The following is a 72,089-nucleotide window of genomic DNA, read 5'->3' on the forward strand; positions in this document are numbered from 1 at the left end:
GAACGTAGCCAACATACTGAGATAGAGTCACCTAAAGCCAAATCTGTGAAGTTATCCATTTATGGTTCTTTTTTAAGATTTCTTATTAATTAATTAATTAATTAATTAATTTATTTATTTATTTAACAGGGACAGTGCACAATAAAAGCATGGCTACAATGTGCCAGAATTAGCCCAAAGGCTAAATAAATACATTAATAGGAAATATACATGTACGATGAACAATTAAAATACATAAAAAAAACAAAAACAAATGTAAAAGACAGAGAGGTGACAGATAGGACAAGGAGGAGCAGGCATGAATATAGTTCAATGTTAACATCTTTATTGTGATATGAACCAGTTTTTTAGGTGCTTTTTAAACAGAGTGTATGTGATCAGGTCCCTAATAATGTGAGGAACAGAGTTCCACTCTTGTGCTGCTGTTACGGTAGTAGGCGCTCTGGCTGAAGGCACTTTTCCGCAGAGGACCTTTACAGTCTTGACGAACTGACCCTCATGTCGCTTTGGGAGAATGATCTTATTTTAACAAACTGATTGAGTGGAGGGGATGACAGACCATTGATGATTTTGTAAAACCGGCAAAGTTTTGTATACTTAATGATGTTCTCCCAGCTTAACAGTTTGTGTTTTTGTAAAATGTCACAGTGATCGTGTCTTAATGGTTTTTTATCCAGTACTTTAACTGTTTGTTTGTAAAGGTTTTAATGCTGATTTGTTTGCCTGCGACCAGGTAGTGAGCCAGTGTGTCATGTGGGATAAGATCATAGCATTCATGAACATTGTAGCAGCTTGCAGTAACAAATTTGCCCTAATAAATCTAAAATTAGACATGTCAAACTTAACACGGTTACATACTTTTTGGATTTGCAATTTAAAATTGAACGTTGTATCAATTAAAATGCTGAGATATTCAAATTTTTCAACAACTTCTTTTTTCTTTCCTGCCACAAAAACATGAGACAGAATATTTTTACGGTTTGTTTTGGAACATTGCAACTGTTTTGTTTACACTGAGACCTAAACTCGACTGTTCCAACTATTCTGCAACATGTCCCATTCTTTTAGTGAGATTCTCTGCTACCTCAGACGTGTTTTGCCATGTGCATAAATGACAGTATCATCAGCATACATCTCAATGAAGACATTTGAACAAACAGAAGGGAGGTCATAAATGTAGACATAGAAAGTAGAGGCCCTAGAATGGAACCTTGCGGAACACCTGTAGAGACATGGAGAGGAGGGGAATGATTTATCCTGACCGACTGTGATCCATTTGATGAATACAGTTCTATCCATTTTATAGTTTTCAAGGAGAAATTGAATTTGGTTAGTTTAGTCAGTAGTTTTTTATGATTTATTGTGTCAAAAGCTTTTTTCAGGTCAAGAAACACAGCTTCAACTACACCACCCTTATCTTATAGAGATTTTGTTTTCTATGAAAAAGCAGTCAGCTGTCTGTTCAGTGCTGAGCTCTGAAACCAAACTGCATTTGATGAAGAGAAAAAGATGAATTGTTGAGGTGTGAAATAATTTGTTGGGCAATAAGTTTTTCTGCGATCTTGGACACTGTGGGTATGATACTGATTGCTCTGTAATTTGAAAGCAACATGGAGTCTCCATTTTTGTAGATTGGAATCACCGCTGATGATTTCTATGCACTTGAATATATTGATTCAGAGATGGATTGATTGAAAATGATGTCTAAGGGAGATGTTAAGGTTGAGCTGAGTTCTTTGAGCACAAGCGTATCCATACCAAATATGTCTTTTGTGTTGCTTGACTTAAGTGACCTGATTGTTTGTGCGACTTCAGTTTCGGTGACAGTAATTAAGCTAAATATAGGCTCTGTCGCATTTGAAGGAGAAACATGCAAATTATTAGATTTGAAATGACTGGCAATTAACCCTTGTGCTATCTTAGATGACCCCACCCTTGCATTGACGTGTTCTCCCTACCATGACAAAGGTGGATAAAGGTGGAAAGATTTCATGTCATCCATGGACACCAGTGAAGATCACAAATCATTGAAAAAAAAAGGTTCAGAGCACTGTCTAATGGGTCTAGATGACCCAACTCCCAATGTGCCAAGGATAGCACAAGGGTTACGGAAACCGATTCAATGAAAAATCTGTTGAAGGCATCTGCTACTGTGACTGGATCAATGTTCCTGTTTACATTGTGCGTCGCTATGGTGACTGTGGAGTAAAGTTAGTAAGTTTGATGTCGTTGTCGGTCTGGATCTTGTTTCTTGGTCCTATGCTGTATTCGTTATTGAGAATATCTTATTTAAGAATATATTCTGTCATCATGAGCGTTGATCAGTTTTAAAAAAAATGTGGTTACAAGTTTAACCAGCAATGATAACATGAAATTCCTTAAAATGCCACATTAGTCAAACCATGAAAGGTTAAGGCAATGGTATTTAGGGCGATTTCAAAATAGTTACTTCTCTGCATTGAAAGGAGCCAGTTCAACCTGTTTGGAAAACGGATGAAGAAACTTTCCGGATGCCATCCAGATGATACATGTCAAGCGAGAAAAACCCTTGGGCAAACCCTGATTATAATGGGCAGAATAAACTTCTTACCAATGAGAATTTGGGACAAAGGAAACTTAGCTGGAAACCCTGATGCCAGAGAGCAAGGGCGTGCAGATAAATTTGACTCTGCTCCAATCACTAATAGCAACAGTGAAACTCAGAGACGAGAATCCAAAACACAAACCCTCCAGGAAGTATCCCATTGGGTGCCCTTTTGACTGTGTTCCCATGTACCGGTAGATGAAAAATGTAAATATTTTTGGAAATATTTTCTCTTCTGTCTACCGTTGCATTTCAATAGCTGCATCAGTGCGATGCTATGTGATTCAAGCATTTGAACGTCAAACTCTGTCCATATCCCACCTTTTGTTGCAGCTGATGGAGAAGCTCCTGCAGGGCAGTGTGAGGTAGTTGCAGGAGCCATTGCTATTGCTAAACCTAGCACGAGCTAGGTTTAGGGTCTGATTCTGAATAGACCGAGGACTGAGATAGAGACACTGCACTCGCATGAACTCTGTGGGTAAATTTGAGTACTTTACTGTACATTTTGAAGAAAAACTGTGGCAAAAATATCATCCCACTAGTACTGACTTTGGTATCAATAGCATTGATACATCGATACGCCCACCCCTACTTATTGGTCTTATTCCAAGAATATTACCCAATAAGCTAGGTTATACAGACTTAATTTAAAAAGAAAAACCAAATTTTTCTTTCGTTTTTATTATAGTACATGTGTAGAGAACACATTATTCTTACATGTATATGTTTCTCCAGGACTAAATTTGAAGAAGGGAATTCATCAGATTTTTGCACGGATCCAGGTCACTTCTTCAAAGATAAAAAGCACAACCTTTGCACTTTATATGTGCTGTTATTTTGCTCCATGTGGCATGCACCTACAGCACACAAGGATTACTGACATAAAGCATTATTTAGTTTTCCTTTTCTGGAGTTTACTTGTAAGGACTGGCTCCTGACGTTTGTTTGCTGGAGTTCAGCCTCAGGGAAAATAATTAAAGACAAAATGTATATTTTGTGAAGTTTGCAGCCGTTGGGTTCCTGTCTGTCTGGTTGTCTGTAGGAGGTTTGATGATACCATTTGATTGAGTGGTTTAATGTCCTCTCAACTATTTCTTATCCATCTATCTAATTACTTTCAGAATTGAAACAGGTAATTTTTGGATTATTTCATAACGTGTCTTCTCTCGCTTTGACGTCCATAAACTGGTTAAATAATAAACGTGATGAATGTAGGTTATGTAAACTCCTATTTGGAGTTACAATGACAAATCCTTACAATTGTTTAAGATGTTTCATACCTTACTAGTTATCTTCCTTCTCTTCAGCTACAGATGTTATCTACATGTCACCCAAACCATCAAATTACATAAATTGTTGTAAAGTTCCAAATTTCTAAAATAACTCGGCAATTTTAGTTGTGAAAAATGCATGGCAGCCTGCTGGTATGGGATGCCAATGGACCAGACTTTCTGTTTCAGGTAATTCTTTGATCCCACTGCTGATGATAAATAAATAATAAAACTCTCAATAAACTCCAACTGGTCCAAAATTCAACTGCTCGCATTGTTTCCAGAACTCCCCCGTTTCTTCACATCATCACTATCCTTCAGCAACTCCACTGGCTCCCAATCAAATTCAGAATACAATTTGAACTTCTTCTTCTCACCTTTAAAGCACTCCATAACCTTGCCCCACCTTATCTATCTGATCTTCTCCATATCTACACTCCCTCACGCTCTCTCCGGTCTTCTTCTCTTCAGCCCTTTGGCCCCCTCAACTATGGGACTCTGGACCTCCGTATCATTGACTCGTAACCTATCTTTAAGTCCAGACTCAAAACCCACCTCTTTAAATCTGCCTTTCTTCTATGATTGCCCATCCATCTGTTGGGGGATTTTATTGTGCTAATTGTCTTTGTCTTCTGTAATGTACAATGTCCTTCATTGGCAAGAAAGGTGCTTCAAATAAAATGGATTATTAATATTAAATAAGGCATTTCCTCGAGTTGTGAGATTACATGTACAGGTAGAATCTTGCTTTTTGTTGCATGCAAATTATGTGAGATTTGTTCTCACATGTTTAGCTTTTTAGATGAACATTACACAAGCAGATCAAACATAAGAATGCTTGCATTATTTATTTTAAAACAGCACAAGCATTACTACAAAATATTAGCTGAACTATTTGTTGTTCTGTGCAACCTCCAGACAAAGAAAATGTTTGTAAATCTTATTGAAAACTGGTAGAAGGCACCGTATTAAAATGTTTACAGTGTAAAAACATCTGCTTCAGTTTGAGTTAGACTTTAAAATTAGAGACTTAAGGATGTCAGCTTCCTTTAAATATGTGCTTTATATGTATGCACAACTGCTAACAATTATTTACTAGGTTAATTAATGGCTAATCCGTGTGTCTGTGTGGAGACACCTCTGCTTCTTTCTTTGGTGCTGTGACTGTGTGGCCCCGTCAGATAGTGGTGGTACCCACACTGTTATTTATTTTAAGTCTAAACATTTCTTACTTGACAGTGTAAGACTGTTAGCTGTGATGATTCCCGGAAGAGCAACGGCCAATAGGAGGGGCTTATCATTTAAAAGGGAGCATCACAGGAAGAAAAAGAGAGCGAGACGGAGGTGACGTGCTGATGTGCCCTGCGTGGAGCTAGTGAAGTGCTCAAGGTTCTTGAATAAATAAAAGAACACTCTCACCTTGGCTCCTCTGCTTTATTTCCCTGAGGGACCAACGACAAAACTCAGTAGTACCTCCATATTGTCGAGATTGACAATGTGCGGCAATCCAAACCGGCAGTCCGCCACCGTGCTGGCACCACGCCGATCCCCACCAGGCAGCTCCGCAGACGTCCCTCGTCCAACGCCGAGACACTGCAGTGCCAGCCGGGCATCAGCGGGGCCACCCTCTGACTCGTGCTCCTCCACCAACGTCCCTACGTCGGATGGAAGCAGACGCAGCAGCTGCTCCATGATTAGGACCCCTCCGACCCGCTCCTTGGTGCGTAGCAACAGTCGGATCCAGCGACAGCAGAGCCCCTTCATTCAGCGTCACTCCTCCCCTCTAAATTCTCCCCGGACGGCACCATAACGGATCGGAACCGCTGACAACAAGTCTCTAGCGAGATATCAAGCCTCACCCGGAGTGCTCCACTCATGTCCTTGCAGACGTGGGCCCGCCCCTTGTCCATCCAACGCCTGGGTATGCAGCAGTGGGCTTGGGCGGTATGCCCATCCAGCCTCTGGCCATCTCCGCATTCTGGCAGTTTGTTCAAAGTGAAGCAGATAATTGTCATTGTCCTCACCTGTCTGATCTGGAGGTACCTTTCGCTCCATGCAAGGCCTCCAATCAGGTGATCACGGACTGGCGCCGCCCTGATGTTAGGCTTGGTCCAGCAGCATGGGGACTGGCTTTCCACCACTGACCAGAAAGGTGCTGTGATTTCACAATAGATGCTTCCAAACCTTGAACCGCAGAAACGATGCTGTCCTCTCACTCTTGCTGTCCGCGAAGTCTGCTGCTCATCATGGATGCCGAATCGGACTCTGAAAAGTCGCTTTCCGGGCCCCTGACCAGGCCTGATGCACTGACTGGGGCACCCGGATCCACACCCTCTTCCTCAGAGGATGAACTGCACAACGGAGGGGCTGAGCCTGATGTAGGATCCTTCTTATCCCCAGACCTCTGCGTCTCCACCTTTTTGTGGTTGGCCACCTGCAATCCCACTTCTGACACCATTTTGTCATAGGTGCCTCCGGGAAATAAAGCAGAGGAGCCAAGGTGAGAGTGTTCTTTCATTTATTCAAGAACCTTGAGCACTTCACTAGCTCCACGCAGGGCACATCAGCACGTCACCTCCGTCTCTCTCTCTTTTTCTTCCTGTGATGCTCCCTTTTAAATGATAAGCCCTTCCTATTGGGCGTTCCTCTTCATTATCTTCCGGGAGTCATCACATCTAACAGTCTTACACTGTCAAGTAAGAAATGTTTGAACTTAAAATAAATAACAGCGTCGGTACCACCACCATCTGACAGTGCCACACCGTCACAGGTGCCAAGCGTGATGTCTTGTGTTTAAATTTACCAATCCTGGAGGTCTTAAAGAAGCAGAAAAACTTGTGAAGTATCAGAATTGATGGTTTAGCAAGAAAGAGATTGAAGTACAACAGATCCAGGCAGACAGAAATGAGTCTGTTTAAAGATGGACCAAACCAGGTAGGTCTAATTGCTCCAGTTCCTTAAAGACAACTGGAGGCATTTTTTCTAAGGGAGCAATTCTCCATTGACTCCTACGTTATACATATCATGCAAAATCAACTTTTTTAAGTGTAGTTTAATGTTAATTCCTCACAAAACAACAACCCCTATGCAGAATCCACAGAAATGAGTGAATTCTCATATTCATATGTGTAAAAGTGAGGAACCGCCCCTTCCAGGAAGAGTCTGCATTGCCACCACCGCCGCGAATACGCAGGATTCGTAAATACTGAAAACCCCTTCAGAGACCAAAGAATGTCCGTCACCGATCCTTACTCATCAAAAACCCTTCTGAAACATTTCTGATGCTTTGTAAAACATCTATTGAAGAGCATTGGAATGTTGCTCATCATAAAGAGTTTTTTTTCTATCCAGAGCAGCATACTTTATAACGCAAATTAGGAATGTTTCTCCGTCACTCTGTGCCTTTAAACCAGGAGTCCGTTCTTCCTCCTTCATCAGCTGAGTGCGAGAGGGCGTCTTCTTCCAGAAGAGGCCGGTTTCATCCAGCATTCATTCATCCGGATGATAATTATTCTCCGCGATTTTCAACATCACTTGTGTCTTCTGTGCATTGTAAATTAGATATACGGTCAACGCTTCCATGTAGCGATGACACGAAAAACTCCTCCCACACATAATGGGAGCGACTAGTTTATCAACACATTTTTGGAGAAGCGTTGAGCAGCAAATCTGACGTGCGTCAAAAAAGAGCCAGCTATGAATTTGACGCGTGAATCATTAAGCCAGGCTTTGCAAATGTGTAGATGTTTTTTTCTTCTTTGCTGCTGTGACTTGTACCCCGAAGCAACTTATAGTCTAAAAAATATGTATGGGGTTCATAGCAACTATCTGCCAGCTAATTTCAGACTGATTATAGTCTTCCTCCCTGCTGGCACATTAACGACCAAACTGATCAAATGTCTTTATCGTATGCAGCAATTCTTATAGTTTTCTTTTTAAACTTTTTGTCTTCTTTTGTCGGCCCGGAGCTTCCCTGGTGTGCTTGGATGCATTGGCAATGATTGTGGCGACAGCTCAGAATTGAACCCATATTAAGAACTTTGACTCGAGTCTTCAAATGAAATCACAATATATTTAACCTCACAATGAATGTCCGCGATCACGTTGCATAACGTCAGGTCAGGTCGACCTCCTGGCTGAAAACAAAAATGCTTGAAAGGTGACATAGACATGCTCATTCATGTTGTAGAGAATCTAAGGCACCGACATGCTGTTGTTTCAGCTCAAACCTTCCGTCACTCTCAGACCTGCTCTCAATCAAAATAACAGCCACTGTTCAAATAAAGTCAGCACACAAGTTCAGGCCTGGAGTTCCTTACATTTCCAGTTGTTCTCAGTGAGATGGTTGTTGTCTTCGTTTCCCCCTTTAATCAATCTAATATTGAAGAATCAAGGATCGTCACAGATTAGCCGTGTTTGGGCTCCTAAAAGATTTGGTGTGAGAAGAAAACGAGACGGGATGGATTTTTGGAAAACTTTCGGTCCACTTCATCTGTGCAGAACAATAAGAGGATCAGTTCCACTTTCATTTTGCAGTCACTGAAGCGTACTTGTTAAAAACATCGTGGTTGTAGCAGGTTACCCAGCCTTGGGTTTTAGTTCTTTTCAAAACCACTTGCGTGCATGTCAGTGGAAACTCTGTACTTGTCTGTATAAACAAATTTATACAGGCCGTCGCAGCAGTCACCCATTCACACATCAATTATTTATAAATGAAAAAAAACAGCATTTTTACTCCAATCTGAGGCACTCGGGGAGAACAGAAGTTGCACCTGAGTGGTTAAGAATAGGACTCTGGAAAAAAAGCCCCTTTTTCCTTCTCATCTGTTGACTTTGAAAGTGTATCTCTTGCATTCTTACACATGAGTTGGTGACTTCATCGCTCCCCTAAGGGCACAGAATATATAAGTGAGTCAGGACACTCACCGGGATTTCTCTCTGCACGCAAGCAGCAACTGGGAAAGAAGCCTCCACACTCGACTACTCTGGCTTTGAAAATCCCTAACACAGAATTCTTCTCTCATAGAGTCAAACAAAACTACTATAACAACCGTGACAGACGGTCTTTTGTGGGGAGATTTGATGACTAAAAAAAACTAAACAAATAAAAGCTTTAAATGGTGTAGATTGATTTGATAAAATTTTTTTAAACATGTTTTATGTTTTTAATAATCTCCTATGACAATTGAATATGAATTCAGCTGTATAATTAGTTAGATATTGTTTGAAACACCATTACGGTATGTCGTGTTTCACAAGATATTCAGGTCATCAAAACCGATGGTTGTTTTAAACTGCAAAAATTCACTGAAAAGACGCCAAAAATCACAATTTAACTATTAGTTTTAAATTTGCATCAGTGATCACCTTGAGACTTTGTAGAATTTAGATCAACTAAAAGTATTTTTCTGTACAAGCAACTGAAGATTCAGCAACACGACTATAATATGGTAGATAGAAAGTTTTTAAGTAGAGTTTTTTTGAAAAGCATAAAATGCATAAACAGAAGTTGAACTTTCCATTGTTGGTCCTTTGCAAAATTACAGTTCAGCCCCAATCATTTTGGTATTTTAACTGTGATTTGGTCATTTAGTTAGTTATCTTGCATTTGTTGTTTGATAGACTTGAAAAACAACTTTTTCCTTAGCATTTAAATAAAATGTTCATACAAAGTTTAAAAGGACCCTTATTTACTTATGTTCTCATGGCGAAACATTGTTTTTGTGTGGACTTAAACTGCTGTCTTTAGAATTTCCGATTTTGTTGGAGTGTGAGGGTGTATTCAGAATGGAAAAGTTTGTTGTCCGGATCAAGTCCTGAACCTTGCGTTTGGTCCGTATTGAGACAGTCGTCTACTAAAACATTTCTGATTCAAGCCAGAGCTTGTAAACAAAACCACGTGACCAAAGATCTTTTCAGTCATGGTTCAGGAATTACGGGTGCGGCACAAAGCAATGAGAGAAAGAATAATGGAAGTCGTGTGCTTTGAAATCTTCCACTTATTCAAACTTTATATTTCCGTGACCAATTTTAAACGTCTGTATTAATGTCAGGCAACACCACTTTTTACTTTGGTCCTGGGGAGATATGCTGCTAGGCTGCTACTGAGCAGACGGCGGCTAAGAAAGTACGCTGTTAAGGGTTAATGACATATAGATTTCCGCGGAACAGTGTGAGAAGCCATGTATATCACAATAAAAATCAATTAATAAGCCTGCATTCATCTGAGCATATTTTATTGAGTTGCTGTGTAACATTGCTGCTCTATTATTTTGTGTACATCGCAAAACGTCCGGCTTTGGTGGTTGTGTCGGACATGGTGTTCCTCTCTGAGTATGGAGCCTATTCAGACTGAGAAACCTCAGAGCGTGCCGCAGCTCAGTCCGATTGGAAACAAACTGAGACCACCTCGAAAGATGGATCAGAGATCAGGGTCCTGGACCAGGGTCTGCTCGGGTGTATTCAGACAGAAATTTGCTCCGGATTATTGACGAACTCTGGTTCACTGTGACCCTTGTGCTATAGGCACTTTAACATTGGGAGCATTGGGGTCTAGACAGTGGGCTGAACTTTTTTCTTCAATGATTTGTGATCTCCACTGGTTTCCATGGAGTACATGAAACCCTCTCCACCTTTATCCACCTTTGTCATGGTAGGGAGAACACGTCAATGGTTATCTTGACCCCATAGGATAGCACAAGGGTTAAATGAACCAAATGTGTCCAGTCTGAACACACACTTAGAAACATCTGGCTGAGCCCAATGTCAGAAGATCTTCATCTCAGGGAAGGCTTTGAATAGGTACTGAAGAAGGCTGGAGACATTAAGATGACCATGTACTGTAAGATGACCATCTCTACAAATTTGTGGTGATGAGGTATTTGGTGCCAGCTGGGCCCAAAATCTACAAACCACATGGTGCTCCCTGAAAGTAAGGAATGTTGTCAAGCTAAAGAAGGGATTCTATTGAGCTTGGTTAGCTTTTGGACTAGCTTGGCTAGCTCAAAGCAGGTCACAGGTATTGGAAGTCCATGCCACAGTTGCTGAATCAAAATCCCCCATATTAAAATTGCGCCACCCATCACAATGTACGAAAAACGTAAAAAAGATTAATCTCTCATTCATCATTCTCCACAATAAAGTTGCCTCATTAACATTGTCTCTCTTTATTGTTTTACAAATATTAAGTTATCCACAAAAATAAAATAACTTAGATAATAACCATATTAAAACATACAAAATACAAACATACATTACATTTAGCACAAAAAATGCATAGTGTTATTATTTTCCCAGAGTTTTCCTAGACATGGTTTAGTACGTGCAAACTACCTATCAGGGCAGAGAAGGTCTCTTACACTGGAAAATAATCCCAGATTTTCCTTTTCCTTTTAACACAAAGATACTTTTCCTTGAAAGAAATTACAATGTTTGATAAGAAACACTGTTTATAAATGTTTTTGAGACCTTATGATTGTACATAAACCCATATCTACTATCTGGACTTTAAAAATGCAAAAGGAAATACCCCTGCAGCACACGCTGGAACACTGTGAAGAAGGTGAGGGCAGATACATAACAAGAAGCACACAGTGCTGCATACGGTGAGATTGCATCACCAAACAGGAAACACCTTGATTTATGTCATATGAAGAGGTTGGTAGGGATGTTCGGTCAAGTGTGCTTTGTTCCCTGCAGCACCAGGATTGGTTTTATGTGAAGACCTGCTCTTTTTTTATTTACAGATCACGTGTAAGGGGTAACTAAATGAGCATTTCCTGTGCTTGACGTCACATCACACAGAGGGAATCCGTTCAACACTGAGGGCAATGCAGACAAACACTTTTTTTAACAGTGATCACACAATATTTTTGCGTAGTTTTTTTAAAACTGTTTGTTTTCATTGGGTTTAAGATTAGATAGGTGACAAATCCAAGCTAGCAACACCGAAGAGCGGAACTCAGTGGTCTAATAGTTGCACAGTCTGTCGTTTTTTTAATTTATTTTCATAAAAAGTGATACTGAATACTATTTCTGAGGTTTTAGAGTGCCTTTGCTCTGAGTGTACATACTCTACCACATGCAGCTATGCAACATTGAGTGGCATATCTACAAAGTGTCCAACAAATGTAATGTAATTAATGTGCAACACAATAGTTGCTATAAATGAATATTCAAGACTAACTCTTGAACTGAGCCCAAAATCTCCAAGTGCTGTTAAAAAACTTCCTCCATACATCTGTCCTTTTGTTTTGTATGGATAATTTATTGAGTGATGTGGTTGGATACATCCTCATGGATGCGAGGGTTTTCTCTCGGGTTTCCACCCACAGTCCAAAGACATGGTTCAGGCGGATTGAGGATTCTAAATTGTCATCAGTTGTGAGCGTGTGTTTGTGAGTGTGTAGTTGTGTGGCACCCTTTCAAGGATGTACCCCTGACAGTAGCTGGGATAGGCTCCAGCAGTCCTATGACCCTAAAAGGGATTGCAAAATGGATGGATGGGACGTTTACATGTTGTAGGAGTGCTGTTCTGGTGCTAAGGTAAGTCTGAAGTATTAAGTTGGATGTTTAAATCTCATGTTGATTTTACATTCCTGTAAATTTGGCCAAGTGCTGCTGACTGTCCCGTTCCTTTTTTGTTTGTGAGGGTAAAACACAACTATTTGGGGTGCGTTTGGTCTCAGGAGAAAGGCATTATGCATTTCTAAGATGTGTTGACAGACGCGTGTGTTCATCCGCTGGCTCCGTCCTTGCACGTGTCTTCTGCAGAGAAACCCTGCAGTCCAATGCACAAATGTTTATAGAATTTTACAGCCATTCCATCATTAAAGTCTTTCCTCCAGTTCATTTTAAATGTGCTCTTTTAGTTTATGCTTCTTCATTTGCAGACGCTGACCCACTCTGTTATCCTGCACTCCTCACAGACCACATAGCAGCACCAGTGGAACTTGCAGTTGCAGCGTTCACTCCGCGTCTGCTGCAGAATATTGTGGCCCCTCCCACAGCACAGGCTCTCACAGTTGTCCATGCCGTGGCTGGTCTTGTTGCAGATGCGGCCCTGTGTGCCGGCCGAGTCCGAACTTAGATCCTGTTCGCAGAAATCAGGAGACTTTTCGAAGAACACCAGTTCGTTGATGCCAGGCCTTCGACGGTGCGAATGGTGGTGGTGGTGGTTATGCTGATGATGGTGGTGGTGATGGTTGTGGTTGTTGTGGTGGGAATGGTCCAGCTGTCCAGTGTTCCGGTTGTGAGCCTTGATAAGGGTGGCGACGTGGAAGCGCTCTTTGAGGATGGAGCCCACCTTCCGGAACTCCGGGGTGACCTGCCAGCAGGTCTTCAGCTGGCAGCTTCCCGATGTTCCGTGGCACTTGCATTTCCTCCTCATGTGGTCAAGCACCACCTGCAAGGCACACAGAGGGGGTAGAAAGACAGAAAGAAGGAGTAGGAGGGAGGGGGCAAGACGGCAGAGGTGAAAAGGTGGACGGGTGTGGAAAAATGAGGAGGATGAATGAACGTCTTGATTAGTGGTTGGAAATAAAGTTTCATATACAAGTTGTCATTACACTTTTAGTCATTTTGAAGCAGATCGTGGTTTCTCCGTTTGACAACAAAGCCACTGTTTCTACATGAAATCCAGGTGGCCTGGAGTCTGAGTTTCTTGTTAAACATGCTATATCAAATAACCCGATGGATGCAGGTACTACCCAAACAAACAGTACTGTCATTATTCATCCTTTGACATTAGGTAATGACTCAGAGCATGACCAACGTGTAGTAGCACATTAGACATCAGGGCATTAAGCTATTTACATATTTCTTCTTATAGTTCAATGCTGGTCAACGGAACTACATTTGATATCAGCAGCCGGAGACCGAGTGGAACAGAAGCGCTGAAGCATGTTTCTGTGCCTGTCCATGGTGCACAGACGTAAACACAGACAGACAAATCCCACTTTAGTTGTAGCCTTGCCTCTGACAGTAATACATGTGTGCGCGTGTGTGCGTTGGTGTGTGTTTATCAGTCAGCACCAGTCCTAAACTTTGAGATTCAATTACCAACAGGAACAGCAGGCCACCCAGAGTACTGACAGATGCTACTGCTGCCGCCCCTATCAACACACTCACACTCACACAGGTTTGTCTGAGAATCGGACTAACAACCCTGTTTTTGACTGACTAGGCTTAAACCAAGAGCTTAATACAGACTGCCAACAGGTACATCACCTTTTCTGCCTCATTCCAATATGTCAATTCAGCAGCCATCAATGCTCTTTACTCTCAAAGTCTTTTTACTTAAAGGAGATCTATGAAACTGTGAGATAAATATCTGGCTACAATGATTTAAACTAACAAAAATACATGGTCTTGAGGTCAAAACCTAAATTAGCAGGGTGTTGGAGATTTGTATCAACAGGAAGATATTGATAAGCCTTGGTTTCATGATTTTTTTTTTTTTGCTCACTGTTGTTTATTTTTTCTATTCTCAAGTGTTTTACACCAGCACCACAGCAAATTCCTAATCTGTAAAACTGCTCCGTTCACTGAAAAAACTCCTTGAATCATTGACTTAAACCCGAGATCCAATCTTAGCACTAACCTTTAATCACATTTGCATTATCTGTCAGAGAACAAAATTCAGAGTAAATTTAGTCAATGGTTCTGGCTTAAACAATGAAATTAACATTCACCAGAGTGATAAAAAAAACAAAACCGTTTTCGACCTTTTTGTATCTTCAAAACTTCAACAAATACAATAATTCAAAGAAATTTGAACAAACCAAAAGCATTGACAAGCTATGGTGGGCATGTCCAAAGCCTGGCCTGTGGGCCAAATGCGGCTCCAGTTCCGATTTTATCCTTTAGCTCATTTCATAAAATCAATAATATATGCAGCCCAGAACAGTTTCCAAAAACTGTCTGAATTATTTCAGCCATTATACACATTTGGCAACACTGTTGTGCGACTTTTCTGTATCACATTCTAGTTCATTTCTAAAATGCTAATTGTAAATCAAAATACAAAAGTTGACAAAGGGCCACCACTTCCACGAAAAGTGGAAATTGGACCTCTTTTTGGTGAAAATATGAAACAACTGTGTCTGCCTGATTTGCTGAGAGACTGGGCTGCTCTCATGGAGTTCAACATTCAGAGAGACTATGAGACACGACATGCTAACTATGACTACATTGCAATAATTTATTTATTTAATAGTTCATTTGCATTTAATGTCATTGAAATAGTTTAAAGGATTTTAGGCCTCACCAAATCTGGCCCTCTTTGCAAAAAGTTTGGACACCCCTGGTCTAAAGCAGCATCTGCTGTCAGGTAATGATGTGTTTCTTATGTCAGGTACTCTTTACCTTGGATTGTTCACCAGCATAAACAGTTGTTTAAGTTTCAATGAAATTCCAGTCCAGCTGCCTGATGGGAGACATATTCTTCTGAATCTTTTCTTTTGCAAAGAACAGAATTTACAGTTTCATCAATAAAGTCGTCCCAGTCCTTCAAGCACCACAATGTTCAAGAGTTTCCATTTTCAAAAAACGTTCCCAACTTGATCTTAAATCGCCTGCTTTGCATCAGAATACCTTGTCTTTCTGGGACAAAGACTTATGTAAGGTTTGGAAATCTTTACTGTTTTTAATTTGAAAATAGAAAAACATTTTTTTTTGTTCATTGAAATGTATGTACATTCACAAGCTAACAGCTACCATAACCTGAGGTAGGGTGAGAAAAGTACCACACACAATATCAAAAGCCATAAATAATAAAAATTATTTTATTATTTTAACTATGTCTAGGAGTTAAAAAAAACCCTCCAGAAATAGTAAAAAAATCAATCAACCACTTCTGTGCCAATATCTCTTAGCCCGGTCTCTCTTGACCTCAATTGACTGACCTCAACCTGATGATGCTTTGCGTTAAAGAGGGATGCTGAAGCTGACAGGATAGTCAGACAGAGGGTTTTAAATGTGTTAAGGCAAGACTAGAAAGATAGAAAGAAATATAATTTAATGCAGCAAAGCCCAAGGCTCCTGAAGCCTCAGGGCCCGGATGGCATCTCCCCTGCCACCCTGAAACACTGCGCAGGCGAACTGGCAGTGGTCTTCAGAGACATTTATAACACCTCCCTGGAGTCCTGCCACGTCCCGGCCTGCTTCAAGTCCACCATCGTCCCTGTCCCCAAGAAGCCCCGCATAACTGGTTTCAACGACTACAGGCCTGTGGCACTTATGTCTGTAGTCATGAAGTCATTAGAGCGCCTGGTCCTCCCCCACCTCAAGTCCTTCCCCTCCCCCCTCTTGGACCGTCTGCAGTTCGCCTACAGAGCCAACAGGTTTGTAGACCTCCACTTCGTCCTTCATCCAGCCTCTGGACTCCCTGGGTACCTATGCCAGTATCCTGTTCGTGGACTTCAGCTCGGCATTCAACACTATCCTCCCCTCTCTGCTCCAGGAAAAGCTTCTCCAGCTCAACGTGTCTGACTCCACGGGTAGGTGGATCACTGTCTTCATTATAGACCGGAGGCAGTGTGTGCGGCTGGGGAAAAATATCTCCACCACCCAATCTATCAGCACAGGATCTCCACAGGGCTGTGTACTTTCTCCTCTGCTCTTCTCTCTGTACACCAAGTGCTGCCCCTCCAGCCATGATTCTGTGAAATTGATCAAGTTTGCGGACGACACCACCTTCATCGGGCTCATCTCTAATGATGATGAGTCCGCCCACAGGAGGGAGGTGGACCGGCTGGCGACGTGGTGCAGCATCAACAACCTGGAGCTGAACGCCCAGAAGACAGTGGAGATGATAGTGGACTTCAGGAAGGTCACAGCCTCCTCATCCCCTCTCATCCTGACAGACTCTCCCATCACCATAGTAGACTCTGTCCGTTTCCTCGGCACCACCATTACTCAAGACCTCAAGTGGGAGCCGTCCATCAGCTCTCTACCCAAAAAGGCCCAGCAGAGGATGTACTGCGGCAGTTGAAGAAAGCCAGGCTGCCGGTCCAGATGACGGTGCAGTTCTACACAGAATCCATCCTCACCTCCTCCATCACCTTGTGGTATGCTGGAGCCACAACCAGGGACATTAACAGGCTGCAGTGTATAGTGTGCTCAGCTGAGGTGATTGGCTGCAGCCTCCCATCTCTCCAGGACCTTTACGTCTCCAGAACCCGGGGGCGTGCAGGTTGGATTGCAGCCGACCCTTCTCACCCTGGACATGGATTACTTGAACCACTCCCTTCAGGCAGAAGGCTATGGTCCATCAGGACCAGAACCTCGAGACATAAGAACAGTTTCTTTCCTTCTGCAGTCAGACTCATGAACACTTTTTAACTCCTCCACCCTTAAACTTGTACAGTCACCAGTCCACTACCTGCACCTTCTCCATCCAGTTTGAACTGTTTTGCACTAATTGCACCTCTATTTATTGCTCTGTCCTTTGTGTCATGTTATTATTATTATTTTTATTTTTTTGCTCACTGTTGTTTATTTTTGTTATTCTTAAATGTTTATGTCGCACATTAGCACCTCAGCAAATTCCAATTCTGTGAAACTGCTCTGTTCACGGAAAACGGCAATAAAAAACTCCTTGAATCCAAAAACAAAAGAAGGGAGTTTGTTCATGAAGAAGTGTAGTACACAGGCAGCCTGTGGGAAAGCTACTGGTCAGCTGGATGAAATTAGACTGGCAATGGAGAGTAGACTTAGCAGGCCAGCTTAGACATTGCCTGTACAAACTCTTTGGCCACATTTCGTGTTGTGGTCTGAGTCAGAACATGTTGTATATTTCATTGAGCTCACAGTTCCCTGGGAAAAGTTTGAAGAAATGGACTCTAAAGGAAAAAACATCTATACTCAGAACTGGCTGTAGAAGCAGAGGAACGTAAGGAAATGTAAAAAGAGCCGCCAAGTGGGAATGGGGAGTTGCAGATTCATGACAAAGACAGTTTGCTGTCTGCTGGTGATTTAAAGGGAGGACCTGAAAGCAGGTGATGAAACCCAACAGCCAATACTGCTGCTGGCTGTAGACAGTTCTAATGGAAAAAGAGAAAGGATGCTGTGCAGCAGTGTCAGGTGAGTACCAAACTACAGAAAGGGACTTTAGGTACATTTACAGGTTGTTGTGGAAAGAAAGGATGCCTGGATGTTTTTTCCCATTTTGTGTGTGTTTGTGTCTAGTCTAATATTGTTGCTCTCCTTGTACAGAGGAATTTTAGTGCAGTGCAATTTTTTTGGTCCTTTTTTTATTTACCTGTGTGATTTCCTTAAGAAATAGAATAGAATTGCCCCTTGGGGATGAGTAAAGTTGTCTGAATTGAATTGAATATACTTTTTATCCTGTAAACAGTCATCAAAGCTGCCAGTAATACCCAACATCTGAGAAAATGAAGAGTGACACACTGATGTGGATCAGTGTATTATAATAATCAAAATCAAAAGTGCCAAATATTTTGTCTTTGCCTCCTTGATCATTTTAGAGCAGTGCAGACGTCTTCATGCAGTTGCAGATAAACACAGGGACTATTACTGAGAGTGTTGAAAAGAAAGTTTAAAGAGCTGTGATTGGTGGCGTGGACATGCTAGAGGCTGTAAAACTGTATGATAAACAGAGCTGCACAGCAACAACTTAAAGAGCACTTGCACTGCAGTCCAGATTGCAGCTTTTGGTTAAAGGTTTTTCTGCGAAGGCAGAGGCAACCCCAGAATCACAAACGTGCCGGCCTTAAACACACAGCCGGCTCTGTAATCATGAAACGTTCCAACCCACTTCAACCCTAAAGACACAAACTGGCCTTTGACTGGTAATTGCATCCACATTGTTACCTTTTGCTGGAACAATCACCGCAGGACAGGACTTTCAGCAAACAGGCATGATGTTATTTGTAACTGACGTTTGACACTTAGAGAAATTCACTTCTGCTGAAATGTTTGATGTTGTTAAAAAAAGACTGACAGAAATGAGTTTGTGTGGAAGAGCATAAGCAGAAAGTCAACCATGTCACTTTGCACTTTATGGTCTAATGAAAAATCTGCTCTGAACAGAAGCTTTCTGGCTTTCTGACCCCCCCCCCCCCCCCCCCCAAAAAAAAAAAAATCCATTCTGACATGAAGAACAGTAGACAAAATAGGATTGAAAGGAGGGAAAAATCCTTGCCAATGTAGCACCACCCGTCCATTTAGCTAATTCTCTTTGTAGCCTCAATCCTTGTTTAGTCCACAGTACAAATCTTTGAATGATTAAAACAAAAAAGGACAAACAGCTTCTGCTTTGCTACAGAAGATGTTTGTTGATCTCTAAAGAAAACCAACATCCACCTCTGGTGTCCAACAAGCCGATTCAGTGGTTAAATTGTGATTGTGAATCTAAAACAAAGAAAACGAGGGTTTTAGATCGTAAACACCATAATACGACATATTTCTACCAGATACTGAGCGACTTTTCAAACAAACAAAGAATGAAATCATTAACGCCATTATGCCTGATTCTATTACATAAAAATTATTCTTCAGTGTTTTTTTCTTTTCAAGGTGATGCTAAATTAAGTCATTAAATTGTGTGTTCTATAGTATTTATGATTTGAAACATACGGTGTGAAGGGGTTAATCTGTGTCGAGACGCAAGCAACATTTTAGTTTTGGTTGAAGGCTGAGATTGTTTTGCTTTAATTCATGTGTTAAAACATCAACAACAAACAAGCATCCATTTGTTTTTGGACAAAACTATCCAGCTCTGATTTTCATCCTTTAGAATTTATCCTCAAAAATTATAGTTTGAGGATAAATATATATATATTTTTACGTATGCAGCTGTGGAATGGCAAAGTCCACTCCGCCTTTGTCCGATCATAGCTTTACCCAACAAAGTGAAAGCTGCCAAAGTTAAACTGCAGTGTGAATGCACACAAACCAATAATGAAATGGACAAAAAATAAGTGCCACGCAATTGCAATAAATTTCAATGAGATGGAAAGTGTTTCATCTCCAAACATGATATAGCCTAGTCAAGGTGCCAGTGATGCACGATAATACGTTTTTATGACAGATAACTGATCATTTACTGCTTCCTGTATATGATGATAAATCAATATTTGTTTTGTTTTTAATACCAGAGCAAAAAAAATTGGTTTCAAGAGCAAGGTAACAGTGTTTACAGTGGGGATGGAAAGTTTGGGAACCCCAGGTAAACGGGATATTATTGTGCATAAAGTAACCAATGAGTGATGAAAAAATCTTCAAAAGCCATCAGATAACAGAAAAGACATTCTTGCAATATGTAAAAACCAAGACGTGATAGCGTCATGGATTGTTCCCAATTATTGTTTGCGAAGAGCAGGCGATTTTAATCTCAGAGATTTTAAATAATCTGAGTCCGATCAGCATCATGGGTTCCTCTAAGCAGTTGACTACAACACTGAAAACTGAAAATAGTTGATGCTCACACAGAAGGAGAAGTCTATAAGAAGATAGCAAAGCCTTTTCAGATGGCAATATCCTCTGTTGGCAATAGAACTAAGAAATGGCATCAACAGGAACAGTGGAAGTTAAAGTAAGATCTGGAAGACCAAGAAAGAGCCCAGTCCAAACCCACATCTGACTGACCATCCCTTACATCTGACCATCCCTCCAGAAAGACTGGAGCTGTGGTACATGGTTCTACTGTAAAAAGATACAAATATGGTCTTCATGGAAGAGTCCTCAGATGAAAACCTTTTCTACGTCCTCACCACAAAATTCAATGTTTGAAGTTTGCAAATGAAGATATAAACAACCCTGATGCATTTTGGACACTAGTTCTGTGGACCGACCAGGTTAAACACTTTGGCCGGACTGAGCGAAGGTACGTTTGGGTTGAAGTTACGAACCTCAGTCCAACTGTTGGGCATGGGGGCGGATCAATCGTGCTTTGGGGTTGTATTGCAGCCGGTGGCCCAGGAAGAATGGATTCAAAAATATTTCAGCACATTTTTGACACCAACTTGATGCCATCTGTGAAAACACTGAAGTTGAAAAGAGGATGGCTTCTACAAATGGAAAATGATCCTAAAAACACTTTAAAATCCACGCTGGAGCCCATTAAGACCCATAAAACGAAGGTTTTACCATGGCCTTCCCAATCACCTAACCTCAACATGTGATAGAGTCATAACGGTTTATTAGTTTCCCATATTATTGTGCATTTCTAAAAGGAGAAGGCTTTTATTAATATAGGCGCTGTTGCCGGCGAGGCAAAATAACATAATCTCTTCGAACAACTTTAACTCTTACACTGTTTATGAAACTAACCTAATTCCTTTGAAATCCGAAGCTGAGAAAAGCAGCTTTATGCTAATATGCAACACTTTACCATAGTAAAGTGATTACAGGGTCAGAATCAGTCGGTTTACACGTAATGCATAAGCCAGGAGAGTCCAAACCTTTTGCAATGTGGGCCAGATTTGGTGAGGTGAATATTTGTGAGGGCCAAACATTTAGCTTGCATTCTTTGAGCCCTTGTGACTTTAAATGCCAATGAACTATTAAATGGAAATTTCATTGCAATAAAATACTTTAATTTCTTTATGTAGAACAGAAAAATAGCCAAATACGTTTTTAGCCAAATTACTGTGAATTTCATTTTTACACAACACAATGCATGATTCTTTCCCAGTATTTTTGCATACTTAGCATGTTTCGTCTGCCTGTTAATATCAATCAGTCTCTTGGAATATTAGGCAGACACAGGTGTTTCTTTTTGCTGAAAAAGATGTATTTGTCATGAATTGTTGTTGACTTTTATTTTATGTTTTATTCACAGTTGACTTTTTAGAAATGAGCTAAAGGGTCACAAAAGGGTTGCACAATAGTGTTGCCACCAGTTTAAAATAACTAAATAACAATTAAGAAATTGTACAACAGTTTTTAAAAAGTGCTGGCGGCTGCATATTTTATGACAGGAAACCGCGGGCCAGATAAATTTAAACATGGGCCGCATTTGGCCCACGGGCCAGACTTTGGACAAGTCTGGTGTAAGCACTGTGCTACATATCAAAAAGCTGCTTTTCTCAATTTTAAGAATATTATGGAATTACATTGAAAAAATTTCCACACTGGAGCTAAAGCCGTGTAAAGAAGGTTGGTGGGAAGTTTCTTTTCTAGGCTCTTTTTTTCCAACCTATTAGTGTTCATTTTCGATATCGCGTGTAAACTGTTGAAACAGCGCAATGTTTGGTCGGTTCAGTGTGAAAACAAACCTAATCAAAAAAAGGTGTAAAGTTTGGTTTGCCCCCCTCTCCTCAAACAAAGTCTGCCAGACTAACTTAGCATAAAAGAAGTGTGATGTTATCTGTAATAAATATTCCCCTGAGGTAAGGAAAGCAGCATAGTAAAAAAAAAACAAAAAAAACAAAGTCTGGTGATCTGCCAGGTCTAAGCTGAGAGTGGTCTGAACAGGAGGAAGCGAGCATGAACAACACAGAGGAGCAACAGCTCCAGTGCGTTGTGGAGAAAGCTGGAAACAGACATCTGGCAAGTTTTAATGGGCTTAGTGGTAGACAGAGGCAACTATAAAGCAACCCCAGACAGAGATCAAACACAACATGTTGGTAGCAGACTAATACTGCAGGCTACACACAAACTACTGTGCATTGTGTGGGACAACACGGAAACGGGGATGACATCGCCTGACAGAGTTCAGGCGTAAAAGTGGCTCTGGAGTTTTGTATCCAAAGAGGTTCGCACGAGCGTTTTTCACTTTTTTCTCCGCAAGTCTATGTAAAAATTATTACAGCGATGTTATTCCAGGACATAGAAAGGTAATGGAGCAGCTCTGTTCCTGCATGCACTTGTCTCTTGCGGCCTTGCCTTAACACATATTGGGATCCAGGACTGCAGTGTGCCAAAGGTGAAGTGTTACCACACTCCCTTTAGGCTAATGCTGCACAGGTTTGTCACCGAAGAGTCGGCATGACTTGGTGCTAATGAAGCAGGACTGATGACAAGAGGCGCAGGGGAATTCTTGGAGCATGAGCTGACGATATATTTATGTGCCAGCTCAGACTCCTTTGCAGGAGTTTTTCATCCTTATCAAACAATCCCTTTTTTATAAACAAATAACACTATAGGCTATTTGATGGTGTTTGCAACCTTTTCAGTCCCAATCACCTCAATTCCACCATTTACTTTACTCTCTGTTTTCTTCGTCACTTTGAATGAATTCGCTGGCCTATCTCTCTGTCATCGACATTTGGGGAAGTCCTGTGATCCGTGGTCGACCCCTTCTCGCTAATAAATAGTCCGCGTGCGGCCTTGTTTCTGTCACTTCAAAGGAAATCTACTGAGGCGTCCCTAAAGCTGCGCAGAAAGCCGAGGCGATATCAAAGCACACAAACAAATCCCACTGCAACACATTAAAGCCAGACATGACTAAACAAACCAACTGCTTCAAAAGAGCAGCGAAGCAGACAAACACACACCACTAAGATGACATGCAATTACCGTGTCTATTACGCCGCACCAGGACGCACGCGTGTCTATGTGCGCAGCGTTTGCTCACTGTTATTCACACACAGAGTCCACGGCTCTGATTTAGAGACTCTAATAAAATGTTATTACCCACATAAGCGCTTCCACCTGTTGAGCTTTTACTGCTGTGTTTAAAAGTAAAACAAAGCTGAGGAAGGAGGGGGGGCTTGACTGTATATATGTACACATGTGCACGAGCTGCTGAGTGCTGGCTGTGATTGAATCATCTGTACTAGCAGGAATGCCCTGCACGCCACTAATGACATGAAATGGCCCCTGGGGAGCCCAGACTAACTCAGTTTGGAGATTTTTTCATCACTTGTGTGGTTTTCTTTCACTGGATTACTGTATATTCAATTAGCCATGCAGTCATCTGGCACTCACAGTTGCAGATTTTAATCCGGGTGCTTGTAAAGTTCATTATAAAGCTCATTTGGTTCACAAAAAGCTTTTAAATTGAGTGTCCAAATTGCAACACTCAATGCTGTACAGGAACAAAAACAAGTATTTGCATCCCCCCTCTTTCCCTCTACAGCGTTCAAGATAATCAAATCCATTTCCAAGCTGTTAAATCTTTAATAAACTGAGATTAAACTCAATTTTCAGGCTAAATCTGGTGATTTAAAAAATAGATATTTTCAACGGGAGCTGAAGCAGCTTAAAGAAAAAGAAACAAGCCTAAAGAATTTCAAGAACAAGTGAGGAACAAAGAGTGAATCTGAAATTACCAATTACCTATTTGACAGTGAATCAGGGATCTCGGACATAAATATTTGTATTTGCGCATTATTAAATTATGGTCTTTTGTAATACATGCGAGATATAATTAAATTGTAGATCTTAAGCGTTTCATTCGTTCTTCATTCGTTGATGTCGTTCGAAGGTTTTCTTAACATGAATTCAGTTTTGAGCCGTTCAATATTTTAGGTCTGTTGTGAATTACGTAAATTATGTGTATTTGACGCAATTATTACTTAAATCTTGCACAATTGTGTGTGATTTTTGCGAGATGCGTGTGTCTTTTCACGACCATTCCATGTATGTCTGACAGACTTTTCACGTCAATATTTAACTTTTATATTGCGTATACGGCGCACTTGTCACGTTTAGATTAAGTAACTGACACACAAATCACAAATGAATTGCATATAAACAGCGCAATAATCACGCACGGTTCATCTTTCTGTTGCATCTTTGGTTTATTCATACTTCTTCCATGGTTTTAAAGTGTTACATTTGTGATACAACACTAAAAATCACAACTTTTAGGATGAAGAACTTATGACCAATTTTCATCCATGCGGTACGCGCAACATTCACGTAGTGGCTGTATGACAGAGCCTTTAGTTCGTCTTCTGAAATGGTAAAAGGTTAGGGCCAAAAAACAAGAAATGTGACAGTTTTGGCTTCCAGGACTGTTCCTAACTTTTTAGGAAGTGGATTCATCTTCGGATCATTACTGGAGTTCCTGGTTTATGCATAACATAAAATGAGTAAATTAGGTGTAGGTAGAAAAACTGAGGAAAAACTAGAAAAAACAATGTTCTTTATGTCTCATTAGAGCTTACATATAAAACTCTTAGGTTGTGTCCAAAGTCACCCACTACTTCCCGGTAGTTTTGTTTTGGTAGTCTCAATTTGAAAGAACTTGAAATAACATGTTAGAGGGAGGTTGATGGGAAGAAGCTGTAGCTCATTAGAGCCTTGTACTTCTTATGACCAATTTAACTGACATGTGCAAAAAGAAAAAAAAAACACCTATTAAAGAGTGTATTGCTGTTGGTGGATTTATCTATCACCATTATGTCACTTTACTTCCTTTCTTGGTTGTGTCTGGGTTTTGAAGTCTCTGCCACAGATCCATGATCTGAGTTCCCCGACACTCAAAGGTAGAATTTGTTCGTCATTTTTGATTCATATGGAGAAACCAAACGTTGCACTTTCATATGTGTGGGATGATGACCAATATGATCATACCAGTGCAGACAGGAACCGTAAACTGTAAAGCCTAAAAATGAACAGCACTTACTAATTTTTAGATTAATATTTTTTACCAATGCAGCAAATTCTCTTCCTTTTTCGTCAATATGTTAACCTGTTATTTTTATGTTCTACAATTGTGTGGATTTTACTTTCTACGTCTGTACGTCTTATTCTACTCCATATTTGTGTAATACTAACAAAAATAAGTGATCTATTTCATTTGAACCTGAATAAAAAAAACAGTGGAAAGATAATCTACTTTTGATTTCAGTTCTGTCATGGTGCCTCTGTCAGTCTCTCCTCCCCTCCCCACTCTGCTCTGCTTTCCTGATTGGACCTAGCTGTGGACGCTCACCTCATCATCCACCTGCCTTCATAAGGAGATCCAGTCCCAGCATTCATCGCCAGTTCATTGCCCCTTATGGTGCTTCGCCTGGTCTCTGTATCAAGTATTCATGCTCCGGTTCTCTTGGTTCTCTGTTAACCAAGCTTCTCTGCCTCATCTACAGGACAAATCACCACGAGCTGTCCACCTGGGTCCTTTCCTGCTGGTGCAATCTTAACCTCCAGCCAAACCAAGAATCCCAAGCCACGCCATGATCTTGAGCTACGCCACAACTCCAAGCCAGAACTCCCGGTCGCCACCCCATACTCATCACGCAGTCGGACAATCGTCATATCACTCACCCTCGGATCCACGTCCAGGAAAATAAATACATTTAACTTTCCATCTAACTCCTGTGTTTTTTTTTGTTTTTTTTTTCTGGGCTTCAGCATCTGGGTCTGTCCCGCCAAGTGAACATTACAAGCTCGCCTTTGTGCAAGGAAGCGCTTTCAGGCTGGTTCTAAATAAAGTTTTTGTTGTTGTTTTTTTAACATAAAATGAACATTTTCAAACACTTTTTCTGGATTAAAGCTTCATCGTTTTCTGGAATTTTGTCTGGCAGAATTTTGTCTGAAATAGGAAAAGAGAGTCATTAAAAAAAATGCTGCTGACATTTCCATCCAGAAGACTTCACAGTGAAACTAAACAAATGTTGTCATCGTAAAAATATTCCTTTAAATTAAACATAACAAAAATAAAATAAAAATGAGGACAATTTGGGACGACTGTAGCTCGTAGGCACACCTTTGTTATTTAAACACAGATGCTGCTGGAATTTCCCTTATTTATCTCTATTTGTTTGTTTGTTCCATAAATAATGATGTGGTGTTTATCTGAAAATACTTGGATGCCTCGTGTTCAGATTTTTGTTTTGAACACGGTCAAACAAAAGACTAAGGCTGAGAAAAAATGGATCTTTTCTGAGCTAAAATAACGCTGTTTCTCCATTTGTCCGGGCGGCTCTGAAAGATGACTCTAAATTACGGTTCAGGAAACAAAGCAGACCAGGTGCTGACACCGTCAGAAGTGTCAGAACCAAACTGATGAACGGAGCAGAACCGGGACATGACTCCCATTCTGCAGCACAAGCAGAATTTAATTAATAACTAGTAGGATTGCACATTTTTGATGCACAAAGAAACAACACGTGACATCTGAGACGTGTTACTCAATGACATATAGAAGGACAAGCAAAAAGCAGAATGAAATAAAGTAAATTTCCCCAGCTGATAACAGCTGAAGAATGATACGGACCTTTATCTAATGTCTGCAGACATAACATCGAAGAAAACTATCAACTCTGGTCTGTGTAACCCTTGTGCTATCTTAGATGACCCCACCCTTACATTGACGTTTTCTCCCTACCATGACAAAGGTGGATAAAGGTGGAAAGATTTCATGTAATCCATGGACACCAGTGAAGATCACAAATCATTGAAGAAAAAAGGTTCAGCGCACTGTCTAGTGGGTCTAGATGACCCAACTCCCAATGTTAAAGTGCCTAGAATAGCGACAGATTATGGACCTTTTTTTTATTTTATTTCACAGCATTACCTTATTATATAAAAAAAATGCTTAATCAATTATTGAAGATGGTTAAATTGATTGATTTCTAATTATATTTCACTTGCTCCAAAAATTGATTCATGATTCCTAATGTAACATAATTTGTCTATATTTTAACTTTTGATACTTGATACATTTTTGCTATGAAGATTTTTGAAACAGTGTTATGTCTATTTTACTGATATAGTATTATTTTTAATTATATACATGATTTTTATAAGTACCATAATTTGCATATATTTTGGATAACTGATCTGCATTTGACATGTTGATTTCTAAAATAGTTATTTTTAACAAAAAAATTTAAGTAATTCATCTTTGTCATGTGCTTTATTGATGCCTAAGGATTCTAAATTCTTTCTGATAAAATCAGAATCAGAATCCTTTTATTGTCATACGCACAGCTTTTACACCGACATACGAAATTACTTCCAGTGCAGTTATGAACGATAAATCGTGTAATAAAATGGTTACGGTAGAACAGGGTGGGATTATATAAATTTCCTTCCTTCCACTCCCTTTCAAGAAATATATCATTTTATGTCTAACTATCCTAAGTTTGATTCGTCATTGCATGAATGTATAACTGATGATTGTAATGTTTTTGGGTATTATTTTTATGTGACTGCTTGGAATAAACCATTTAAAAAAAAATCATCTTTGCAAAAGTTCAGGTGTTTGTTCTCAGCAAATACGCTGCTGAGGCCGGTCTAGCTTGACATCATGAAAGGGAGTGAAAGGAATAAAGGCGGTGACTAAGAGAACAAGTCGTCTTGATTTTGGGTTGGAAAAGAACTCAAAAAATTTACTAATATTTAAAAAAAAAACTTCTTTAGTGTCCGAAAGGTAATATATTATTATACATATGGATGTAGTTTACCCTGAAAGACTTAAGAATAGCATAATACAGGCCCTTTACAGACTCACTTCAATGAAAATTGTGTATATGGAGTGTCCTTTTTGCATTTTTCTGAAGATGGAGGACATAAATAAGAGAATTTAAGCTAAAAGTATTTCTGAGTATTCCTGTTTTCAAATGGATGGACCAAAAGCAGAAAAAGCAACAACTGCCATCGGCGGACCAAAGTCTTCCAGTTCTAATTCCAAATCCTCCCCTTGCAGACAAATAGATCCGTGCACGTCTTTGTTTTCCACTGTGAGCTGGAATCTGGACCAACATTTACGGCTTGATAGCTCCATTATTGCTCACTATTTTTGTTGAGCTGGTAATGTTAGGTTGGGGCTGTGAGGGGCTGTAAGCTAGCGAGAGATAGTGTAGACAAAGGGATGATGGAAAATCAGCTGAGGAGTTGATCTAGTATACGTTGGTATAATATAGATGGAGTGGGACTTCTTTAACTTCTTTATTGCATCACCTCAGTTTTTCTTCTTCTGTGGATTCACTAATGTGTTTGGGATTGTTGCTCTTCCCCACTTTGGCCTCGTTTGTCCACAAGACATGTTTTCTGCTTATATCTGTGAGCCGCCGCTCTTTGCTGCCAAATTTCTGAACAAACTGTACTTGTTTAAGTTTCTTTAGATTCTCTTGTAATTGAGTTCAGTGTCCTCATTCAAGCCTGAAGGCTCCGGGATGTCACTCTTATTTTTTTTGTGCCTGTTTATCCACACACTGCATCGCTCTGAGGCTTCTCTGGAACATGCAGTCCTGGGAGGACCGACAACGACTTCAAAGCTTTCCCGCATTGTCGAATATTTCCAACCAGAAGGATGAAATTATTTTAATTACCTAAATCATTCTTCAGTGCTGATATGAAGGAAGTGCTCCGTTTGTTAAAGCATGTGGACTTCTAAAGAGGTGCTCGCACCTGCTGCACATGGAAGCAATAAAGAGGAACTTCCGTTTTTTTAATGAACAGATAATTTGGTTGGACTTGATGAAGGTCTGGATAAATGGGATAAAAGTGAACTTTCTTTTACACCTAAACCTGACATGATATAGTGACATAATATGCAGCCAAAGTGCTCATTGTGTGTCCTGCTGGTGGAGAATGGGGGCAGTGCAGGGTGGAAGGGGGGTGGAGGAAGGGCGAATCTCTTTCTACTTTCCGCCTGGTTGTTTGAAGTCAAAAATCCTTTGCAGGGTTTCTAACATCTGTTTCCAAACTGCCAGCAGTCACTAATTAGGGCTAAAAACAAGACGGGACGTCGTGAGAACCCTGGGGTGGGCATGAGGCAACATGCACACCCGAGAAAAAAAACCACTGCATTCCTGCGCTCAAAGACTGCTCCTCTGAAGGGCTGAGTGGAGGGTGGAGGTGAGGGGGGTTGCTCGTGGTCGTTCTGTGACACGGGAAGAGCATTATATTGACCTCACCTGTTAGCGCTCGGCGTGCACCTTTTGTCTTAACCGGGGCTGAAGTCACTGGATGTGGACGGTTTTACAGAAACGGTGCTGCACTGACTCACACTTTGTCCTTCATCTTCCCCTCTTTTTCCTAATCATCCTCCCTTTCTTTGTTCCTCCTTCACTCTTTGATTTCGGCCTCAGTCCTCCCCCTCTAACCCTTTCCATTTCCTGAGCACATTACTCTTTCTGATCTGCAGCCTGTGACGGCCTGTCTCTCTATCTGCGCTCCCGTGAGCTTGTGTGGCCGTAAGCGTTAAAACCTGTGGTTTGGAGACGTTTTCTGTTATCAGATCGACTGTAAGTTGGTGGAGAAAGACATTAACGAGGAACGAGGTCAGCAGAAGCCATTGGATGTGGGTCGGGACATACATGGATGCAGGTTCAGGGTCTATTAGGCTCAGCTTGTTCAACACAGCTGTTCCATATTTCAGTTGGTTTACTACATCATAGAATTGATAGAAATATGATTTTTTTTTTCAAATTAACATGCTTTTTAAACCCCTTGATGACCCCAACCAAAAAAAAAAAAGAGCAATGTCATTTTTTAATGAGAAATAGCATTAATTATGATCTGTTGGGTGATTTGATTTTCTTACATCGCTGGCTTAAGATCCATAAATATTTTGATGATTTATATGATTTATTGATTTATATGTTTAGGAAAAAAACACCTTATTCACCCACTGTCTTAAATTTGATCCACAGACTTTTAAAATGGTGTAACTGTTGAATAAAACATTCATGATGAACAAATTTAGCATTCTTTCAGGACAGCAAGTAGTAATCTAAAGGGCCTATATTCATGCAAAATCAACTTTTTAAAGTCCATTAAGTCCATTATAATGTTCATTCCTCTCAATAAAAACAACCCCAAAGGGGTATTTTGATCCATTCAAGCATTTCTGAGCATTCCTCTAAAAGTCTGCATTCTAAGGACTTCCCAGGGTAGTAGACAGAGTGGGTTCTCACAATTTGACATCACAAAGTGAGGAACAGCCCCTTCCAGGAAGAGTCTGAGCTGCCAGCACCACCCCCAGGCTGACACACAAACCCACTTTCTCCGCAGAGCAAGCGATGATCGGCCAAATACTTTCCTTCTATGTGCACAATATGTACATCCATCTTTGCAAAAGTTCGGTTATTGTTTGTTTTCGTGAAAGACACGCAGACACGCTGTCGAGGCCGGCTTAAGGTTGACGTCATGAAACGGGCGGCACCCACAAGGAGCGAAAGGCGTAACCTCAGAGATCGAGTTATCTTACGTTCGTTTAGGAAAATAACAAATATTACATTTTTAAAAAAATGTTCTTTAGTGTGCCAAAGGTAATAGATAGATGATCATATATATGGATATAGTTTACTCTGAAAGGCTTAAGAAAAGCGTGATTTATGCCCTTTAACTTGGAGCAACTGTATTATAAAAAATAACGATCAACATATTTTACAGTCTCTCAACACAGGAAGTAGTCATTTAAAAAATTAACGATAAGAATTATTTTTACCATAAAGTTTTGAAATTTAGCAAAACATTTCACGCTTAAAGTGTTAATTTTACAATAGTTCTTCATTTGTTAACATTCAATATCAATGTCAAAATACTGGGGGGGGGGGGGAAATTCTCCGTAAACATGTTAGTCTGCATCATCGCACTACTACCCCCATGCATGACCATCGTCTGTTGCATTTTTTCCTAAATTCCATTATTTTGAAAGCAGATGTTATAGGAAGCATATCTTCCAGAAACCTCCTTTTTTTTGTCCTCAAACCACAAAATTCTGGGAATAATCCACTTGTTAAATGAAAATCTGGGTTCTTTTTCCTCTGCAGTGTGTTTCTCCTTGAACCCTTCCATTGATCCATTCTTTGAGAGTTTTTGGTCAGTAACTCCTCCGAGGGTTCTCCACAAGCTTTCTTCACGAGTATTTAATAGTTTTCAGTGGGGTTCTCTGAAAAACTTGCTTTGTTTTCCTTTTGAACTGAATGACCTTTACAGCAATCTGTGGCAGAAATATCGCTCAAAAACAGCAGTGCAATGAAATTCACAGACAGGACAGGAGAAACCAGGAGAAATGAATAATGACAACAAGTAGAGTCAAGTAGAATTTTTTCCCCACACATCTAATAGAACAAATAGGCGGAAAAGTTTCTCTATTGCTTTTTAAAAACTTAAGCTTTATAATTTATTGTCTTTTCAAAGACACAATGTCCTCACACACAGGAGTCTGTCCTGGATGGAATCAGTGAAAGCATCCTGCAGGGAAATATTTTTATTTTTTTGAAGCATCGAGAGCAAAAAAGCCTGAAAAGGTTAGCCGTCCTGGTAAAGAGAAGTCATCAGAAGATAACTTATGTTCCATTATTTGCTTCAAGCACCATCCTGTTCTCTCAAACCTGTGTTTACTCCTGTTCCCTCGCCTCTGATTGGACTTCAAGCAAACTTTTCTGTGGATATGGTAACTGCGGCCGCTCCAGCGGGGAGCCCAGCTGTCGCTGCGTTCAGCTGACGAGCTCCACTCCAGTGTTTTGTCTGCATAATCAAGGAAGCCAAATATAAACCGATGAAAAGATACGGGCCCAAATTGCTCAAAAGGAAATGGGGAACAATGAGGCATTTACGCTCGGTTCTTGCCTCCATGCCACCTCAGTGGTGGAGCTGCATCTCTGTTGTTTTAGATCTTTTGCTAGAGCTTCCAGAGGCTGAAGTTGTTGGATTCAGCTTGTGAAGCACTATTGAAATGGCAAGCAGAAGGTCATGCATTCTGCTCATTCTAAAAGGTTTTTGAGATGTAAACATTTTCACCAACATGTCGTGGAAGAGCTAAAGTCTTCCAAAAATATGCTTAAGGAAATATGATGATAAGATTTTGATCTAATGGAGTGAGGGCTTAAAACATGATCATGTCTGTAACAAAAAGGAAGTAGAAAGAAAGCACAAACTCCTTCTTATTCCATCTTCTAGTTACATAAGTCATTAACATAGAGAATTGTAAAAACTGCAGTTTCCAAACGGCCACTTGATAAATATTATGATCATTGCTGCACATATTAGACATAGGGTTGTACAATCCAAACATCTGTCTGTGGCTAGTTGTTAATCAAATTGAATCTAATTGACCAATGCTGTCGGAAAATAACTTAAAAATGAAATTTATCGATTATTTCAAAATTGGATAATACCATTATGATTGAAACATGGTAGGTTTATTTTACTATAACGTAAAAACGATCAAGTGCATCACAGCGGACATGTGATTTACGTATGATGACAGCAAAAATTGATCAGTCCATCAATCCAGTCCAATGTGTGGAAACACTTTGAATTTAGCAAAGTCATGTCACCATCCAGTGTGCTAGATTGTTCTAAAAATGTCCCCTTTGGATTCTTTGGATGTGGAAAAACAACACTGGTCTGAAATTTAGGAAACTAAGCTCTGAATGGATTTGAAATTAATTCCTGTTATTCCTGTGTTTTTTGTACACATTTTTAATTTACACTTGATTATCTTGTAAGAAATATAAAGAATGTCAAAAATTTTTACCTGCTCTATTCAGTACCAGGTGTTTATCTCCGAGTCACACTGGTTGAGGTTTTGGCTAAAAATGTCCTGGATCCATTTTAGGTCAGTGAATTGGATTGCTCAAAATAAAGCAACATTGACTATGAATCGTATCAGCAACTACAAATTATGATATGAACCAAATTGTTGTTAAACCAAATCTTTACACCCCTAATTTGTCCTACAAAAGGGTACATTATGATTTGAAGAATGACCTGTGTTCCATCAGAGGTTAGGTTCTAAAAATAACTTACAATACATGCAATCCGTGAAGTAGTCAACTATAGTTTTACAATTGGAAATGTTTTAAGGCTGTTATACTCCTCACTAGACACTTTGTCTAATACTAATTAATACTAGATGTATTAATAAAGCAGTTTTGCAAATGTTCAAGCATAAAATGCAGAAACATGACCATAACAAGCTAGTGCTGAAACAGACGACCCTAAGCATGATGAGAGGACTAACAGGTGGAAAACAGATGAACCTACCCCTTCCTCCAATCTTGTGAAAAGTACTCTGTTTTTTCCTTCATTGTGCTTCATTGGACTAAATTGTTTCTGCAAGAGGTTTGACTGATTTTAAAATAAAAGAAACAAAAGTTTATCCAAAAATCACCCAGTACCAGTACACCCATTCATATAGATCCGGTCTTCTGCATGTAGTAGCTTTATGATTCTTCGAGGCAGTACAGAACTGGTGTGTTACGGTCAACCATGACAGGTTTTTTTTTTATCACAGAGAATAAACGGCAAGAAAAGGAGGTACAAGGGGGAAACGGAACACTTAAAACTTTAGGTGGACGCCAACTTTGGACTAGAAAATGTTTAAACATTTCTATTATCTTGTCCTGTAGCACCAGTGTCTGGACGGTTTTTACTGAGAGCAGAGGAGATCAAATTCCTTAAGGTTTACCTTAATAATCAACTGGCCAAACAAGCACCCAAATGCTCTTCCTCCACTATTACTAATCTCATTTAGACAGTTAATAACCGGCCACATAATAGAAACACCTACATCCGTTTGGCAGCACAGAGAAGATCTTCTCCTCTACAGAAGACACACACATTTCAAATCATCCATCACACAGAAGTGTTTGTTTTGGCAACTTTCTCTTATTTCTCAAACATTCCTTAATTTAGAAAACTTTTTGGTTTTTACTTTTTGTAACACACCAGAATTTTTCATCAGGACACCTAATTTCAACAGAAACACTGACCTGCCTCCCGACTCTGTTGTTGTGCAGCCTCATGCGAGCGTGGATGTCCCTGTAGGTTTCACGGGCATCAAGGAAATCCCGCGAGAACTTCTCTCCAAATTCCACATCCGGGCTGCAGCCTCCCCACTCCCAGGTGTCCTGATGGTGTCCCGACAGTTCTGCTGGGAAATGCTCCATCACGCCGTGGGACATTCCCCTCCTTCTCTGAATGGCCTCCAGTTGCAGGCGTTCCACCTTGAGGCGAAAGGCCTCCTCATCCCCACGTCGCTTCTCGTCGCAGCCACATGCTTTCAGTTTGCCCATGGAGCAAGCGTTGGCCACCGCGTGGACAACGCCGGCTGCCGCTATGGCATACGCAAAGGCACTTTCTCTAAAACCTGGGGGAGCAGAAAGATACGGTCAGTGTCTTGTTGACAACAGCAAGCAGGGTTTGAGAGAACATTACTGGAGTTTTCTTTTGACCAAACCGGTGAAACAAGGCAAACTTAAAATAAAGAAGGCTGCATGTACCACATGCATCACTGAAATGACAAAAAAAACAGATAAAAACTCAACAAAAATTAAATTTAGAACCAATAAGACACTCAATTATTCAGTCATTGGATTGCCGTAAGTTTTTTCAATTGTAGAACACATTATTTTACCTGTATACAGTGGCCAAGAACCTTGCAGAAGAAAACCTTTTAGAGACGCAAGTTCCTCAACTTCACCAAGCCTGCATATTCCTACTAAGGGAAAATTTTTACTCATCACTTTTTGTTCTAGTGTGGCAGTCACTTTTATTTCAAAAGGGAAGAGATTCTGAGCACAAATGGGGACAAAATCTGGAGCAACCTCTGGAAGGTTATTCATAAAATTCAACATTAATCTATGTGTTGCAACCAGAACTGCTCTCGTGGGAGGAAGGTGGGTTCCAACTCGCATCGGCAAAAAATATTTGTTGACTTCTCCTTTATAAAAAAAAAAGTATTTTTTTCAAACAAAAGAAGTTACGATTTGCGGTTTCAAAAATACCCTTTCCTCCTCCCTCTCACTGTCTCCAATAATCCAACTATGATCCCTACCTGAGGCTACAGGTGAGCACAGATTGCGAGGGAGGCGTCTTGAAACACCAAGTCCGAATCAAGTCTCATTAAAAAAAGTATGCAAATACAAATGATCTATTTCATGATATAATATGGTCCTTATATTATAATTCAGACATAATTACAAACTGCAAGTTAAACTGGAACTGGCACCAATTGGTTCCAACACTATGTCAAAGGGTTTGTTGGGGCAAATCAACAATCACATTGCTATGAAGTAACATCTGTAATGCTACTTCTTTACCAATGACTGTAAAAGAGAACTGGACCGAGTGAGTATGATGTTACCCATAGAAAATAGCCTCCAAGTAAACTTTTCTATGGCAACCACTCTCGCCTATCAGGAGTGAGCTTGTTTAAACTCCGCATCCCGACCACTTGAAAGTGGTCTGTCAATGAAACGCTTTGTACATTGTACGTGGAGGTCAGCAGGCTCCACCTACTTTCATTGAGGCATCTGATTGGCCAGTTTAACTTTAATAACCTTCCTACAGAAGAAGTTTTGAAAAATTAGGATTAGCAAGAACTTGTTTAAGTATGGTATCAGAGCAAGAATGGTTATTCTGAATGACTGAGCAATAGCTGTTTATGTCTCTATAGAACTCTAAGGGATTTTGGCTTTTTGGAACCAGCAGGTACTTCATTTTTGGAACACCAATGGGGTGGAGTCACTCAATCCAATTCTAACAAACTGCCAAGGTTCTTTACACAGAGCAAGAGTTTTTGCAGATTTATCTAACCATACCCATAAGAGGATCTACTCTGTCTGTCATGGTTTCAGAGCCACATGTGGCTCTTTCATCCTTCTGTTGTGGCTCCCTGTGACTTTGGAAAATAATGAGTATTTTATAAAAATTCAAATTTATTTTAGTTTGTTCATTTTTCATGGCATTTCAAAGGCGCTGCTGGCTCCGTGCGAGGCACGTGCCACGTAAAAAACAGCTTCCTTGGTGGGCTCGTGTTTGTCGGGCGAGGGCTGCGGAGCTGAAAGCAGGAGGAGACACGCAGGGCGGCTTCAATAAACACCCTGGGTCTGGAGTGATTTTCTGCCGGGGGCTTGGCGTGGCGCGGAACGGGGAGCGGCTTTCTGGTGACGGAGAGTTTGCGCCGGTGTTTTGGACTTGCGTGTGCGGTGATGTGTGTTTCAGAGCAGGGGAGCTCGTTGCGTCGGTCGCGATCGACCGGTCATCTTCGGGGACATGGGGGAGATTGAAGGGGAAGAGAGTGCTTATTGAAAATCCACCAGCCAATCAAAATCCTCACCGAAAAGTACGGGACTTGATTGACATGCAGAATGGCCAATCGGACATCCTCTGACAAACTCTGCCTTCGGAACGTCTTTTTCTCGCCGCGGCACATCATGTCCCCGGTAGAAGTCCAGCAACCGAAGTTTATTAAAGCCGCCCCGCGTGTCTCCTCCTGCTATAAGCTCTGCAGTTCTCGCCCGATAAATACGAGCTCATCAAGGAAGCTGTGAGGCACGCGCTTTATACTGTTGCGGAGTGTGTGTTTGTGCTGAGCGGCGCGCGTGCCACGAGGGAGGGGCGCGTGCAGGTGGAGATGGGGGTGTGAAATATATATTGTGTGTTCAGAGGACGGAGCACTAAATTAGTAGTCGTCGTTCCCCATCAATACTGATCAATACGGAGCCAGCAGCGCCAAATGCCTCACAATATGCCAAGCTCCCCGCATTGCACCGTTACAGCAGAGCATGAATACGATGGTCGCTGCTTTCTGTCTTTGTAATAAAACGCCTCATCTGTTAATACAAAAAAGTATCTTTTTGTAAACTCACTGTGTAGTTTTTAATCATCAGTACATAAACAAAAATGTTGAAATAAACATGTAACAAATAAACATGAAGATGAAAAGAAAGAAGTACTTTTTTTTTAATCTTTTCTGGCCCGCAATCTACACTTATGTCCTTGAAAATCGATCGCGATCGACGCAATGAGCACCCTTGATATAATATATACATGCATAATATATATAATGATGTCAAAACGGGTTGTGGCTCCGGGTGCTTTTTTTTTCATTAGGGGCGGTCCCAAATGGCTCTCTAAATAAAAAAGGTTGCCGACCCCTGGTCTATCCTAATGCTGACATCAAAGACACTGAGATAGCAACTATGAAAGAGAGAAAAGTAGCAGGAAAAAGATAAAGACCACTTCATTTCCAATCTGGCTTTGTGCTTCTATTTCAATTTACAGCCACAAGTAATATTTCCTACTTGGCTGTTGCTCCTGCTGACACCCCAAAGGTTTGGAAGAGGCAAATCTTCAAAAAGAAATAATGAACCCAGTTCTGCAACTTGTGTCATTAACTCATAAATCATAACAAAAACAGCTTCTGGCACCAACAACATATAGGAGGGAATTTACCATTACGGTTCACTGATACTTGGCACTCGACAAAGGGTGTGTCCAGTGCCTTGTGTTATTTGGGGTGATGCTTTAATTGTAGCTTTTAAAGACCAATAAATATTAATCTCACTGGAAAAACCGTCACATTGTTTGTACAGTTTGAATATCTTCTGATGTCATCGTTAAACAAAACGTTTGAAGTAGAATGTACAATGTGTTTTGAAGATTGATTCGAAAATTTTACACCTTTTAAACATAACTGGTGACAGAACAAAGCAGATGACCTGACACTGAGGTACTGAAAATCAGACACTCATATTAACTGATGGTAATTAACTAAATGGAGACAGTTGTGGAAGATCGCCCTGAACCTGGTGTGACAGACTGGGCAACAATCCAGGACATTTACAACTGATGGCCCAAGAAGAACTGAAAACTGAGTCTCAGAAAACCTGAGTCTGGTCAACAAAACTAACCAGTTATATTTTACAACTAAGTCATTCCACGATTTCCATCCTTCTACTGAACCCGGTGAATCCCTTTTGGGATCATGAGGTTGGTGGGGTTGACCCAGCTACTAAAGGGTGAAACCGGGATACACCCTGAAGAGGTAACAGAGCTAGGCAATCGCACTCACATTCACACCCAAAGGCAATTTGGAGAAACTAATTTATTAGGGGTGTGTATGTTTCCCTCTCACATGATTCTCTATGTCACAGTTTTAGGTTCTTTGCCTTTATGTTTTAGTTGTTTTATGTTCGGGCCTGTTTGTGTTACTTCCTGTTTTATTTTGTAGCATTTCCTGTTTTGTTGTTGTCTCAAGTTTTACCTTCCCCATCAGTCCTGAGTGTTCCCACCTGTGTCTTGTTCCCTTGTATGTATTTAAGTCTTGTCTTTCCCTTCCTCCTGTGCTGGTCCATATTCTCCTCTTCCCCAGTTTTGCGTGTTAAGTGTTTTGAGTTTCGAGTTGTGGTTTGCCTGCTTTTGCAGTGGTTTTTGGTTTCCTTAGTTTAGTTATTAAAACTCCTGTTTCCCTGCAACCTCCTGCCTCCTCTCCTCTCTGCGCCTGGGTACTCCCTCATCCTCTCCCCGTAACACTCTATGCATCTCCATACTTGTTCCAAAAACAAATACAAAAGAGTCAGACTCTTTATGTATGACTCTTTATCTATCGATCCATCCAGTCATCAATCAATCAATCAATCGATCGATCGATAGATCCATCCATCCATCCATCCATCTACAGTCAGGACCACAAATATTTGAGGTTTCTTCGTTTTTTCCGGAATCCGGTTTTTTAGGAGTTTTTCCTTACCGCGAGGGGGGGTCTAAGGGCAGGGATGCCAGTATAGCTTAGTCAGTTTCTTAGTTCATTTTAGTATTTTCCTATTGAACTCTTTGTATTCGTGATCCTTTTGAGTTCAATTTTTACTTCGAAGCCCATCGAGACGACTGTTGTTGTGATTTTGGGCTATACAAATAAAATTGAATTGAAATGAATTGAATATTGAATCAAATCCATCTATATAAATGTGTATATATAAATAGATATATATAGATAGATTTATCTATCTATCTATATATAACACACATATCTATATCTATATAGATATGTGTGTATATATATATAGAGATGTATATATCTATTTATATAAACATATCTATATCTATATAAATAGATTTATATATAGATATTTATGTAGATAATAAATATATAACGGTGTATATATATATATATATATAAATAAGTATTTAAATAGTTTCATATATATATAGCTTGTGATTGGACGTCTCTTTGTTTGCAACACATGTACATAAAAAGTCAAAGACAGTACAAAGACAAAGTTTACCAAAAACAGATTACTTAGTGATCAATTTTATACATTTTTACCAACATGATCATGTTCAATTCTGTGGTTTTTTAGCCGAAATGCTGTTACTTTCTGCAATCGATCGATTTTCTTTTACCCATTTCTCATTCTTGACATCACTTCAATTTACCTATGAACTGTGGAGGCTGTGGGAGGAAGCTGGACTTCACAGAAAAACCCCACGCATGCAGAAGAACATGCAAACTCTACAACGAAAGTTCCCAACCGAGAATCGAACCAGAGACTAGAGCGCCAACCACTGATCCACCTGTCTCTATTCTCCATTCCCCTCACACCCCACCCTTACCCCCAACAGTAAAACAGTTTGGCTCGGCAAACTATTCCAATTCACTATTTGGTACAACAACCTTTAGTTTAAAATTCTATTTATATTTTTGATATCAATGAAAGACCCATTCCAATGAAAATCGTATTTTTGGTGTTTTTAATATGTTCTTGTGACATTTTTCTCTTGAAGGATGAGAAATTAAATTGCATTTCTGGGTATTTCTTTATTCAAATGAACTATACGGCTGGATAGCTCCAATATCGCTGGTAATGCACTGGTAATGTTGGTTGGACTTGTGAGGAGCTGTAAGCTAGATGGGAAGCGTGTAAACGGATGGATGATGGGAAGCAGGAGTGTGCAACAGTCCCACCCACAACTTAGAAGCACATTTCTAATGAACTCCTGCCACACTCCAACAATCGAAAGGCAAAAAAAGGAGCTTTATCATTACAAGAAAACCCCAGCTGTGTTCATCTTGTTCTGCAGTCACTGTGCAGTTCTCTTGGGAAAACTACAGTCTGTGTTTATAAATGTGTTATACTGAAAGTGCTTTGGAAGTATTTAGATTAAACAATAGGCTCTGGGTACGTATTTCCAAGTCTTTTCATAGCTTATTTCAGGTTTGTGTGACTTTAACCCCATTAACAAAGATTCATCATATATTAGCAATTTTATAGCATAAAGGTTTTTAAAAAGTCATCCATACTTTGATTTTTAAGAAATTAAGTCCAACTGACTTTAGTAAAAAAAAAAAAAAACTCTCTCTGCCATTAAATCATCCTGGATTAATGATAGACACTGTTTAACATATCTACCATAGCTGTCTATTAGACAGACACGTTGGCAATATTAGCATCTGATTTGAAATAGGTCAGACCTTTAAAGAAACTGGATTCATGTAATCAGTATATGTCAGAAAAAGCTACGTGGAGTTCCTCAGGGTTCTGCGCTGAGCCCTTCAAGATAAATATTTAAATAGTTTAAATATCTTTTCTTCACCATCTGCTTTATGTTACTGAGAGTTTAAACCACAGATGCCAAACTTGGTCCTCGAGCTCCATCCTGGTTGAGTTCCTGCTTCAGTGCTACTTTAAATCATCCATTCAATCTAGTAGAACCTGGGTAATTCTAAATGGATTTCTAAGGTGATCTGTCCAGGTGACCATGAACATATCAGAATAAGACAAATCAGAATTGGTCAAATACTGAAACCGCATCATTTATTTCAGGAAAGTTTCAGGTCTTTCTGGTGGAGATCTTAACATTCACAGCCCTGAACCTCCTCAGACTCCATCAAATGCTTTTATGAGGATTTTATTGGAACTGCTTCATTGGTTCTTCATTTGGTTCTTGGTGCTAATCTTTAAGTCTCTGCATGATGTTGCTTCTAAGTCAATTTAAAACCTTTATAAAGCCACATTCTTCATCTTGAACACTCTGATCTTCAAGCCAAAGACTGTTTGTGGTTTTTCATCTAAGCTCTCGTGGTGATTGTTCATTTACGCGGCTGCACCTCGACTGTGAAATGAGTCTCGCTTGTTTTTTTGTCGCGCTGATTGTGTTCATTCCTTTCAAAAAAAGTTTGTCCCCGGTGACCTTTTTTATTCGATGACATGTTTTTTTCCCCACATCTGTGTTTGTCTCTTTACAAAGTTAATATCGCCTTTGTGATTTTAACACAGAAAGGCGCTTCATGAAGATGTGTTTTCGGCTTACTTTACAGAGTGAAACCGATGTGACTGAAGCTGCATACAGCCATACATTTCTGCGATGGACAAGACCTCGTCCAATTGAGGAATCCGTGAAGGATGAGGGGCAGCTGAGCATCACCCAAACGCCGGGTACCGTTTGTTGTTGGATCTCAGCTTACTGCCTGTGAAGGTGCCCTCAGATTCTGTAAAAGCAGAACCACAGGCGGCCGCTGACTGCTTTGGAAAACAGAAAGGATTAGAATGGAAACTTGTAAAGAAAACATGAAAAGAAACCACTCAGGGGTTTATAGAACATAGCTTCAAGGGGAAATGATTCAGGCTGCTTGTTGGAGTCAAAGAAAACACTAATAACTGGAGCTGGGTTTTTTTTTCAGCTCTGTTTGAGGTTACTTTCTTCTTTACACATCCTAGAAAAATCATCATACAGTTCATCCCTGTTGCCCATCTTTTCTATGTGTCTGATGCTGAAAAAACAGAACCATAGGAAATTAAAGTAAAAATTTGTTGGTATATTTTAGCCTTAAAGACCCTTAGAAATTTTGGGAAGTCCTTCATCTCTACAACATCCTGTGAGCGCTTTGGGTTTGTTTTTCCAAGCTGCTCTTTTTTTAACAAAGAGGCGAATCCTAGTCCAGGCTTAAAGGAGCTGGAAAAGTAAGCTTTTTGATCTAACATGGATGTTTATGTCTGCAGCAGGAAATAATGCAGGAAACACACATGGGCAACACGCAGAAAGATTGACAGAGGACCGTGCAGCTGTGAGGAGGTGGTACTGAACATTGAATCCAGTTGTAGAGTTAGATACGTTAATTCTTCTCTAAGAGTTCTAGTACATCACCTGTCCGTCCAGGGGGAGGATCCCTCCTTCATGTGGTCATCCCTGAGGTTCCTTTTTTTTTTCCTGGAATCTGTTTATAGGAGTTTTTCCTTACCAAAAGGAGGGTCTAAGCGCAGGGATGCCCAGTTTAGCTTAGTCTGTTCAATTTAGTTGAGCAATTACCTATTGAATTCTATGACTTCATGTTCATTATTATTTCATGTTTATGACACAATTACCGGTATGAATCCCATTGAGATGACCATTGTAATAAAATTGAATTAAATCACCTAAACAGACTATGTCTGACAGAGTGAAGCAGCTGTTAGACCTCATCAAGAAACTGATTCTTCTGCATCTCAAGAACTTCAAAAACAAACAAAAAAAAATCCCTCTAAAGAAATAACAACTCCAGAGAACCACAGTAACATCCATCCTCAGCTCAGATATGTTCAGACTTCATGATCCAACAGTCAGACAGAGAGTTTTGAACAGAAATTGGTCTTTGGAAGAGACACTGCTGAGCAAAAATTAACAACATAAGAAACATTGGAGTTATCCACGAAACGTATCTGTTTAGACAGATACAGATGTAACAGGTCTCCATCCTGTTACATCTGGACTCCAACATCATTTCAGAAAAGACGGAGTCAAACACAGTGGTGGTAGGGGCATGGGATGGGGCTGCATAACAACCTGACCAACTTTTGTAGCCAATAGTATCTGGATTTTTGTTCTACCATCATTGTCTAAAGAGAGATGTGCTCCAACAGTTCATAACCTCAAGCTCATAATGAATAAAGTTCTGCAGCAGAACAAGTATCAGCTGACTTTGATTCTGTTTTGTGAGCTTAAACCCTCAAATTTGTCTAAATTTAAACTATTCTACAATTGCTGGTCAGAAGACTTTGGAAAGAAGGCAAATGAGAACATCAGAATAGAAGGCCGTTACAAAAATATTTCCATCAAACAGTTTAATATTGTTATTAATATTAAAACACCAGTTCCTTCAGCTGATGTGCTATTACTAATCCTTAAAGAAGGGCGTATTCAGTCTGGAAAAGTTTGTTGACCGGATCAAGTCTGTTGAATTTGTTCTGGATCGAGTCCTGAACCTTGCGTTTGGTCTGTATTCAGACTGTCATCAACCGGACATTTCTGTTTCAAACCAAAGCTTGTAAACAAAAGTGTGTGACTGAAGTTCTCTTCAGCCGTATTTTTGGGGGCATAACTTAAGTCCTGTGCTTTGCATTCCTTGTCAGGATAAACCTCATATGCCGCTGACCAATTTTGATCGTCTGTATCACTGTCAAGTACTACACTTTTCACTTGGGCAAAGCTTTTTTCTGGGGGGGCCGTCCCCCTGCAGGTCTGCCCATGACATACAACTTTCTGAAACTTTAAAGGAAAAGGCAGACCAAGTGATCCCAGACTCCATTTCTAGAGAGGAAAAGTCACTTACACGCTGCACGCTTATCTGAAATGACTCATGCCCCCTAACCTCCATCGAAGCTATGTGTATGTGTGTGAATCTGTGTGTGTGTGTGCGAGTTTGTGTGTTTAAAAGTTGATCTGACTGACTGTGTCCAATCCCCCCCCTCTCAGCTCCACCCAGCCACCTTGACCTGCACAGGGGTTGGAAAGGAGCGATGGCACTTAGGCACATCCTCCCACATAGAAAGCCTGTTTTAGCTCTTGGCCTGCTGTGCTCTAGGGTCCGCGACACAGGCCCCCGAAAGGCCCGCAGCAAATCAATCTAACAAATAATTCACTGGCTGCGGCACGCCCGGCTGAACTGATGGCAGAGGAAGTGGCAAAATGAATTAAAGATTCAAAAGAAACTGTCACTTTCTGTTACAGAAACCGACTAAACAGGTTTATGCTTTTGCCGCCGAGAGTTGGGAAAGTGCTGAGAGCAAATTCACAAGTACTTGCACTGGCAAGGGAAGTAAAAGCTTCAGGAGCAGTCCAGCGACAGAGGAAGACGGGACCCAGTTCTCTTTATCCCCGTTTTAATGCAAACTCATCTGATGCAGTAAAGTTACAAAACAGCCCGGGAGAACCTGACGGCCGACTCCGAAAACAAATCTTTGTGGGAACGCTTGAACGGCAAAATATTTCAGCCGCTTTTATTAGAAAGGCTTTGCACTGCACCAACTTTTAAAAACCCACACATGAACTTGTTAAAAACACCAGTTGGGCGTACATGAGCCTTCGGGGAGACTGTCAGTTATTTTTCCAAGCACAATTAGGCTGAAGCCTTTCGCCGTCGTCGCCTAATCCCACGTCTGTAAACATGCCTTTCTGCAGTAGCAGCTCATGCTAATGGATGTCAACTTGCATCTTTTTTTAAGCTTCTGTGGAGAGCGGCGTATCAACACGCAACAGATGAATCATCTGATCAGAGGAGGTTGTTTATGTCAGTGGTTTGGAGTTTCTGCACCCAGGGCAAGGCAGGGATGTCAGACATCCAGCAACCGCCTCTGCTAATAATGACAAACAGCCTTTCAACCAGCCGGCAAGGAGTGAAACTTTATTTCATGAAGCTCTAAGAGGGCAAGTTGATCTGATGTTCGCAAGCTTTCTTAAGTCCTATCATATGAAATCCTGGTCTACGGATCTAAACTTTTAACTTTGGTACCTCCTCAGTGGTGGACACATGACGACACTTTTCTTTTCACTTTTCACTTTTTAAGAAAAAAAAAATCCCCAACAGGACTCAAACTACCAACCACATGGTCTGTCTGTGGTCAGGCTACTAATAGATTTATGCGCTTCCATTCAGAAAGCAGAGATGGGACCATCTGAAGACTTCTCCACTCGGTGGATCCGCTTTCATCCTTTGTGGGTGCCTTGCAGAGCTCCAAACACAACAAAGCCTCAGAGAAAACCAATCTGCCCGAGCTCTGGTAATCAGCAGGTGACTAAGTTCTTTTGAAGATACTTGCTCTTTTGTTTGTGTTATTGAGAAGCGTGATGGGTTAGAAAAGAAATACCAGGCTGCTGGTGACCAGAGTGACTGGAGAAAACCAAGCGTTGGGAGGATCTGATGTGGGATTCCTTGGAAAATGTGTGAGTGAATGGAAAAGGATCTCTTTGAATGATGAGTACAGTTACATGAACTTGTGTGGAGGACCTTTTGTAGCCGTGTGCCAGCTAATCTCTGTAAGCCTACCCTTTTAAGGTGCTTCATTGAAGTGTGTTTGAGGAAAAAACCACAATCTGTTTGAAATGGTTACCACAGCACAGCGGATGGGATTTCAATTCGATTACATTTTAGATTATGCACCTGCTTTTCTGTGCAGGTTTTCCATGCAGCGAGGCAGAGAGGACTCACCTCTCTTGAAGACGATGCTGTCGTAGGGGATTTTGTTCCTCGTCTCCAGGCTGGAGCAGTTCCAGCGGTGGCCCTTGAACTGGTGCTGGCACTCGTAGATGGCGATCTGGATTCCCTGGATGGCGGAGGCCGTCACGTCTGGGTTCCTCATGCACACCTCCAGCTGGCGCCGCGTCAAACCGGGCAGCGTCAGACACACCGTGTTGGCGTTAAGGATGGGCTCGATGTTTGGCAGCTTCAGGCCCAGGATTTCATTAGAGTCCACCCTGCATGAAGGTCAGGTTACTGGTTAACTTTTGTTAGTCACTGAAGTCTGGTTTTCTCTGTAACGGCTTCTGGTTTTGCTCCTCAGGCTTGACCCTGGTGTAACAAAAAGTTACCCTCTTTTCTGTGGTGAACTGCAATAAAACCATTTCCAGATGCTGCTGTGAAGACAAGATAACCTGACATTTCAATTCGTTTGGCTAGTAAAAGTTTGTGGACACACGTTATTTTAAGCCTTTAATAAGAAACGGCGAATGACAGATTGCTTATGATCTAAAAGGCACCTTAAAGTGGTTTCTTTGATGTTCTCCTGCAGATCAATCATGTGGACAACAGCACTTCAGCTGATCTCTGAGTCACAAAGGAACCAGAATCTACGAGCTGAGCTGCTGTGTCATTACAGTTTGTGGAGCTCCAACACACTTTGGCGTGCACATGTACCTGCGTGCGCTTCCTCCTGCACACATGAGAGGCTTCGACAGTATTCCAAAATGCTCTCTGTGAGCTTCAATCCCAGCTTTGAATAAAGAATCCATCAGAGGGGCGCGTTTACAGTTACCGCTTCTACCTGTTGTGTTTCAGCAGAACTTTCCTCCAACTTTTAAAAGCAACCATGTAAAGTTGTTTTCATTGTATTTTAAACAATTGTTGAATATATCTATATGATCAGATAGAAAAGTTTTTTCACTGTATCAATTTCTTAACTTGACCTCATCATTTTTGTTTTATATTTTCAATTAATATTTTCACGAAATATTTAGTGATGTTATTTGGTCACTGGATTTCCCCCCCCCCCCCCCCCCTCTTATGTCCTTCCTAATTTCCTGCATAGACAAAAGTCGCTTTTTTGCTTGTTTTGGTTGTATTTCTATACCATCATCCATAGGTCAAAGTAGCCAAATGGTTCAAAAAAAGAAAAAACAAAGAAAATAAGAAAAATAAAATTGTATTAATGCTTGAAAAAACTTTTGCTCTGTTCACTTTAAATAAAAGACAGAAAGGTCGGAGTTTGTAGAAAAAAATCCAACTTTTGCAGGGAACTTTACCTCACTGTAATTTTAAACTAATAAATATAAAAGTGGAGACAAAGAAACAGCTTCAACTCTGGCAGTTTGTGCAACTCACCTTTGTCCCAAGACGCAGAAAAGCAGCAGGACGCACGCTGCTCTGAGGACTGTTCGCTCCATTCTGCCTCGGGATTTACGCATAAAGGCGTTTGGAAAGTTGTAAAGTTTTGGAGAGGACAGTTAAATCAAACTAATTCCAAAAGTCTTAAAAACGGAAGAATAAAAAAAAACAACAACAGGGGAGCCGGATGAGGTCCTGTCGGACTTCACTGCTGAGCCACGAATCCAGATGTGCCAGGCGCGCAAAGACTCTCATTAAAGGAAAAGTTTTATCAACCCCCCCACCTCACTGCCACACAAGTTTCAGGAAGAGTCCGGGTTTCCCGCCTCACACATGCCGATGCCTCCGCCGGCCGGGTTCCTACACCGAGGGAACATCAGAGAATCCTGACAGGCGCTCGAGGAGTCCGCCGCTGACTTGTGATGTTTGGGTGCGCACCGACTGCCCTGTTCTGCGCTGCTCTTTGCGCTCCGCCAGCCCACTTTTCTCTGCGTCACTCAGGGAGAAGAAGAGCGCCGATGGAGGTCAAGTGCCTCGTTAAAGCAGGATAGAGATCCTACAGATAAGAGCGCAGAAACGCGCGCGCCCTCCGCGCTCCCGGACAGCTGCGCTCACTGCAGGACGCAGGACTCAAACTTTCTGCGTGGTTCAGGATGATCCGGTCGGGGAGCGCAGACTGGTTTGAAAAGCAGAAATCAGGAAGGACTTCTATAAATTAAAAGCTTCAGGGGATTATTCCTTTGTATAAACAAAAAAAAGAAAAAAGAAAAAAGAAAGAAAATATTGCTGTAGATCAAATAACATGAGCTCCAGCGATGAAAAATTAAATATGTGTTTTTTTTGTTTAACGTTTGATGTTTTATTCAACAAGAGAACACATAAATTCGAAAACTAAATGCTTTAATAGGAAACATCTCAAAACTTTTCCTCTGCATCCTTTACCTGCAATCTGACAGCAGCAACAAGAAGTCACACCACCCATATCAGTGAGGGAGGTGTCAGTAATTACATGCAAACATTCAGTGCCCGCTGAAGCTCATCAGACTGGACTTTAGTGGTGAATTTGTCAAACAAATATTTTTGTACTTTTCCCATTTCAATAAAGAAGTTTGTCCTAAAGTCAGTTTGTGTGTTTTGGGACAGACAGAAATCAGTAGAGAAGTTTTCCTTCTGGAAATAAACAAACAATGTAAATAATACTATCCAGAGTCATTAGAATTTATGTTGGAGACCTGCTCAGTGAAACATCACCATAATAACAAATGCAAACAACATTGAAATTACATGCAGGTGAAGGAAACTGTAGAGTTTAGCCAACCTCCCTGCTATCTTCTTACAGTCCCAGAAGAGTCACGTAAAGAGGTCATATAGACATTTTCTTCAGGATTCTGAATTAAAATTTACAAGAAACATCATAAACATTAAAGATTTGTCATATTTCTCCTGATGAAGGACATAAATAAATAAGATTCATCTTAAAATTCTGTTTCTTTAATCTTTTCAATTAAACTTCAAAACATTTTTTTTTCATCTTTTAGCCTTTCAGTGTGTAGCAAAAATAAGTTTTAAAATGTTTGTTCTGCACTTTTTAAGTTCAAGATGTTTCGTCTCTTGGCTAAAGCTTCAGTCCCAACTGCCCGGCGTATGGGTCGATACCGGGAAAAAGATCTGTGGATGTTTTAAGATGGTAAGAAACCAGGCCCTACGGGAGGTGCAGGTGACAGGTGAACACTTAAGCAACACGTAAGAGTGAGTGACGGGGAAGTAGGTGTGATGCAGGTGCGTCGTACATTTTTCTCCTATCTCAACTCCCCCCAAACTCTGCACACTACACAAGGAGCCTGATCACGTGAAAGGTGCGTCCTCTTTGGGCATCTCTTTTGTGCAACCTGATTGCTCAAAGTGAGGATATTAGACCTATGAACATGTACATATCACATGCACACCTCGTGCACGTGAACTTTTTGACTGGTCAGTACAGAGCCAGTACTTGCACCTTACTAATGACTAGAATGTGGCATTAGGACGCTGTACGACACATCAGTCATTCGTAATAAGTGTGTGCAACCTACATAATCCTTACAAATACTTTACACTATGTCGCTTGTGCGACGTCCCATTGTCGCACACGCACAACAATTGTATGTTTCATTTTCATGTGTTGGACAGGTTTTACTATCACAAAAAGAGGTTATATAGCTTCAAGAAACTAGAGAGTAGATTTGTATAACCCCCTTTTTGTCGTATTATTTTTTATTTATTTGTTACATTTAGTGTGTGTGGGGAGGGAGAGGGGAAGAATGTGAGGGGAGGGTGGAAGAGAGTAAAAGGAAGAAAGGTGAAAAGGTGGGGGATACAAGCACTGATTTGACTAAGTTATTAATTTAAGCTGTAACAATTATACCAGATCTGCTGGAAAGACGAATGTTACATCAAAGGTGAAAATCTGACACTAAGATGAGCGAAAAAAAAATCTGTCCATCAATACACTGTAGGTAAGGAGGAGGGATGAAGCAGACAGGGAGTGTGGCAGTGTGCACGTGCACGTGGGGGTGGAGATACATGCATGCTGCCGACGTGAACCGTGTGTTCATAAAGGGAGCCAGAACCTACCCAGCCAGACCAGCCAGACCAGGAAAGGGGAGGAGAGCCCCCCAGGCCAGAAGCCCCCCCAGCATCCGGACCCAGGCAGCCCGGGAGGGGAGGAGGAGGGGACCGCCCACCCCACCAGCCAGGCACAGAGAGGGCCCCCCTACAGGGGCCCCCCCAATGCCCAGAGGCACAAGCGAACCCAGTGTCCGGCCCCCAGGCCACAAGACAGGAGCGCTTAGCCGTACCAGGCGGCAGCCATGGGGGCCACCGGGCGCCGGACACCGAGACAAAGGCCAGGGACGAAGCCAGGGCCCCATGAGCCAGCCACCACCCGACCGGCGCCCCGTCCCCGCAAGCCAGCCCAGGCACGCCACCTTAGCAACCCAGGGATCGCCACGCACCCACAGCCACAGCCACCCCCCTAAAACCCATGAACATGAGGACGATTTTCATAACGAGCCACAAGGGAACAGCAAGACACAGCTGCGCTCCATTAAAGATGCGGCCGCTCCTCTACGACCCGAAAAACCCCCAGCATCCGTAAGGGTCAACCCCTCATATGGCTGCATGTGACTGAGGCTTTGAGAGATGGCTGGTGTTCAGGTTCAGTTTCTTTGCTTCCTTCTTGATTTGTGCCTCAGAAACAATTTAGACTATTAAGAAACATATTTTTGGGCTGCTGGAAGCCGGAAAAACCCACATATGGACGGGGAGAACATGTAAACTTCACACTGAAAGGGCCCAGATGGGATTTGAACCACCATGCACTCCAACCTCAAAGTTATAAGGTTTTAAGCATCAACATTCATAATAAATGTGTTTTTTCTGCTTGTAATTACATTTGTCCTCGATTGCCAAAAGTGTCAAACCAGCTAGTTAAAGCTTTGACTAGCTAAACCTAAAGTTAACGAAAGCCTTTTGATGTCTGTCTGGAGGCTGAGCTCTTGGTTTCCATGGCTGTCTAAAATGCGTCCCTGCATATTGGAAATAAAACAGTAAAATACTACCAAAAGCTCCCTTGTTGATGAAGACCACATGATATCATTCACTCATCCTGGGACTTTATGAGCAGCTCAGAATAAAGACTCCAAAACCTCAAATAAAAAAAGCTTCCACCAGATCTGGAAGCGGCGTGGAGTCACCAGAGTGGTAAAACACAACACGGCTTCAGCGTTCAGACATAATTAAGCTGCTGTGCACACATTTGGACCATCAGGGAAGCAAACCCACATCAGATTTTCTCTCAGAGGGATTTATTACTGCACCCTGACCTGCAGGACTTGGTAAGCGGCGGCAAATTAAAGCTTGATTATTTCAAGACGCGTGTGCAAAGCGGGACGGAGGGTAGTTTAGAGGGATTCAGCGGAGAAGCGGGAAGGCTCACATGCTGTCATCCCTGGGCCATGCCGGTCACTGTCTGCGGTTCTGCAGAACTCCATGAGTCAAAAGCTTCAATCGAACCACCGGACGAGGAAAGCAGCAAGCGAAAGGAACAGTGGATCAGCTCAGGTAGAGACCCGGGAATCCGGAAACAGTCACAGCGGCGCAGAAAATCCAACTGTAATCTGTTTATGACTCAAAATTAGAACGATTTTGGATTGAGGGTTGGTTCCACTGGACTGTGCATAACTACTTTATTTGCACAGCACGTTTTGAACGTCCCCTGCCTAGGAGTTTTAAGTAAAACTCATCAAGCCCAAGTCTAAAATAATGTCTTTCCTCTTCTAATCACATAAATAGATTTTTGTTTTGACAGTTCATGACATGGGTTGCTTTCATTTTTGCAGTTATTGACTTTGTCTAATACCAGATGTCCCAGTATTTTTATCTCTTGAGCCTCAAGACAACCTCTGATGTGAATAGGCGCCTTAAAATTAAAACTAAATTGACGAGAACTAAGAGAATACAAATGGAAACACATCGTGGTGAGCGAAAAACCTGTACCTTTAGAGACCCACTCCAATGAAAATGTTTATTTCAACATGTTTCTTTAGCTTTTTTTTCTTTTATATATGTAATGGAAGACATAAAGAAAGTTAAGCTCCATCTGGCATTTCTTTAAAGTAAAATATGTCCAACACAAGAGGCCTTCAGCTCTCATCTGTTTGCCCAGCTGTATGACAGGACAAGTTAGAACAAAACAAAATAAATAAAAATAAAATATTTTTCATCAACGTTGAGGTCAGTTAGTTTAAAATCAAACAGATCGGAACCAAAAACTCACTTCTCACTGAGGAGTGGCCACATCTTAACTCTAACCACTCCCCCAGAGGATTGGTCAAATGAGAGCAAATTGTGTTTATGTGTTTGTGTCAAAAAATTCATAATGTGTGATAACAAAAAATATGAGGTGGAAAAACCCTGCTGGTTACATCACTAAACCATTAGACTGTTTTACCATGTCTCTTATTAAGCCATCATTGTGCGTCAGAAAAGCTTTTAAGGCTTTTGTGTATCTGTTGCAGCGCACATACAACAGAAATTCATTATAAGGAGGACATCGAGTGAAGAAATTCATGCAGCAACACTTTCCACTCACTAAACACAAACTGCTCCTCTCCCAACATCACAAATCTCTGAGCCCAACTGAAACACTAGTCTGAACCCCAAAGATGTGGGAATCATGCTGGAAGTCTTTAGGTTAAACCCAAACACACACACCTGAGCACACACCTGAGCACACACACACACATACGTTCCATAACAAAACTCCACGGGATCCTTATATATGTTCTTTATGCACCAGCATCATTTAAATTCTTCCCACTTCTTCACGACAGTTTTATTTGTTTTGTTATGAATTTTCTTTGAAATCTTTCCATCTTCCATTCCACTTCCTGTGCAGGGTCACGAGGTTGCTGGAGCCAATCCCAGCTACTTCAGGGCAAAGGCAGGGTGCAACCAAGACAGTTCTGTTCTTTGAAATCCCTTTTATTTTCCACTTTATCTTTGAATGATCAAATGGTTTGCCATGAAACGTAACACCGCTGAACATTTAATTTGATAAAGAACCATGGCAGCACATTTTCCCGGAGGTGTCTGCATGTTTTTCTGAAGCTGAGGTGTCTCCTTCAATTTCGTCTTGGTCTTTGTGCACGGAGAAACCCGACTGTTTTTTACAGTCTGCTGGAAGCAGACGTGTAAACACGTGAGGTCATGCACTGTTCGTGAACATAAAGTTTATGATTTTGACTCATGAAACGTAGTGCAGAGAAGAAAAGGAACGATGTCCGAGCTAAGTCTGTAAAAATATCAACAGTTTTAGGCCCCTAGAGTTGATTAAACTCAGTTCTTACTGGAAATAAAAGATTTTTAAAGAAGCTGTAAAAAACACACATTTGGAACAATCTGAAAAATACATTTAAAACTTTACATGTGTTACTAAAATCAGTATAATCTTCAGTTTAAAAAACTTTGGTCTAAGGTTTACAGAGCAACCTGGACCGCTGTGTGTCCCCCGTTTTTAAATCCTGAATGAACTCTGAACCACATGGTTTTGGTTGACCTCTGTTTAACAGACAGCACGCTGACCTGATGACTGTCAGATGGGTTTTATACAGAAATCGCTTCTGCAGAATCTGGAAATACATCTCAGACAGAAACTCATCCTGCTGCATCTGAAAAGAAACTTCAAGAGCTGGAGCGAAACAAACATCACAGATGTGTTTCCGTCCGACAAAGACTTTCTGAAGCTTTCAGACTCAAAGGAACCTCAGTGAGATCCAAAACTACCCCACCTCATCATACCTCCACCAACTCCATTATTTTACTTGATCTGCAAAGTGTAGGGAGGATTTCTGGATTAATATGAAATTGTATTTTGATTATTATCAATGAACATTACATGTCTAATACATGGTGTGTGATTGATTACTGTTTACTGAAATCATGGATGATTTTTTTCTGGGAATAATCAATAATCAATAAGCACTTGCTTTTGTTACTTTAAAAAAACTTTATCTGATCAAAACCGGATTACGAAAACTATGAAAAACTGTAAAATGAAATAACTCAATAAGGGTGGGATTATATAGATTCGCTCTATTTCGAGCAATAAATCAAGCTCCACTTGATTCATCATTTTCTTAACCGTTTTTTTCCCTTTCGGGGTCATGGGGCTGCTGGAGCCTATCCCAGCCACTTGTGGGTGAAGGCAGGGGACAACCTGGACAGGTCGCCAGTCTGTCGCAGGGTAGAATGTCCACAAACACACACCCATTCACTCTCACACTCAGGGACAATTTAGAGTTGCCAATTAACCTATGAAGCATGGTGGGAGGAAGCCGGAGACCCCAGAGAGAACCCACACATGCATGGGGAGACCATGCAAACTCCACATAGAAAGGTTCCCTGTTGATGTTGTTTTTCATGTCCCCCAACTGGGACTTGAACTGGAGGCTTTCTTGCTGTGAGGCAAGAGCGCTAACCACTGCGCCACGGTGCAGCCCATCTCTACTTGACCCTAGTTAATAATCACAATATTCAATGAATCAAATGTGGCATTAAGTGTGTCTTTGTTTTAGTTTGTCTTATATGCATTTTATTAATTCTGTAATGTGCTTGATAAATCTGGGTGAATTTTTATTTAATTGTCAACAATTAATGCTTGAAATCAATAAATAAAAAAAAACTACTCAGCCAGAGCTGAAAACTCATCTGTACAAAGTATTATTTTCCAGAAATCAAAGAACCCATGTTATTCTGTTGGGTTCTTTGGAACTGAGCTTCCTTTTCCACAACCAGACCTAAATGGTCAACCTGGATGGAGGTACTGCGCAGAAAGAAAGATACATTTTATTAATCTCCTCTCCATAATGTAAAAAATAGAACTTAAAATAAATCTTTTAAAACATTTGCTGCTTGCAGGAGCTTTTGATCACCCAGGTACTGGAATAAAGGACAATAAAACCCTTTCTCTGTGTGTTTAGTTGATTTAACTTTTCAAATCAGGAAAAAAAAATTCAGTTTTAACAAAAGAAAGTTTGTTTAAAAACCCACTGTAATTAAAATTGTTTTTTTTATTGGATGTTTTTAAATGTTCTTGTGGAATTTTGCTGATGATGGTTATTCGAATCGTTGTGAATCAAAAAGATCCCATTTGCAACGTAGAGTATGTGCTGGACGGGCCACAAGCTCCCTGCTCCGCTCTATTCTAGACTCATGTTTCCCTCCTCAAAGATGCTATCTGGCTCAAAACGACGCTCACAGCCCGTCACACCCCCACCCAACACACAACAATGGCGTGCCACATTTAAGCTATCCAGTTTGGACCGCGATGCCAGCTCGGACGAGGAACACCAAGACGGAAATGGATCAACTCATCTACAAGTGGATGCATCAGAATGGAGCGTGTGGCATATAAACACATAAGCTCTTTTTCAAACAGCCTTTTTTTAATCTGTTTATGATTCACAACAATTTGAATAAAGAAATCCTCAAGAATGCAATTTTGGGCTTAATTTTCCTCATGTAAATGTCCTCAATCATCAGAGAAATGCCCCAAAGACGTGTTAAAAACACAATTTTGATCAGAGTGCATCTTTAACGTTACAGGTTGATGGATTGATGGCCTCACATTGCTTCTTTGTTGCTCAGACTCACCCTGCTGTGCCCTGACCTTCTCTTGACAAAGCACAGACTCATTCCCACTAGAGTTCCTCTGCTCATCTTTGCAGGTTGGAGAATCGGTTTCCAGGTTACTGTCACCACTTAATATACATCCTAAAACCCGACCCAACCCGCACTTTAGTAGTTTACCATGATTGGATTCATACTAAGGTCGGGTGTAATTACAAAATGCGTGCGTCTAAAGATAGATGGCGGTTTCTCTGGAAAACCCCTCATTTTGGCCTCCGCCGTCACCTCAGCAGCAACACTAACGGAGCTGCAGCTGAACCCGTGTTTGTCGCACCCTCACGCTCGGCTCCTCTTTAGGGAGGGAGTTCAAGCTCAGGTCAGGGTTCTTTAAGAGTTTTGGACAGAACCAACAAAAATGAGCAAAGCAGAGGAGCGCGGCGGAGCAGAGGTTAGTCAATTACAAGCCTCCACTCTGGTAACAAACTTCTATCAAGCTGAGTCTTGGCTCGGACCCGCCGTGAGCGGGGAAGAGGAGGGTGTAGGAAGAAAAACACTGCGAGTGCGTGAGACTCGCAGTGAGAGCAAACAGCTGTGCGGAGGGACGCTCTCCCACCAGGACCATTAAAAAAAAAAAAAGGAGGTCCTGATTTGAGAAGGTTTTCCCCACATACTTCACTCCCCATGGTTCATCTCCCCCCCCTGAAGATGGATGGTTCTAAATCAGCAGGTGGATCAGAACCATAAGCAGAGATGATTATCATCTCCTCTGCTCTGCGTCTGACTGCTGTGCTGCAGAGGGACGCCGCTTCTCTGCAGGACCAAACACACGCATTTCATTAGAGAAAACAGACAAAGCGGTTTCTCACTATTCTTCAGCACATTGGATCTGTTTTTGCATGCCAGCACTGCTGCGTGGTTCCAATCAATTAACCTGGCTTTGCGGGGAAGGAACATATCCCCGGGTGTTGAGAACGGGCTTTGTTTGGATGATCCCAGCGTTTTAGATCACAGAGAACACAGACTGGAGAAGATGAAACATCAACTGGCTCCAAAGTGCAAAGCTGAACTTTTCTGATTCGTATTCCCCTGGTGAAAGAAAGAGAAATGTTTTTGTAGACTGTTTGGGAAAGAAGAGTGGAAGGAGTTATGCGTTGGAGGAGACGTTTTCTTTAAGCTTCTTCAGCTGACCAATCTCTGCTTTTAGTAGCTTTCTTTAGCAACAACTATTTACCCGTGTCTTTATTATTTTCCAGGTTTGTCTCACTTGAAATGAATTTTTTCTTTCAGCAAATGGGAAAATGTTTACAGAACATTGAAATGTTGCTTCACTTTCAATTGCAGCATTATGACAGAGTATTCGGGCCACAATAAGAATAAACAAATGAGAATAAAGTCTTAAAATGATGAAGAAGAAAAGTCAATGTTTTGCGAAAACAAAGTTATCATTTCCCAAGTTATAAATAAAAAACGTACAAGATTAAATTCATAAATTTATGAGAAGTAAAAGAAACAATGTTGTGTTTCAGTATGAGAGATGTAGAGAGCATTGAAAGCGGTCAGTTCAGAGTTGGTTTCACCAATGAGGAAGCACTAAGGCCGAATCCGAATCCTTCTCCTACTGTCTTCCAATGCGGACGTTACTCCCACTGGATGACGTCATCAATAGTCACCGGTCAGCTACGTTAGTGCAGAGCTGCTAGCATTCGGAAAATACGTAACCACATCGGTTTTATAACTTTAAAAAGGTCGTGCTAAAACAAAAAGTCAGTATTTACATTTAAATGTAAACTTCTGTGCATCAGAGCACGGGAAGGAAAGTGCTTCTCCTCCACGGACACCCTCGCTCTGTTATTTTGATTTCAGATGTACCAGGACACAGACTTTCCAGAAAGTTCCTCTTTTGTTTCATCAGAACAATTGTTGTCTTGGGTTTTGGGTTTTGGGGATAATCCGGATGTTTCTCCGTGTTCCCTTCGCGTCTTTCTCTTTCATGGATCCATTTTTGTCCAGAAATCTCTTTCTGACTGTTGGATCATGAACAGGGTCAAGTGAGGTCAGCACTTCTTCTGCATCTCCTATCAATGACCTCCTAGATGAGTTCTTAGAGTTTCTGTAGTTGGATTCTCTCAGCTGAGAGGCAGGTTCTCCTGTGTTCCACGTGTGGATGATGGTCGTTGAGGACCGACACATGTCAGTGACTTGGTTCTTCAGATGCATCCAAACAAGCTTCTTCTCACGATCTTCAGCTGCTTCACCACTTCTAGATCTGAGCATAAACAGATTTAGCTATAGCAAAAAAAAAAAAAAAACCACGTACCTGAATTTCTAAAAAATAATGTACAAAATCACAATTGAGTCAATGTTTAGTGAGATTACGATTTCTTCAACAATGAATACCTTATAGTAGAATTCTTTTTTATAACCTGGATTTTGTATGTTTTCTGTTGTTAATTATTCTTAATGTTAAATAACTCATTATTTATTTATTATAACGTTTTAAAGTGACAATTACAGTTGCATAGAAAACATATGTTTGCTTGTTACTTTAGCATAAATCCTTTTAAATTTTGTGCGTTAATCAAAACCCACATAACTCCATTAATGAAAGATAATACTGTCCAAGTGAATAGAGAAAAATAACATAAAAATGAGCTAGAAAGAACATGTATTACACATATAACATTCTGTCTGCATTAAGATATAAGACCTGCAAACATTGAATAATTTCAACATAAATAATATGTAATCACCTTAAGAAAATTTTTATTTTATTGAATTAAAAAACTTTTATGCTCTTGCGGGCCTCATAAAATAACATGGCGGGCCACATTTGGCCCCCGGGTTTGACGCATGTGGCTTAAAACATGTAAAGCTCACTACATTGAATAATTGATGGATAATTCAGACGTTTCTTTTTGGGATTCAGGATGTTTTATTTCATTATCATTTATTATGAATTATTGATGGTATCAATTATAGTCCATTGGGTGATTTGTCAAGTTTTTCTCACAATTCTAGTTTAAAATGTAAAAGTATTGACATGAGTGTTTAGGGGGAAAAAAGCACCTTATTTACCATCTGTCTCATTTTTAATCCAAACATGGTGCAAATGCATTAAAAAGAATTACTTATCAACTAATTTAGCTTTTTTTTTTCAATAGAGCAATAGAAGTAATTTAAAAAGAGAATATCAATAGATGAGTTTTTGTCACCGTAAAGTTAAAAAAATTAGCAACCTTTCCTGCCAAAAAGTGTTCAAATTCATGGACGCAGCCCTTTTGAAACGAGCCCTTCCACAGTCCCTAGTGGACGGATGAGGAACTACAGGGCAGAAAACATGGACAAAGTTTTATATGAAGGGCTTTTAAGGAACGTTTGGATCATTTGAATGAGATAGTCGTCTCCGACATGAGATTAAAAAATATGACAGGAATTGTTACAAAGGTTTAAATAGATAACAACAACAAATAGTTTGGGCAAAACTGTGGTATGAATGTTGTTAGCCATGCTCTAGTGATAACTGAACTGATTTTTAATGTCTCTAAGCTCTTGAAAGATAAGATTTAAAGTGGTCGAGCTCTTCAGTGAACCTCTGACGTATTTTCAGCAGAAGCTTTGTCCTCCTTATCTCCCTCATTCTCCAGAATCAACCGCCTACAAAGAGACGTTTTGTTGAGGTCAACTCAAGTCTTTCATGGGATGAAAATTGCTCTCAGCAGGTGTCTCGATACGCTCTTTAACGCTCCTCAAAACTATCTCAAAATCTGCAGAGATTTGTGCGAAAGCGTTTGTAGGAGCTGAAAAAGAAATGTCTTTTCAAGCATCATCTAAACAGCAGCAGCCCACGCTGTCTCCACCCAGAGGTGCTTGTTTTTTGGAGCTGCCTGACTTACTGCAGGGCATCCCTAATTAAGGAGGGTTGCAACGTTTTTGCACGGCATTTGTTATCTGAAATATTTGTGAGTCTCCGTTTGTGTGGCTCTGCAGGTATGCGAGGCAGAGGTTTCTGCAGATCCAAGAATGCGTTTAAAAGTCTTATCATAATTACGGTGGAGAGTCTTTGGACGGGTCACTAACCTGCACATGTCAGAGTCAAACACTCACTTTGGTTATTTTTCCCCCCACTTTTCCACTGCTTCTATGTCTTGATTTCTGTTTCTTTTATCGTATTTTTTTCAAACAAAGTTCAGAAGAAGTTCTGGGGTCTTAGTGATTTTACAGCTTGCAGTTCTTCATCTTTGTGCTCCAACGGCGCCATCTTGTGTTTCACCACCAAAACTGTACATGAAGAACAGATGTTTCAACGTTTGAAGCTTTACTTTTAGACAAAATACAGCTTTAGGTCAAAGCTGAAGTGAGTTTTGCCCCGTAGCAAATTGACATGCAGGTTTTGGGGGGTGGGTTATTTCTCTATTTTTGCCTGGTGGGGTGCTTCATAACCACAGTGGGTGTGCAGGTGGAGAGCGTGTGAAATTCAAACTGTGTTTGTTATCTCAGTGGAGGAGTCCTCTCCAACGCCTGGGCGGAAGCAGCAGACAGCGGCGGCTCTCATGCAGATTTCTGGCAGCCGAGTTTTCACAACCAAAGAGAGACGGTTTTAAAAAACAATTAAAAATAAAAAGGAGGTCATGGACAGAAATAAACCTTCAATCATATTTGATCTACTGTTTTTGCAAAAGCAACGGTTTTACTGTTGTGTGACTTTTTACACTAATAAATAGAATTATGAATGTAAAAAAAAATCCATTTTGGAGCACAGCTGATCACATTATCGTTGTTCTGATCAGGTTTAATTCTGCCTCTAATCTTTCCGTTCCACTCTCCTTTGATATTCAGATGATCCCCTTTGATTATATCAAAACAATGTTTTAGGGAAAATGAGCTCCTGCTGCTACCATCATTCTAAATCAGTGCATTTAACCACATATTACGTTTGACATCTTAGACTGGAATTTCTTTTTTTCTTTTCAAAATCTTCAAGTCTTCAAGTTTTACTGCAAAGAAATTCTCTAATAATAACACATTTACTTCTCAATTGAAATAAGAATCTTCAAACTTATAATAAACTGTATATTATGTACATTTGTTTATGCAAACAGCAGCTTTACTGCCTCATTTTTTATGTTCTTCTAAATAATAAGCAGCCTCCCAACGAAGATACCATTTTCTGATGTTTTTTTCTTTACTTGCATCTTAATAAAAAAAAATGACATGTTTTGACAAGAAAAATGAAAAAAACAAACAATGATGTCTGTAGTTTACAGATTACAACCTAAAAGAAAGGTAAAGGAGAACCCACAGAATAAAACTATGAAGCATCACAAAGAAGAGCCTACTGCAGTAACACAAACCACCCTGAAAAACAAACAAAACACAAGCAGAACAAACACCACGTCTCCATCCAGATGGTATTTTTCCAAGATCGATTCTAATCAATGCATTTTATTAAGGAAAAAATCTTAATTTCAAGCCAATAAATCTACATTTTTTTCTTTTACACTTTTTCAGTACTTACTGAATGACTTAATTTACTTCTCTCTCTTGATAATATGGAGACACAGATGCGTGCTTCCATCACCAATAGAATTGAGTTTTGTTCCTTCCTGCTGCCTGGTCTTCCAAAAAATAGGATCAAGAACCTTCAGCTTCCCTGGAATTCTGCTGCACGAGTTCTAACAGAAACCAGGAGGCAAACTCACATCACCCCCCCGATTTTAAGATCACTGCATTGGCTCCTTACGTGCGTCAGTGTTGAATTTATTATACTTTTAATAGTATTTAAAGGTCTTAACGATCTCGCACCTTCTGATCTGTCAGTTTTTTAAAAATAAAATGTGAACCCTTGTGGACCCTGAGATCTGCTGACCATTCTGACTGTAAAAACAAAAACTTACAGAGGGGCATCCTTTTTGATAGACCAGTCTGATAGAGGACCTGAGAGCCGCAGAGAGCATAGACATTTTTAAGAAAGGACTTAAGAACCACCTCTTTCTTTCCTTCTTTTCTGACTGACTGACACTGGATTTTTACTAAGTCATTGTAACATTCCTTATCTTTAATGTTTTAGCGTTTAATTGTTCATCGTTTAACCCTCTATTTTTTAAATTGATTGACTTTTATTCAATTATTTATTCGGGTCTAGAGCCTTTAGCATTATAAGGTAAGAAAAGAGCCATTTCATTAGATATTGATGTAATTTGATTCAAGTAGCATCGCTCCTACTTAAGTACCTTTTAGTGTCTTTTGCCAACTGCTCACTTCTGAAACTTTAACATCAAACCAACTAACCACAACTGAAAACACCTAAAATAACTGAATCAAAAGCCCAGATCCCAAAGCCTGTCTGAGGATTGATCTTTTTTAAGAAGCTAAAATTCATCAGAACATATTCTTGGGGTCAAACATCGTGTTTGTCTTCAGGCGATGAGCACTAAGAAATGAATCGGGCTCTTGATGCTCGATAAGAATGTCAACAGCGGCTCCGGAGTACAAATCACTCGAAGCAAAAACACATTACAGATAAAAAACAACAACACGTTTTAGATTTCTGTACCTATACCTAAACAAAATTAGAAATCAGAAAAGGTAGGCACCGTGGGATATTGCTGATTATACGATGACGTCTGTCCAGTGTTTCAACCGAAAGTTATTTGGCATGAAATGATACTTGATATGATCATAATACTTTTATTGGTATGCATTTAAAATATTAAACATCCTCATCCAATCCACCTTTTCTGGAATAACCATTTACCTCTTTTTAAATTTGTGTTTTAATTTCTAAAACATGAGGCGTTTTTATTGTTTTTCTTTTTAAATTGTTGTTGTGATCTTTAATATGTTTTTGCGTTGAGTGATTTGCACATCAGGGCTCCACAGCAAGAAAGGCTTTACTTCCAGCATCCTGGTGACTGCAGGATGCTGGAAGTAAAGCCTTTCTCACTGAGTGAATCTCTTAAGAAGTGCAGCCAGTTTGCTAAGGTACATTAAGAGTAGAAGGGCTCTGGGCTTTATCTGCACACGTTTATCTGGATTAGCACGCCACTCAGCTCGGCTTCAGAAACTACTTTCTGCAAGATAGTTCAAGCCGCAGACGTGTTTTGCTGTACAGTAGATGTCACTTGCAGGGACCCGAGGCATACTTTGCATAAAAAAGGCAAAGATGTGATGTTGTGCTCAAAAATGGACTATTAAATCTCTTTGCACCAGCAGCCTTGTTGGGTGGGCTGTGCATCAGAGGCAGCAGCTGAGCCAGCACCTCCAGGGCAGGTATTAGAAGATCCCCGTCTCTTCCAAACATATAGCCAACATTCATGCAAGTGTGCACGTCTGCATTTTGAGAATGTGATATACTTTTAGTGCATATTTCCTCGGTAAAAGAAGCGAGATTGCTTCATTTTATAGTTAGCTCGGTGTGGGTTTCTCCCACTCCTTGTAATTACAGTCATCTGTGTCAGAAGAAGCTCCGCTCTCAGCTGATCTCTGCATGCTCCGCGTTTGCATCATGTCACTGCTGAGTTGGTGAAGGATTGCAGGAGAGTTCAAGCAGATTGAGGAGCTCGATGGTGTCGGGTTACCTGGAGGGTCCTTGCTTGTGACTCTTTCTTGCTTTCACTATCTCCATCTCTGAGTCTTCATTAATCTTCCCTCCCGTGTTGCTGCTCTCCCCTCAGAGGCCCGTCCATTTTTCAGGAACTATCTCCTGCTTCTCCTTGCATTATTGCAAGTAAACACACACTTTTGCTCTTAAAACACTAGACCACCGGGACTCCTCTGCTGTACATGATGGGTAATGACAGGAAAGCATTTACTGTACACGCATTTACAGAGACAACCCTTCATTAAAGCTCTGTGTGAGGCTGTGTTCCGCATGAGAAAGCACACTTAAAGCAATCAACGAAGGTGGAGGCAAGAACTCATCTTTTGCAGGTCGGATGCAGTTCACAGGCACCGGGGAATCATGGAAAAATAGAGCCAATAAATGCCGGCCACACACTCTGACCGACAAAGTCACACACAGCGAAAAGGACACACAGCCGTCGAACTGCAAACTATATTTATACTCCAATAAATCTATCTGCTCCGCTGTCTATTTTCTCTGGCTTTGCCCGTAAGAGAGCACAGAGGTTAAAGTGAAGAGCAGAGGAGGTTCAGGGGGCAGGAGGAGTCAAGAGGCCTGTGGCGTTTTCCTCCAGTGGCCCACCTCTCCACATCAACGCGCACCAACAAATTCTTGGAAAATACAAACTTGTGTCAACTTGTGCGGCTCTAACTAATGCAACCCCCCCAAGCCCGCCCACCGGGTCCCTTCATCTCTGCGGCATAAACACGAGAAAACAATAGATTTCCCGCCTGAATTCCACAAAGACGCTGCTTGACATGTTAGTTCTGTACAATAATATTTTGTGGAGAAATTTTCCTCAAGTCCACGTTTAGTAAACACTTAAACCTCTAGCCAGGCTGTACGGGAAAATGAAAAACTGTCAAGCCAGCAACGCATACAAAGCATGATGGAGTATAGATACGCAGAGCAGCAAACAAACAGGAAAAGCTCGGTTTGGTTTGCAAAGATTTTCACCCAAACAAAACACGGTCCTGAGGATACGCGATACGGATGCCGACGCCACAGAAAGAAGCCGCAGCGTGCCACAAACGGAGACACGAATCCATGTGTGAATGACCACTGTGTTAAAACATCTCTGAAGCCTTCTGTCTGCGTGTGAACAATGGGCAAACCTGTACAGGCCGTACAAGGTTGTAGGTCGCTCGAAGAGCCAGTAGAGAAAATTCCCAAGTACATTCTTTCTACGGCCATGCTGTATACAAATGGCTGCAAACGAAGAGCCCGAAAACAGACTTAAAAACTTTTGTGGAACTTCCATTAATCTCAAGAATACTTTACGATGCATTTACCACATGCAGGATAATGGTACGTTCTATTTTCATGATGTCCCGTGAGGCGACCATACGAGCATCGGGAGAACTTCAAGACACACCTGTGCTCCTCTTACTGTGCGTCCGCTCCTCTGTACCACCCTCCGTGGGCCCGGACAACCCAAAAACCTGCAGCACAAGAACATGTGACTAAAGCTTAAGCTTGAACACAAATAGAGAAAACAAATAGCTTAATGTTGGATATGGGGGCAGTAGGCACCACCCACTTTTATTAAGGCATCTGATTGGCTAGTTTATAACTTGAATAACCACCCATCCATCTTCTTCTGCTAACTTGAATAACTTGCACTAATAATGAGAAGAAAAAAGTATTCGCAAGGACATGTTGGAAAAAAAGGTATCAGAGCAAGAATGGTTATTCTGACCAAAAGAATGACTGATTATTGTGGTTTATGGAGGTTTATGGGATTTTGGCTCATTGGAAACAAGGAGGGGCCACTCAGTTCAGTTCTCATATACAGTCAATGGACTAAACCAAGCTCACACCTCAGTTATTCAAATAATCTTGTAGTAGTCAAACCCGGCTCCTTATGTTTCCAGCAGGAACCTCAAATCTGGACCGAATTTCTCTTTTCTCGTCTTGTGGAGATTCGCACACGTGTCTTTTTTTTCCGGATGCAACAAACCACCTCGGCCCAAAAGTGGGAAAACCCAAACCATAAAACCAGCATTACCTTCTAACACAGATGGATGAAGTTTTATGTTGCAGTGTTTGCTTTTATCTAAACAATTCTTCTCCTTTACCCAGAAACAGTTCTATTTTTGTCAAATCTTTCCTCAAAACATTTTTCAAAGAGCCCTCTGTTTTGTCCAGACTGCTGTGGAGCAGCTGCTCCCCTTTAGAGAGCTCGGACCTCTGGGTATTTAAGAGTCAACTCCTTAAAAAAATCTACCAACACCCAAAAGAGTGATCGTTTTTCTCTCTTTACCTGCCTAAAAACCAACAACCGATACATTCGGAACACTTACATTTTCCAGTAATCCCATTTTTTGTATGATAAACATTGTAAAAACGTGTTTTGAAACCTAAATCCCTGATTTTACAATTTTCTTCATTCAGATGACAGAAAAGTTGGCATTCAGGGCAAAAAATAAACAGTAAAGAAATGGAAAAATGCATTTGTTTTGTTTTTTTTGTGGTCTTTTTCAATATTAATGTTTTTATGTAGGCAAACTGTACAGTAATATTTCCATAAGAAGGAACCTTTATAAAAACACATGGAGAAAAACAACACTTAAGAAAAAATATAGGCTTACTGTGACCCTGCAATTTTTTGCAGGGTCACAGTTAATTCCTCCAAGTAAGGGGTGGGGGAAAAAAAGTAGAAAAGAAAAAATTCCTTCCTGATGTGTCCAGGTGTACTCCACCTCTGCCTTTTGCCCTCCCATGACCCTGACTCAGGTGTCGATGGTAGAACGTGGCTGAATGGATGGATGAACATGTCTAAACCAATACAGATAAAATATCTGATGGAGTTTTTCTCCAGGTAAGTTGCATGCCTTAACTGCAACAAATGAAACCTTCTTGCTGTACCATGATGGTTATGCTGCTTCCGGACAGACGTATTTTCATATTGGAGCGTTTAACCAATCGTATTTCAGCTGTCCTTTGTTGCCAGGCACGGTTAGGGCTAAAGAGGCCTTCACTATCAGTTCTGAAGGCCTTCTGATGCGAAATCAGAGTCGGTCATTCATTTCCTTCAACCAATCAGATTCTGAGTTGGTGTCAGCAGGGCCTTCTAGCAGGCTTAGGCACCGTCACAGTATTCAGACCTTCTGGTTGGACAGACGTTTCAGGAAGTCACATGCAGCCTTGTCCAGTTTGACACAGAGCCACGGAGCACTTTTTGATCCGTCTCAGTTAAAAACAGAGCTGACTGTAATGTACGCCATGGAGGATTTAGCAGGAAAATCTCCCACTGATCTCCTCGACTTCCTTCATCAGAAAAATCTGAGTGAAATCATGAAGCAGCTTTGAAGATTTGTGTGTTTGGCGCTGACCATCGCCGTATGCGTCTGCTAGCGGACATTTTCGGCTCTAAAGCAAATTCTAACCTACGCCGACACACAACTGGACAGACTGGGCTCTCAGCACTGACCTTGATGGAAAGTTTGTTTTATGGATTGTAAAATGATTCACTGGGGGTTGAGAGATTCAGACGTAGCACTCCTGAAGGCTCAGCTATGTAATGCACGGTCCGCCAGTGGGTTCAACTCTTAATTTACAAGTCCCAACCTTAACTTACAAGTCGTAATACAGCCTAGTCTGAATTTTTTAAGTAGTTGTTGTACCAAAAGTTACTCTGGTCACAACAAAATGCTGGTACCCAAATGCATTTGGGTTTATTGGCAGCAACCATTGTATTTTGGCATCATAGCTTCTTTAGTCTGTATTAAATTCAGGGTTAGCGTCAAGTTTTTAATTCACCCAATGAATTCAATTGTTGAATTACACCCATCTTAGAGATTGGGTGAGAAGCTCAGTCACCCAGAGAGATTGGAGTAGAGCCGCTTCTCCTCCACATCGAGAGGAGTTGGCTTGGCATCTGGTCCAGATGCCTCCCTTGGGAGGTGTTCCGGGCATGTCCCGCTGGGCAGAGGCCCCGGGGAAGACCCAGGGGAACGTCTCAGGAGCTGGAGGAAGGTTAGACTGCTGCACCCTGCGACCCAGATGAGTAGAAGAAGGCTGATCAATGGTTGAAGGTACACACTGTTTAAATCTTCACATCGTGGAGTTGAAAAAAACACAGTAACATTGTGCTTTGAATAATACACCTATCTAGGCTTATGGCAAAGCACTGATGCAGGTTTGAATGTCGGTTTGTTTTTATGGTACATCTTTCTTACCTGGACAACCCCATTTTTATCCAGACACATCCGATGATGAGAAAAAGACTATAGGTGCCATTAAATATTAAGTCTTAGTCTGCATCTGTACAAGTTCAGCAGGTTTTTGGGTTATCTGGGTCCGTGGTGGATTGTAGAGATGAGCGTAGCGTAACCCATGTGCTATCCTAGGCATTTTAACATTGGGAGTTGGGTCATCTAGACCCACTAGACAGTGCTCTGAACCTTTTTTCTTCAAATGATTTGTGATCTTCACTGGTGTCCATGGATTACATGAAATCTTTCCACCTTTATCCACCTTTGTCATGGTAGGGAGAACACGTCAAAGTAAGGGTGGTGTCATCTAAGAAAGCACAAGGGTTATGGACAAGTGTGTCTTGCCGTTTGCTTGCGGCTCCTACTTGAAGTATGCAAATGGAATTTGGACACACTTACGATGCACAGGTCTATTGTACAGTGTCCTTTCTTCACACTCTAGTTGTAAAACATGAAATGTTCAGGAGGTGTTAGTACTGGCCCCTTACTGACCACGTAAATGGTGCACACAGTGGGCGTGCAGTGGATACGTCAGTGCTCATAGGACGCCTGTTAAATGCCCACACAATCTATGCTCTGATTGTTTCATTTCCTGATTCCTAATGGTCAGGCTGCATGGAAGGAGTGCACTAATGCAAAGCAGCGATCAGCCCTGGTTTGGGGTTGAAGAAAGGAAAGGCTTGCCCTTTTTCCACCCACAGAAAGCCCGCATCCACCGGTATAGGATAGTTGGGACTAAGGCTTCAAAAAGGTAGACCTGGATGTTCGAATCAAGTTGTTTACAGAATAAAGGGACTCTTGACACAAATCACACCTTCCTATGAGTGTTTTACATAATGCTTCGACTATTACGCACTGTTTTGGCATTAAAAAAGCTTTCATTTAATTTCAAAGTATCTACTGGTGAGGACGTCTACAGAAGCTGCTGTTATCCATCGGCTTCTGAGAGAAATAGCCAAGAAAAGTTTAGCCAGGAAACGCTTAATCAGCAACATTGAGCAGTTTTAGTGGAAAAAGCCAAATGTGAGCCAATATAGACACAGGATTCATTTTAAAGATCTGTATTTTTGCAATTAAATGAAACCAGTTTCTGATTATTGGTGATCAAAAAGAGGACTGTTTGGTAACTGTGCAAACATACATGTCAGCATATCAGGAAAGTATCCCTAACATCCAGTAGGTAGAAAACAACGTCCAGAAGGACTTTAAATAGCAAACAGTACAAAAACAGAGTAACCGCTGGTGTTTCCATCTGTTCGTGAAATTTGGCAGAGCGGTTGGCGTTTAGATCCACACAAAGTCCTGCTGCTGAAGTGGAAGGAGACTTCGTGTAAAAAGGTCACTTTGGATCAAAAAGGAGCTTTTGTTGGGTCCTTGGTTTAAAAATGAATGAAAAACAGAAAATGCATCTTTGGTTTTCTGCTAAAAAGCCAACAGCGAGTGAAAATGTTTCAAATGTTTCAAATGTTTCGCAAAATCTTGGTTGACAAAACCTAAAGCAGTCAAGTCCATTCTCTTATGCAAAAGGCTAAGAAGAAGCAGATGACCAAAGTCATGTGATCAGTTCCTCAGTGACACAGATTCAGCTCCTTCCGTACCAAACACTTCTTGCACTGGACGACGCAACACCAATGGAAACGGCATAAGCAGTTTTCCTCAGACACCACAGTCTCCTCCCAATAGCCCCGCTCACAGCACAACAAGTCACAGCCGCTGATGTCCATGGCCGTGCTGTTGCACGTGCGCCCCCGTGTTCCCAGCGACCCCGTTTTACGATTGGCCGAGCAGAAATCCGGAGACTCGTCCGAGTAGATCAGGTCCTGCTTGTCCGGCGGTTTTATGTTGTGGCCGACTGGGATGAGGGTCTTCCCGTCGTTGCTGCCCATCACCTTTGCCGCGCCGTTGAAGCGCTCCAGCAGGCGGTCGCCCACCTCACGGAAATGAGGCATCTTCTTCCAGCACGTGCGTAACGTGCACGAGCCCGACAGGCCGTGGCACTTGCACTCAGTTCGCATGTAGAGCTTGACTGCCTGGGGGGGTGGAGAGGTGAAGGAGGGCACGGCAGGATTGATGAAACAGAGACAAACAACAAGAGCGTTAAGTATGAAGCCTGAAGTGAGACTCTTTCACAAGTTCACTTCAAGAAAAAATATTATTGTGTTCCCATAAAAATGTGCACACACAACCACACACAGACACACAAACACACACACACAGATAGACAGGTAAGATAAAGGGAGACGCTATTCTGAAGGAATTTTACCCAGCCCCCTTTCCCCTCCATGTTGCCTCTGGCCTTCCTACATCTAACAAGCCTTGACAACAGATCATTCACTTATACTGCACATAATTAACCCATAACACACACACCTGTCTGAGCAGACACACAATTTCTGTTTGCAAGCCAAGTGTGAACGCATCACTGCACGCTCTTTTCTCAACCTTCTGGGAATTTGTGCACCGCTTTTTTCCCCCCTTCTTCTGAAGTTTAAATGGTTTGTCGCTAATGCTACAATTGGACAGCATCCCAAAAATCCTCCTTTTTCTGTCTCCTCCTCTACCTTCCTTTGACCCCGGCTAAAGCGAACGTAAAGACTGCATCGGGCTCTTGTGCAACATTAGAGCGAGCGGGCAGCAACACGCCGAGGCCGAACAGCCACCAAAAACCAAAAAACCTGAAGGGGTTCCTCTCTCTTCCTCTCTCCATCTTAACGGCGTGTTTTTGTCGGGACCTTAATTCCTTTTGTGTTTTTGCAGGTTATGAAGATGAAGCTAAAACTGCAGAAGTGTCAGAACTTAACCGCCTGCAGGGCTTAAAAACATATTACAAGGCACACTTTTGTTTTTTTGTTTTAGAAACCTGATTCCTGTTAGAATATCAGTTTACGACAATGCAGAAATATGGCTGCAGGCCACGACTTTGGAATATTTCAGGAATTTTCCCGAAGATTCCAAAGTAACACCTGTGCTTTTTTCCCCGATAGTGAAAAATGTAATTTCTAAAAGAAATTAAAATCCCTGTTTGACAGATTATTTTTGATAAATGACACCTACCAGCCTCCCCGCCTCATTGTTGTGCAGATCAATGAGTGTCCTGATATCGCTTTTCCCCCGCCGTCTTCTCGCGTCCATAAACTGTTTGGACTTTTCGTAACCAAACTCCACGTCGTCTCCACAGCCTCCCCACTCCCACTTAACCCCATCCCGAGGTGAGGAAGACGATGGCGGCCTCGGAGGCGCTCTGTTCCTGGTTGCTTCGCAGCCGCACTGCAGGAGCTCTCCCATGCTGCAGGCCTGGGTCACGGCATGCGTCACGCCGGCCGCCGTGATTGCGTAGACGAATGCAGTCTCTCGGATATCTGCAGGAGGATTTAGAAAGAGTTAATTACCACTGTGCACAAGGACTACATTCAATACTCTGTTAAGTACTGAGAGAGTAAATTAGGGGAATTGATTAAACATTTCTATTATTTTTATGTTAAAAGACTGACTGTTAGGTTTTTACTTTTGTGAAAAAAAGAAAATCATTGCATCTGCTGACAAAGTGAAACCTCTGCTTAAAAACCGCAAACAATCCAAACACGTTCAAGAAAAGATGAGAAACAACAACTCTGAGTCAGAAAGACCTTTTGGACTTCATGTAACACAAAAGTTGTTGTTTGCAGGAAACATAGAACAGAGCAGAACCATCCAAGGACGATTAACCGAAAAGACTCCAATAAAATAACATCCAGGATGCCATCATGGAAGAGCAGCCTAGATTGACTCAGTAAAGGTCAAAGTAGTTTGGCTGCATCTAAAGGCTGTGTCTGGAAGGAGTCTGTGGTTTAGTTTGGTTCTGTTGTTCCTGGTCATGTTTTTGGTTTCCTTTTTGTCAGTAACACCAGTTTAAGGTTCATGGTCCACAGCTGTCTCCAGTTCAGTTAATTGTCCTCTGTCTATTTAAATGTCTGGTTTTCTGTTCATCCTTGTCAGGTCGTCTGCTCTGTTCTGCTTTCCCACCTTTTTGTTGCTCCCATGGTAGGGCTGCACGATTTGAGGAAAACTTGCAATATTAGTGATTAATATTACGATATCATAACTATATCATTTGCGGTATATAAACAAAGAGCAAAACAACCAATAACATCATTCCCATTTCATTGCAACAGTTTAAAAATTATACTCCAAATGACCCTCGTCGACATAGGAGGCGAACATCTAACATAAAAGGGCTCCTTCTGCTTGCTCAACAACGTGAAGGGGTCCATCCAATTGGTTAAATGCATAAAGGGATTTATTTGATTGGTTAAATACTTCAAGTTACCATAAGATTGTTTTAGCACATTCAAGGTAACCATTTATTGCAATTTTTGCCGTCTTTTGCGATATGGATATTGCACAGCTCGATATTGCGATAACGATAAATTTGCGGTACATTGTGCAGGCCTATCCCATGGTTTTGTCGTGTTTCAGTTTTTTTATTAAATGTTTTATTTTCTGTCACCATGCCTGGTCTCCTGAGTTTGGGGTCCTTCACCACCAGTTCCTGACAGTGTCACACAGCCATTACGTACATTTTGCCAGATATCCACGTATGAAATATCAGTCCTTCATCATACGTGTGTAATATACCTTATTCAAAATTTATTTGGTTTGCTTTCATCATTCATCATTGCACGTCGAGGGTTTTGACCAACAGGTCTTTACGTGAATTTCGTTGCTCAAAGTTTTTGGTCGGTTGAGAGTTACGCAGTTTATGTGCATTTTACGTCGTTTATACGCAATTATTCTA

General features: G+C 41.0%; 2 protein-coding genes across 3 annotated transcripts in view; both read right to left on the minus strand.

Annotated features, from left to right (window-relative positions):
- Positions 1 to 10,997: 10,997 nt before the first annotated feature.
- On the minus strand, positions 10,998 to 48,069 carry wnt10a (wingless-type MMTV integration site family, member 10a). Its single transcript, XM_011489990.4, has 4 exons — positions 47,306 to 48,069; positions 45,917 to 46,182; positions 34,443 to 34,819; positions 10,998 to 13,258 (listed from the first exon to the last, which is right to left on the minus strand). Exons 1-4 carry the CDS (start codon positions 47,386 to 47,388, stop codon positions 12,737 to 12,739), a joined length of 1,248 nt encoding a protein of 415 aa, XP_011488292.1. The 5' UTR covers positions 47,389 to 48,069; the 3' UTR covers positions 10,998 to 12,736.
- A 20,291-nt stretch (positions 48,070 to 68,360) lies between these two features.
- The window catches only part of wnt6b (wingless-type MMTV integration site family, member 6b), a 42,122-nt gene continuing 38,393 nt past the window's right edge, over positions 68,361 to 72,089 (minus strand). For both annotated transcript variants that reach the window (XM_004082048.5, XM_020713011.3), the window contains exons 3-4: positions 70,370 to 70,674; positions 68,361 to 69,345 (exon numbers count right to left, since the gene is read on the minus strand). In XM_004082048.5, coding sequence (XP_004082096.1) covers positions 68,884 to 69,345; positions 70,370 to 70,674 — 767 coding nt within the window. In that variant the 3' untranslated portion in view covers positions 68,361 to 68,883. The remainder of the gene's footprint in view (positions 69,346 to 70,369; positions 70,675 to 72,089) is intronic.

This window comes from Oryzias latipes, chromosome 21 (genome assembly GCF_053564925.1).
Source record: "Oryzias latipes strain Hd-rR chromosome 21, Olatipes_Hd-rR_3.1".
In the NCBI taxonomy this organism is placed as follows: Eukaryota; Metazoa; Chordata; class Actinopteri; order Beloniformes; family Adrianichthyidae; genus Oryzias; species Oryzias latipes.

What these genes read in the sequence shown, in the direction of transcription:
- wnt10a (XM_011489990.4), bottom strand. Translation starts at nt 47,388, where the DNA reads ATGCGTAAATCCCGAGGCAGAATGGAGCGAACAGTCCTCAGAGCAGCG. An exon ending in CAGCATCGTCTTCAAGAGAG is followed by an intron (nt 34,820 to 45,916) that starts GTGAGTCCTCTC and finishes CTGCTCCCCCAG; the next exon opens with GTTTTAGAGAAAGTGCCTTT. An exon ending in ACAACAGAGTCGGGAGGCAG is followed by an intron (nt 13,259 to 34,442) that starts GTCAGTGTTTCT and finishes TGTGCCTTGCAG; the next exon opens with GTGGTGCTTGACCACATGAG.